Genomic DNA, 72089 nt, shown 5'->3' with positions numbered 1-72089 from the left:
GAAAAAAAAAAACAAATATGAGGTAGCAAGACAATATTAGCAAATCAAGAATGCACTGATAGAATAATGAGCATCACATATCAGATACAGTATACCTCTGAGTTTGTATATTAGATGTGTATCACCCATTCTTAACTACTTTCTGGCGGTTATGGTATATTATTGTGTGTGTGTGTGTGTGTGTGTGTGTGTGTGTGTGTGTGTGTGTGTGTGTGTGTGTTGTGTTGTGTGTGTGTGTGTGTGTGTGTATATGTCTACAGTTCTCTTTTATTACCCCAGAAGCTTTTGCATGGAGGAATCATCATCGTCTCTTCCTTTCCCTACATGGAGATGGAGGACATCCAAAAAAGAGATGCCTCCACAGAGTATGTTTGAAATCCACTCAAACATTCCCCGATACAGTAGTTGATAAACATATGGCAACCATTTCTGTTCCCTCACTGTGACACACACACTTAAACACAATTCCCACTGATGCGTGGCGTGCTACTGCCCCCCCTTGGCTAAAGATGGAACACCTGCTGCAAAGGTGAGCAATTTGCTGATGAAAAAACAGCATGCTTACAAATTGCAGCTTCCCCATTGACATGTGACACTTGGTTTCTCTAATTACTCTGTTTATTAGTTTGCCTGCTTCAGCTCATCTGAAAGCTTCATCAACAGCACAACATGTCAAGGAAGGCACAGCCCAATTGCAAAACACCAACTCCATTAAATGAATGACTGAGCTCAGTAATGAGGGACGCAGGTATATGCAGGGGGCATGTGTGTGTGTGTGTGTGTGTGTGTGTGTGTGTGTGTGTGTGTGTGTGTGTGTGTGTGTGTGTGTGTGTGTGTGTGTGTTTGTGCTTTTAGTTTATTGATGGTCCTTTCACTTTTTGAAGTGAACTGTGGAAGTGTGTCAGTCAACTTAATGTAATATTTTGTATCTTCACAATAAATATGAATTGTTTTATAGATTTATCAAAGGCTAAAAGTGTATTTATCTTGCATGAATATGCTTGGATATTTCTCTTACTTTTTTTTTTTTTTCAAGATAAATTTACTGACTTTTGTTATTTTTCAACAAACAACAACAAGCAGCTCAGCACAACATTCTGCACAACCATCACGGACAACAGCAAAACAAAATGGTCACACACTGATCTATTACATCCCATTTAACAATATTCACACCAAGTGTATTTTGCCACGTCTGTACAACATAATTATACAAAATACTGAACAGGTGAAGCCATTTGACACAGTCGAAGGCCATCCCTGCATCAAAATGACCATGCTATAAAATTTCTTTTGTTTGGCAGATATGAATTATATTCAAAATTCTTCTGACATTGTGACAAGAATTTCTGATATTTCAGATTTTTGCCTTCCCTGATTATAAAAGGCATAGCCTTCCCCTATCTTGGTTTGGAAGGACAGTAGGTCTACATCCTAAACAGTCCATGCACATTGTTGAGCATAGGAAATAATGTAGAGTATAAAACTGTCTATCTTTTATGTCAAAATGACAAAATCAGCACTTTATCACATGTTCTGTTGAGTTGGAGACATGTGAATTGCTGCCAATCTGTAGTGAATGATGCTAAACTGTTTCTAAATGTGTTTTAGATTGTTTTTAACTTTATATAGACATTTATTACAGTTGAAAGCCCTGCTACATATTGGAGTTGGCATAAACAGGGTTAGGGTAACCCTAACCCTCCTAAAATTGAGGGCATTACTTGCGGATCAGCCTTAGTTTAATTAACTAATTATTAGATTAATAATCTCCAGTTTTCTTTGGTATGAACTGAACTTGATTTCATGTTCTTCTAACATGTCTATGTTTAATCTGTGTAACACACTATATCGAGCAGCCAACTAGAAAATGCATTTCCTGCTGAAAACACACGGTGAATAAATTGATTATTTCAGGAGAAAGTTGGTCTGCTGTTTGTATTGCAGTGAATGAGAGCTTAAGAGTTTGAATAACTTAAGGTTTAAATCGGGTATACGAACCCTCAATTGAGTTAAATGTTGTAATTGTTCGAGGAGATAAGAAAGAAATAGAAATAGTTTTTGGTGTCCCAACATTGCTGCACACATGAAACTAATCACAGTGCAAAATTGGAAGATCAAAGTTTCATGAGCTGTTGAAACTCCTGGGTATAGGCTTTAACCTGGAACACCTCTGATTTCTTTTTGGACCAGAAGTAAATGTCTACTCAGTCATGTCTGACTTTGTAATGATCTCGAAGAATTTGAATTATAGATTAAAAAAACAACATTTTTCACTCTTTTCATTTCGCAGGTGTTTTGGCTTCTGTGGGTTCCTGTGTTAAAGGCAGAGTGAAATCAGATTCAAAATTTGTGATGTTCCATATCAAATCAAGCAGAGCTGAATGTGGTGGCAAGCCCTCCTGTCATGCACCCACCTCTCATTCCTCTTAGGAGAAGTCAGGACTCTGTGGAGTTGTTTGGTCCACTGGGCCTCTCTCTAGCTCTCTTCCTAATCACTCTAATAATGAACTGACAGCTACTGACCTTTTCTTAGTCCCCGAGCAACCCCCCCCCCCCCCCTCCACCAAACCAGCTGAATCGATCATTTAATGGAACATCAAGGCCACACAGATTATTTGTCACCATTTTGTCATGCATGCCTCGGTATCCAGATAGGTCAATACATTGACCTTCCCTTAGTAGTGTGTAAACAAGAACAGACAGGACTGAATGCCATTATTAACCTTCGTTATCACATTTAAGAGCTATTTACACATAAGGTAATGAGGATGGACTGGTTTGGTGGGTTGCTGTTTCACTGCTATGCTGCTGCTGTTGTTTTGTGAATATGGAAAAAACATTTATTATAAGTAAACACTGGGCAAAGGTGGTGTTCCTCACTTGTTTGGCAGGTTTTTGGTTTCTTGGAGGTTTACTTTGTTTTTTGTTTTTGTTTTGTTTTGTTTTGTTTTGTTTTGTTTTGTTTTGTTCTGTGTTGTTTTTTTGTGTTGTGTTGTGTTGTTTTGTATTGTACTGTGTTGTGTTGTGTTGTGTTGTGTTGTGTTGTGTTGTGTTGTGTTGTTTTGTTTTGTTTTGTTTTGTTTTGTTCTGTGTTGTTTTTTTGTGTTGTGTTGTGTTTTTTTGTTTTGTGTTGTGTTGTTTTGTATTGTACTGTGTTGTGTTGTGTTGTGTTGTGTTGTGTTGTGTTGTTTTGTTTTGTTTTATTTTGTTTTCTCTAATCCACACTGGGGTCCTAATGGAGTTTAACTAATTATGGTAAAAATGGACACTATGTTCTGAGATAGAACACACAGTAAGTACCAAAATCAAGAGTTTTGAGTTGATTGATGATTTTCAGACTAATTCCTTTGAAAGCACTACTGAAAACCAAAACCCAATTATAGACTATACATATATATGTGGCCTCTTGTGGACTTTTTTCATTTCTCTTATCAGTAAGATATTTTCTTGACTGACAAATGTGAACTTTTTCATTAACATATATGTCATATTGGTTGTCTTAGAAAGTGTAATATAATACAGTTTATCATACTAATGCTCATAATATGAGAAATGGCATAAACAGTCAATCTTTCTCATGGAGGTAACCAAAGTCCATAGTGTCCTAAATAAACAAAGTGGAAACAGGCCAGCTGGAGCTTACTGTAGAGCACAATGGCTGCTGTGAGGGCTTGGAGGTTGTAGTATTGTCGCCTGATTACTGCAGGCATGAACTCAACTGGATGCACAAGAAAAAGAGAATGGAGGCATGGGAACAAGACAACAATGTGGCTATAACCAGAGTCCAAGCATGCCAGGCTGGCCCTATCAGCTGCCCAGTGTCAGAGAGCACTTGCTTTCTCAATGGATGTCAGTCACTGCTCCACTAATGGCAGATGACATGGAACATAATGCACCAACTAGATCCTGGGCTGGCAGGAGTAATGGCTCATAAATTCAGCAGCCCTGGAGCAGGGATCTGTCAAAACTCAGCAGTGCATTGTGGGTTAATGTTTTTCATACACCTCCCCTCACCCAGTAGTCACTGCAGCGTGCCAATCAGCTTTTGTGTGCATGTGTGCATGCATGTGTGTGCTTGTGTGTGTGTAAATGCATCTATGGGTCTATGTGTACTGTCCCTCCCCCTCTCTGTCACTGCTGCTGCGACTCTTCATGCAGCCAGCCATACTAAAAACCATTTTCATTTTAATTAATCACTCCAGTACAATGGAGCGGCTTTGGTCAGAGTCAAGCTGTGTAGCTTAAGCTCTAATCAATAGCACAGGGTCAAGAGCTCAGGGTGTGTCAATATTTTCCAAAGTCAAAAGATAAAAGTCCGAAGGCTCGGGCTGCCCCAAATAAAGTGCCCTGGGGATGCAGGCCGCCCTAAAAGCCCCTGACTTCAGTCTGCGTCTACACCATGCTACACCCCTCTTTTGTTTTTGTCAGTTGGATGAGGAGAAGGAAAGGTGCTGTGATCCACAGTGCTGGGTCGCATCTGCCTGTGTCATGCCATGCAGCATGCACCCATGGCACATTTCATAACACAAAGAACAAAGAACATGGCAGAAAACACATTCAAACACAGATATTCCCCTTCATTATATGACACGGGATAACTTTAACTTTCATAAGAACTTTGAAGCAATTTAATCTCTCAGTCATTAGTTAACATTTATAATGTAGTCATGCTTCAACACACAATTTTCAAACAAGCAATGTTCTAACATATTGAATTAAATTCTAAGTTTCAGTTAAGATACCAATGTTTCTAAAGATATCAAATACAGTGTACTGGAAAAAGAGCACCTGTACAACAAAATACAAACCTATACAACTGCTGTTTCAGAAACATAATTTTATTAAAATGTTATTTTTGTATTAAACAGAAGTATCCATATTATTTTGACCATATAGCAAACGTGAATCTGCATATAAAAAGCAGCATTATGATGACAACAATGTTGTTGCATCATCACATCAAAAGTTCGACATCAGTGTAACACTGTCCATTCACTTTGACTGAGTGTGAGCATCAAGCAGCAATGCTATAGACACGGATTCCACCTCTCCCCGTCCCACTGTAGTCCTGTGCTCTGCCAGTCTGGAACAAGATGTTGTTGTGGAGAAAGGTCTCTGTCCAAAATGTGGGCAAAAGAGTCTCTGATTTCACTGTTTGACCAGCCCATTTGTCCCTTTCCTGTGACCTGACATTGGCAAAGAACCTTAAAACCAAGCTGGATCAGCATGGCTCTTATCCCAACTCTCTTCCTCCAGCTGGTCAGTTTGGATGGTTAATAGACGTTGCTGGCAGTGGTGGTCTCAAATAGGTATTATTGTATATATGTGCACAATATGTGTATCAGCAATAAAATAACAGTTAAAAAAAAAAAAAAAAAAAAAAACGAGAGTGTAGCATAATTTGAAGGAGCTTTGCCATAGCATCTCTGCATTTCAGCGTTTATCACAACACATCAACCATTTACATATTGTGTATGCACCAAAAACAGTTTCTGAGTTTGAGGATTTTACTCTGTGTAAACATATGTTTATAATCAGTCTGGGGTTGGTACAAGCATATAACCTCGCTGTGATGCGGTCACATGTTGTGTCAGTACTGGTTGTTTTTTGCAATGGATTTTTGTCTTGCGTTCACTAAATGCTGCCACACACTCAGCTCTTTTCCATTGGACTTGCTCTGAGTATAAAATGCAATTTTAGGATGTGTTTGATCATTGGCATAAGCGTAACCTTATTGCTATTCAATTCACATTCCTTCTATTTGCTTACTGTCAGTCCAATTCCCAAAATGCCTGCAATCAGCGATGGTTAGCGCTTCAAGGCCTAAAGATGCAAATGACTCAGATGACTCGAGGGTCATTCCATGTGTGAAAAGCTTTGCCATTATCTAAAGCTAATGGAGCAGATGTGGGCCATGGAAACGATACAGTGGCTCTGGTAATACAGTCAATTCCTGGGTTTCAGTTAGGAAACTATGTGGCCCCAAGCTGATTAAAGGAATCCAGTCATTGCTGTTGTGACTGGTGAACTGAGATGACTGCTATTTGTCTTATTTACTTCATTTGCCATGGCAACAGCTGTGACAGAGGCATAAAGCACATATCTTGATAAAATTTACATCAGTACTTTTAGGATTTGACCAAGTAGTGTGCATCTTGTCAAACAGAACCCCCAAAAAAGAGTAAATTATTCAAATGTCTAAAAACAATGGATATCACATTATAATAAAGATCATTAATAAATGATACGTTTGTCCATGGAATTGAAGTTAATAGTTATTTCATGGTTAACAAATAATGACATGCTTTATTAACCATTCATTAGGCAATTGTAAGGGTAAGGTTTATATAATCCATTTTAATGTTCTAATGGCCATCTAAATTATGATTTTAGACTGACTACACAGTATTTATTAACCATCATCCACATCTTATAAACATAAGTTGCAACCTGTGATATGCCAACTGGTTGGTCAGTGGCTCAAAACCTGCTGTGCCTCTCATCAAATTGAGATGAACTGATGAGAACAGCTGACATGACTTTTGACAGCCCCATACTTCATAGCAATAATAATAATAATAATAATAATAATTATTATTATTATTATTATTATTATTATTATTATTATTATTATTATTATTATTATTATTATTATTATTATTGTTGTTGTTGTTATTATTATTATGAAGAGGACAAACACATTATTAGTATTATTATTATTGTTGCTGTTATTGTTGTTGTTGTTGTTGTTGTTGTTGTTATGATTATTGTTATGTATTTATTTAACATTAGCAATACTGATCAATAATCAAAATTAGTTCAGCCAATCAATACAGCTAAAACAACTATGAACCTCAGAACTACAGTTCAAAAGTACTGGCTCCCAATAAAAAGTGAATGACTTCATTTTCCTCTTTATTTGCCTTTGGTCTGAACACACAGTCACACCTCACTTCTATAGAGCAGAATGGTTTCTATAATTCCATCATATAATTAGAGCCAAATTGATATTTGAATCAGAATGTTAATTTGTCTTTTGAATGGCTAAAATGCCCTGCATGCTTTCTCACTTAGTCACTTGTTCACTTGCGGCCAGGCCTGGATTCTAAAATAGCTGGGTCTTAAAAACAGTGATTCAAATGGGGTAGGGAAACAGGAGAATTGAATAAAAGGACTGACAATGATCATGATGTTAGAAATCAGGCTGGACAATTGTTCACAGTCCCCCACATGTCAATCTTTCAGGATAGAGGTGTGACCCTCCAATGGGTCTAATGGGTCATTTGAGTTCATTTGTCCACACACAAATTCATTCCACAAATTTGACTGAATTGTCTGTCATTTACAGAGTTGCTGCCTTATTTTTGTTTGTCATCTTTGTGCGTAAGATTAGTGTAAAGGATTTTATGGTTAACGCTCAGAAAGCAATCAAAAACAGCAATCAATGGAATTAATCATTTTTGTTCATCCAGAAGAGATGTTGTTGATGCTGTTCTAGTTCATCCTAAAGTTGTTTGATAGGGTTGAGTTCAGGGCTCTAAGGGGGCCTGTCAAGTTCTTCCAAACCAATGCTGGAACACAAAAGGACCTTCCCCAAACTGTTCCCACAAAGTTGGAAGCATAAAATTGTCCAAAATGACTTGGTAAGCTGAAGCATTAAGGTTTTTCTTCATTGGAACTAAGGGGCCAGGCCAACCCCAGAAAAATCAACCACCTAGCATCATCCCTGTTGTGTAAAACTCTATTATAATACAGTGTATATTATCCTGTGTAACATACTCTGTGTGAGGAGAAAAAAAAAACCTGTATCCTGAGCGCGGAGTGCATACAGAGTGTAGAATACCTATATCCTCGACTGAGATTCAAAGGCCTTGCTGCATATTGTAAGAGCACTGTGGAGGAGAGATATGTGTTGAGAAGAGCTCAGCTGAACTCTGTGGAGAACTATAGACTGTCAGACACTCAGCTGTACACTGTCCACTGTTTCGGCCCATCGGGGGAAACCTTGTTAAAAAAAACACACAAACATCAGTAGTGCTGTATGAAATGACACACTGGTGCAGCTTTATGCTGGAGCTGCTTTGCACTGTGTGAGCAAATAACGGTGGAGAATTGCCAAACCATCACTGCAGAGATAATGCAGCACCTCTGTGTGAAAAGGGTTACTGTTGGTGTTGCTGTCTTGCAGAACCCAATAAAGTCTGTACCAGATTCTGCACCTCTCAAGTGATCTTCTTTCTGCCCATTTCTTGACTCCAGCTTACACTGAAGAGACTAATTTTTGGTGAAACGTTGGACCAAGTGCCAGGACTGATCTGACCCAATTCCCGGTCCCTTGGGACTCAACATCCCTCCTCCACCAAACTTTACACTTGGCACAATGCAGTCAGGCAGATAATGTTCTCCTGGAATTCACCAAACCCACTCTCGTCCATCAGATCGCCAGATAGATAAGTATGATTCGTCACGTCACAGAAGACGTCTCTGCTGCACTACAGTCAGTGGGCTTCACATATTCTATCTGATACATGGTATTGTGCTTGGTGGTGTTAGGCTGGTGTGCAGCTGCTTGGCCATAGTTACCCATGCCGTGAAGCTCCCAGCACACAGTCTTGGCGCTGATGTTAATGCCCATGGTGGTTTGGAACTCTGCAGTTACTGAGTCAGCAGACCGCTGGTGACTTTTACACAGTGTGTGCCTCAGCACTCAGTGACCCCGCTCTGTAACTTTACATGGTCTGCCACTTCGTGTCTGCCACTTCCACTTTGAAATAATACCACTTACCAATGATTGTGGAATATCACGGAGGGAAGACATTTCACAAACTGACTTTTTGTAACAGTGGTATTCTATTACAGTAACACACTCAAATTCAGTGGACTTAAGACTTACTTGACTAACACTGATAAAAGACTCGACTTGACTTTGACTTGATATTCATAACTTGAGACTTGACTTAGACTTGACACAGATGACTCGAAAGTCTTGGCTTTTCTTTCTTTCTTTTTTTTTGTGCATATTGAGACGTTAGTTGTTTTTTTTTTGGTACTTTGCCCTCTGCCACTGACGCGGTGCATGCAAGCCTGGGTGATTTTGCACAAAGACACTATTTTAAATGTAGGCGCGCATTACGCGCGCTCACAACCCAACACAATATCGTACCGGCACACATTCGGTGCGACACACTTGTTTTTTCATGCACATCCGCGATGGACCTACTTCTCCCTAAGGTGTTGTGTCTGTGTCTCCCCTGCTGTTTCTCACAGAGCTCTGCTCTGTTTGAAAGGAGAAGGAGCTGTCTGCGTAAAGACGTCGCCTCCGAGATGTAGAATGTGTACGAGTAGATGTGTTATCGTACACATGCATGTCTGCAAATTTTGAAGCTTATCTGGCTAAGTTTCAGGAGTAGGACCACACCTCAACAGCGCCAACTTCCGATATTCATATAAATAACCACATGACCCTCTCCTCGTCTTCGCTCTCGTATTCTGTGACTCTCGTATTCTGCCAGACACGAGATCACGCGACATCTCCTCGAGCATATCCAAACTTTTGTACGAGCAACATCAGCCTCTACGCACCTTATCATGGACTTCGTATCACTAACCCCGTTGGAAGATGATCTATTAGGACCAATTGGAATGGAATCACCTTCTTTGATGACGACCAACCGACTCATCCGTACGACATCCATCTGTACATCGATGCTACTCGGGGCTTTCTACAATGAAAGATGGTTTGCAGCAGAATGGCCCCTGGAGCTCACAAATGAATGCCAGAAGTTCAGAAGCTCGACACCTCATGCAGATACCTTCCCCTGACATTCAACTCGTAAATCCTGCGCTAATACCCCTGATCATGAACAGCCAATAACCCTCTACACTTTCTTCCTACTGAACAGCTTGGAAAAGCTTCCATTACTTCACAACCAATACGACATAACCTTTCTGCCTTTCGATCTCATCACTTTGACTTCTTTCATCGTATTTTATAGGATTTCATCTCAATCCTCTGATATGAAACTATTTAAGACCAATTTCATACAGAAAAGTCTGGAGTCTCAGATCACTCATATGAATAACAACAGCAGTCTGGAGAAATATCAATCAAGTTTTCGCACCCAGCATGGGAGAGAAAATGCTCTTATTAAAGTTACTAATGATTTACTGCCCACCAGAAAGTTTTAATTCTGCTTGATCTCACCTCTGAATTAGATACAATAGACCACTACATCCCCATGAATCATTTGGGAAACTGAATTGGTACTAAGGACACTGCCCTGTGCTTGGTTTAGCTCCTACTAAACTCCTCCATGAGCTTTGTTTCGACATTTACATTCATCAGGGCAGTGCAGTCATGTTTTCTCCAACTCGGGGATATTGTACCTTTACCTTTTAGCTCGTAAAATTCATTCATGGGTTCATTTCATCACATCTGGACAATCGCTGCTGCCTGTATTGAGGGCCCAGACACAAGGCCAGCAATCTCAAAACTCAGCTGCCAGACATTTCAAAGATTCTAAGAGATATGACCATATTACTCCCATCCTTGCAATGCATCATTGACCCTGTCAATACAGAATTGATTTTAAACTTTTACTAGTCAATTTTAATGCTCTACATGGCCTTGCTCCTGCCAACATTATAGATTTACTTGTGCCCTATGAGCCAAGTTGCTGCCTTCAATCCTCAGGCAAGACCCTCTTGACTGTACCCTTAGCCTCGCTACGAAAGGAAACCAGGTGTTTTCTGTTAGAGCTGTGGGGAACTTAGGCAGCTACCTACTTAAAATCTCACGTAAAAACATAGTTTTATGGGAACGTTTTTTGAGATGAGATGTGTTGTTATTGTTATGCAATAACAATAACAACACATCACACATACATCACAGTCAACACAGTCATTTAGACTAGACACAGCAGACATTCTAGGCACTTGAAAGATGACGGCTGTCATGAGGCAGGTGGGGACAGGTGACTCCTGTGACAGTGAGATGTTAAAAATGTCAGTAAAAACACCCCCTAGCTGATTGTGACATGTTTTTAGTATACGGCCAGGAATATTGTCCAGACCAGCTTTTTTATATTTACTCTCAGCAGGATTTTTCTCATATGCATGAGGTTGTGGTTACTGACAGTGTCCAGTCCTCTGGAGGCAGAGTAGGTTTCACAGCTGAACCTTTGTTGAGGTGCGCATAAAATGTATTCAGCTGGTCCGGCAGTGTGGCCTCACACATGATGTGGGCACTCAGTTTTGAATGTCCTGCCTCATGTCTTTAGTGCTGCTGGTGCTGAGGTCTCTCTCCAGTCTCTGCAGATGTCTCTTCTTTGCCTCCGTGATGACAACTTTTAGTCTCGCTCTGGTGGTGGGCAGTAGATATGGCATCCTCTGTGGTGTTGTGTGTTTCTTTTTTGTCACCTGAGTAAAAGGCTGTGGATAGTGCCCTCATCTCTCCATTCATCCAGCCTACTGGTTTGGGAATGTTCTTACTATCTATACCTTCCTCTGGTGGGGATCTGAACATGGTGAAATTTGGGTAAAACCGTTGAGGATGGCTTGATTAAACATTCTATGCAGTCTTTTAGTCATGCTGCTGCTGATGACAATTGCTGTAGTGGGCCTTTTGAGTCTGCATCTGGACAAATGTTCATCACAACAATAAAAACATTGATATCATCAGAAAGGTTACATCTTCTGAACACTGTTTATCCACTCTGACAGCATTTAAGTGCCAATAATTATTTTTCCTGTGTCCCGTCAGCTGTGAACAATCTCTGCCCATCCAGTGCTATAAGCTATATGCTGATCTAGGATGTTAGGGGTTAACCAAGTCTCTGCAAATATTCTCTGCAGTTTCAGATTTCCCTGCTGAATGAGCCTGAGTTAAACCTCAGCCACTTGGTCTGCCACCATACAAGAACCAGAAGAGGGCTTGTTAGAGGAAAAGCTCTTGATCCTAGTCGGGTCAGCTTCAGATCCCTTCTGTCTTTTCTCTCTTCTGTGAGCTGTTGCTGTACTCTTTGTAATGTTATGTCCTGCTGGTCTGGCTGGCAGTAGAATACAAACATCATCTTCTTTTTCTGATGTTGATAAGTGTTTCCCTGTTGTAGGCCACACATGCTCCAGTAGGCTCCAAGGGGGCATAAAGGGGGAAAAGAAGCAAAGCATATCAAAAACATAGGGAAGATTAAAGGACCTATTGGCCGCAGCATCTACAGAAGTAAACAATATAATAATAAGTAACAAATTGGATACAAACCCAGTCTAATGAGCAAGAGTCCTGGACATAAACCACTCAGCCACCATGGCTTGTTCCAAAAGTTGACTTCATCACAGTTGTGTCAGTAAAAAATAGGCAGTCCTGATGCAACATTGATTATGCTATGACGTTCCAGGAACAACACCAACGCAGTGTCTTCAGATACACTGACAACATCCCCCCTGCACTGACAAAAGACATACTTTTTTTGCTATTTTGATGAAAAAATAGAACAGACAGATTTGTCCTTTTTAAGTTCATACTATTCATCAGGAAAGAAAAAAACAACTGGTGACACAAAATTCATTAAATTAATGACATAATAATATGCATTAACATTATTACTTTATTGAGGATGGAAGTTGAAAAATACAAAGCAACATGAATAAATCAGAGTCATGAGTGCACTCTGATGAATTAAACCGCTTGTGCACTGAGAGGAATGTTTGAGACTCTCACATGTGTGAACTAACACTGCCCTCAGCTGGTCAGCTTTGTGTGAAGCATGCTGTTGTTCAGCCTTTATAGGAAATGAAATCAGGGCTACTGGACGTTGGAATGAACAGCCTAAGGAGATTAGGCCTTTTAAATCACTTTAAAAGCCCACTTTTTAAAAAATGCTTTAAAGTGAATTAATCTATATTTTACTGTTTAGTTTTAGGGCATTTAGTTTGTTTTATTCTGTATGTGTTTTAAATACAGTACTTTATGTACATGTACTATGATAATAATAATAATAATAATAATAATAATAATAATAATAATAATGGTTGTCATTATTATTATTATTATTATTATTATTATTATTATTATTATTATTATTATTATTATTATTATTATCATTATACTCTGTGCTGTCATGATCCTGGCTCAATAGCAGCATAACAAGTCTTGGAAGAAGTTAACCTCTGGGAAGGATCATTGGAATTATCAAACATGACCTCACTCCCAAGCTAACCCTTTAAGTTTGCTCAAATATGGATCAGGATCATACCCAAAATATTGGTAGAGATGTGTCCCTACCATCCATATGCAAACCTATACCCTTGCAAGATGGTTTCTTGCCAAATGTAGCATGTAAGTCTATGTGCTAAGTTGCTTTTCCGTTCATTGTGACAATATTTTCATCATAAAGACATTTGAAATTCTATCTAAAAAAAAAAAAAAAACTTATTAGAACACTTTCCTCACAAATATGTTATGTTATGATATACAATTATGTAGATGCATGTTTAATATCATTACACTTTTAGGATGAACAGCCTGCATGGTTTCATTGGTTTAATTGTCTGAATATGTCGTTCATTACCATCCTCTGACAGCAAACAAGGTGTAGAAAAAACTGTGAAAAATTTCCTTGTACAATATAATATTATAATTCTTATTTTATATCTTATTATTCTGTTTGGTTATTCTTATTTGTTTTTGCACACTTGAGCTGCATGATATTGGAAAAAAATTACATAATGTGTCACTGTCACTGTCATATGAAAATATACAGGAATCATAACATTTAAAAAATATCATGAAGTAGAAATAAAATAGTTCCATTACACTATACAAAACAAGAAACAAAAAGCAAGAGGCAATGAAATATACATCTCCAAAAACCAAGATATATATAAAAAAAAAACAAAAACATAATAGTATCCACATTGGTGTGGATGAAAGGGTTATGTTTAGTGTGTGAGAGACTTGTCCCAGTGTGATGAATCCACTTGGTTAATCGTCCATTTTGTTTTTCCCCACAACCACATGAATATTCACAATCACACTAAGTGACAACAAGTCATAAACCTGCTCTGGGTTTTATGACAGACCACTGCGTATGTTCACAATTTTCATGTTGCCAGCTGCCACTTAAAATCAAAGTAAACTAGAACTGCAAGCAGTTATGAACGGGGGCCAATAGCACCCCCTGCAGGTGGATATATGTAGTTTTTTGTGTCTGAGATATTTGCAAAAGTCTGGACCAACCCTCCAAATTGCACCCTTCCTTGCTCGGTTTAGCCTGTAGCACCACTTTTAGCCGGAGAAAAATAAAAATAAAAATCCTTAAAATTACAATAGGGTTCCTAGCACTGCTGGTCCTAGGAAATACGCGTTCCCTCGGCCCCTCAGGCTTGGCCCCCTAACTATCAGACAGATTGTCTTGTAGATTAATCATGGAAAATGAGAACAATTTAGTTGGGTTTTCCTGTTTAATCACACAGCAACAATGAATTTCATTATGTAGGAATTAATAGATTAAGATTATTAAGATTAATATACTGGTTTCAGGTTTTGATTTTCAAAGATAGAACAAAAGAAAAAGAAACATTGGATCATATCTTCATGTCATATCTTCATGTCTTCTTACCCTGATGCACCCATCACTCTGGAACAGGGTAAATCTGGACTCATCAGACAACGGGACCTTTTTCCATTGCTTCCAATCTTTGGGCTCCTTAGGAAATTGAAGCCTTTTTTCTGATTAACCTCACTGATAAGTGGTTCCTTAAGGCTTCACAGCAGTTTAGGCCCAATCCCTTCAGTTCTCTTCACAATGGGAATGCTCTTACTTTCCCTTTTATACACAGCCGTGAGTTCTGCTGTTGATTTTTTTCCTTTTGATTCAACAAACGTTTAAGTGATCTCCGATCACCATCATTCAATATTTTTTCCCACCACATTTCTTCCTCAAAGATGACGGTTCACCACTGTCCTTCCAGGGTTTAACTATGTGCTGGACAGTTATTAACCCAATTTTAGCAGTCTCAGCAATGTTCTTGGTTGTTTTCTATGCTTGATGCAGGCCAATAATTTGACCCCTCTCAAACATCTTTTGGTGGTCTAAGGAATGAGAAGCTCCTTACTGCATCAGTTAGGGTTCAATAACTTGTTGCCAGCTGAAACATACTAATCACTGCAGTAGTTGTCCAATAGAAGGAGCTTACCTGTTTGCTTAGGTAAATCCAGGTGGTGCCTTTTTTTGGCCGGGCAGAGTATTTTGCAGATTTGAACCTCACAGTAAAGGCTGTTTGTGACATGTAACAAAAATATTTGTGGGGCTGGATGTCCAGTTGGTAAGTGGTTGCCACTTTATTGTCCTACCTCAGCACTACTACCCTTTCTCTCTGAAGACCCAGTTGGCTGTTTCGTTTCCGGTAGATGCTGGATCAGCTGTGAACATCAGGCAGACTTATGGCCCTGGTTAGACATTGACTTGATGTTAGTCTGTGATGGCTCTGGCTCCTGTGGCTCACTATTAATCAAGTTGTTTCCTGGACAGTGTGGTTTTCCTGGCTGAAGTTGGGAATCTGGTAGCTCTGGAATTTCTGATGTATCAGACTGTCTCTGAGACTGTCTCTGGTTCTCTGATGGTGGATGTGGTTGTGGTTGCTTTGATGGGGTCCTGGACTGTGATGGGTCTGATGGCTGGCAATGTGAATCCAGATGCAACTTTCTCTGCAGCTTCTCAGCGCTGTGTGCTAACATGATGCTCACCTTCCTCTGGTGCGCCAGGGCCTCCTCTTTGTCATTCAGCTACAGAAGGAAATATACCATCAGTTACAGTGACAGTCTCACCAAAATGCAACCTAGGGTCTTTTTGTGATTGTACCCGAGTCAAACGTTCATTTAAAAGCATAATTACAACAAAAGCACCACTTTTAACATTGACTGTATTTTCGTTTTCGGGTCAAAATCATTTTCAATGGAGCGCTTGTGGCAAATACTATATTAGCATCAAAATATCTATTTTTAAAACCCTAAGAAGGCTCGACACAACATGAAACTTTGCTCCTAGTATCACCAGAGTCTCTACACATGAACACGAGCATTGAGAACATTGTGTACACAGAGTTTACTAAAAAGAAGGTTTCTGAACATTTCATGTTACCAGTTGTTTTTCCGCTCGCAGCCATCCTGCTGGTTGAGAATCTCCAAATGTGACGTAACGTGGAGGACAGTTCCGAAGGGTGGAACGCTCCTAAAGCTTAGTTCCATATAAATCCATGGATAATTCTTTGTTTTGTCGTTAGCAAAAAAACAATATTGACCTTGAAGTTGAAAAAGGAGCCTCATATAAGAAACAATACTAAAATCAAAAGCTGGAAAAATCACAAGATATCACATGGATAGTTGATGCTGGAAGACAGTAGTTCCACCTTAACTGTCCTCCATGTTACGTCTCATTCGGAGATCAATGCTTCTCATAAAACAGAACTGCTAATGTGAGTTCTTGAAAAACCTTTTAGTAAACTCTGTGAACACAAACAATGTTATCAATGCTGGTGTTCATGTGTAGAGACCCTGGTGATACTACGAGCAAAATTTCATGTTGTGTCGAGGCTTCTTACTGTTTTAAAAATAGATATTTTGATGCTAGCGTAAAAGTGCTCCTAGCACTAGCGTCCCTCGGAAGAACTACAGGCCATTTCAGTTTAGATCTAGCCTGCACATCTGAGTATGCAGCGGGCATGATAGATGGAAATAATACATCCAATAGGGGGCATATCAGCTGGCACAGAGCCAAGCAGGATCTCTGCGAGCGCACAGGGCTGCAGCTCTAACAGGTGACAGTGAATCCAGCCTGGTGGTAAACCTGCAGCAGACCATGTCTCTGACCACTGAACCTGCTCCAGAGGAGGACAGGAGAGAAATCCACCTGATGAAAACTGGAACCAAAGAATTACAGCCGGCTCACAGGCTCGCAGCAGCAGCCTCCGAGAGCTAACAGAATAATCTGCCTCAGCTTCATAGAGGGACTTATATAGAGGGAATATTTCTTTAATATCATTTCCATGAGGCTCATCTTCTCAACGGACAGACTACAGGCATTAAACCTGGCATATGATATTCCTCATACACACAGCTGTAGCAACATTAGCACGTAAAATGTTGAGTCCCGTTCTTTGGATCATTATTTTAATCATTATTATAGCATGTAGGAGCCATAATATTGTTTACATTGTAAATTATGTTATCAGGTGCTGCTGCTGTAATTGGTGCACATGTTTTAAATAGGAACCAACTTTTTGCCCGGGCAGGTCTTTCCACCCAGACAGGTAAACAATTTTTGTCCACACACACTCACACTCATGCTATGTATAAGCTGAAGCTGAGACAAGTTGTTGCTCAATTTAAATTATTATCAGCACTTCTCTTAAATCAACATTATGAATGCCTTGGAGACAGGTCTGTCTAATAGTGTGCATTTTTTCTCATTTGTACAACCACACAGTACAAAGTTGGGATGCTGTGTTAAAGAATTTGCTCATTTAATAATGTGTTCAATTAACTTGTCTTCATACTGTTTTCAATTAATTTTGACCTCAACCAATTTCATTGATTGTTTTATGTATATATGTATTCTAAATTTGATGGCAGCAACACGTTTCAAACAACTTTGGAAAGGGCAACAAGAGACTGGGAAAATTGTAGAATGCACCAAAAACCGCTGTTTGGATTATTTCACAGGTAAAGGATGAGGAGAAATTTTCCAGTCTACCCAAGGCTAAAATGGGGGGGAAATAGCCTATCCGTCTCACCCTAAGCCACCATGAAGTATGCCAGGCTTTGAAGTCAGTTGCAATTAAAATGCCACATGATGAACACTTATCCAAAAATACATATGTATATAAAGAAGCAGTTGTACAACAGTGAATACATGTCTTTGAGTGTTAAAACCCTTGCAAAAAAGCTTCTTACACTGTCTCCATGAGGTCATTACATTTAGAAAGTCTAAAGAGCAGCATGATTACATGACTTTATTAAAGAAGTCTCTGGGGTGCACATGCTATGGGCCCCTCAATCTGGATCCTATGCTGAAGATTACATCCAGGAAGATTTAATGCGGATGGTGCAATAAAATGATTTACATTTCAGTGGGTAAACTTTTACAGTGCAACATAAGGACATCAATAATAAATGTCACACCATCTTTATACCAGGCCAGTAGATTAGGTTAGAGGGTATACTAACCAAGTCCAACAGTCTGTAGAGAGTCTCTAAAAGATCATCAGGCATTTTCACCTCTAAACTGGAAGGCAGCAGTCCTCTCAGCTTTTGGCTTAAACTGACGCTCCTGCTGACATCTTGAAGGACAAAACATTAGGGTTTAGGGGTTTAGGGTTTTCCCAAATTAATTATGGAAATAAGTGACACAGGTAAACAAAATAACAATATATTCTGGGCTTTGACCATGGAAATCAGGATTTCTGTTTGAGAAAGACTTGAATCCGTTAATAAAAATATAACGTGTAGGCATTCTTCATTAAAATTATTAACAATGAACAGATGTTTGTTATGTATTATATTTAGTTACATTATCCAAATGTTTCCAACAACCCTAGAGAAATACATGAGGTTACTGAAGGTAGTGGTGTGTTAAGACTAAACTCAACATGAATAAACTTAAACGTAACTTTGTCTGGAGCATTTGGGTGTGAGTCATGGTGTCAGATAGATTTTCATCAGCAGTGATTGTCAGTTAGTGGTGTATTCACCGCAAGCAAAGCAATCATCTTCGTTTATTCAGGTAAATCACACAACATTTATCCACCTCCAACAGCCAGATTACTTTACTGTGGCCTACATTAGCCAAGACTGTTTTTTTTTGGCTTCATTTTCCATGTCCTCTTTGTTACATGTGTTCATGAAGTATAGTATATTTCCCTTCAAGAGCTTGTCGTTAGTCACTAATGTGTCAAATTCTGTGCTGTCTGCAGATTTATGAATTAATTTGAGTCTTAACAACTTGAGTTCCAAATGTGTCATATGATAGTATATTTGTGTTTAAATTAAGATGAAACATTTTTTTTTCAACCTAGAACTTAGTTGACTAACTTTCCAATTCTTGAACTTGAAGGAATTCCAAATTCACGACAGCATGTACCTTATGATTACTAAATTGATCTACATCTCTAATTTTGTACGACTACAGGTATGTGCACCAGTTTTAAAAGTTCATGGATTAGGGGTATGCTGATAGCAGACTTGCCTTCACCCTTGTAATGATGGAATTTCACGGTGTTGGCCTCAGCCAGCAGAAGGAAGTGCTCGCTTCTTTTCCTCAGCTGCTGTTCAAAGGCAATGCGAAAAGCATCCGCTACCATCAACGCCTCCTCCCTCCTTGAACACTGAGCATCCAGCTGGAAAACACACAACCACACACATATCTGTTTAATCTATCAATTAACAGTGCTATGCAAGTCAGGGGGGACTGCAACAGCCAAAGAGTGCAGTGTGTTTTTGGGGATACTATCACAATCTACGGTATTTGCACTGCAATTCACTCACCAGTGGAGAAGTCAACAATCTACAAAAGTGGTCATAGAGATCACTCAATCTTGCTTTGGTGCCAGTCATAAGAATTGGAAGATTAAGGACCAGAGAGCAGGTTAACCACAGGTTTTTTTTGTCCCATCAGATCAAAACCTAGCAGAAGTTTGCTTTCTGATGAGACTACAATTCCAATGCAAACAAGAGGCAAATTTCAGGAGCAAACAACATGGATTTAAAAAAGTAGTTATAGTTGACCTACTCTCTGAGGTGTAGTCTTCCATCTCATAAAGACATTTCCTTATCAGAAGAATGTATATATTTTAGGTTTTGGTGGGTTTCTCCACGCATCCCCTATTGACCTCAATATAGCTGTCACCAGTCTGGCTCCAAAGCAAGATTCAGTAATGTAATGACACATCTTTCTATTTTAAGTTCCTTGTTGAGAGGGCAGAAAATGCAATGCTTCCAAGTAGACCAATCACAGCTGTTGGTGTCCATGTCACTGCAACGTGCAGTTACATTTCTGGAGGGGTGCATGTCAGACTATGGCGCAGGCCATGCACCTACACAGAGGATACGCCTTAGGTATGACATTGATTCAGTGCAGAAGCATAGATCAAGCTTTAGCAGCACAGCAGTTGGTTTTAGCACTTAAGTGAGGACAATATTGTTTTTGTTATACTTAACAAAGCAAGATAAAGAATAGCAGATATAAAAACAACAAGGATTGGTGTTAAAGGGATACTCCGGTGTAAGTTTAATCCATGGTCTAACACACCTTGACACCGAGTACGACCCCCCCTCGAAAGATAAAGTTTGCGGACCGCTAGCTTACGTAGTTTTAGCATCTTCAGAAACGACCGCACAACAACAATACACTGCAGTAAATGGCTCCAAGTATAAATCACCATCAAAAAGCCACAAATAATGCTCAGAACAGCACCAAACTTCAGCAACATTACAAACAGGGTCCATGGATTAAATTTACACCGGAATATCCCTTTAAGGGTTTTTATGGGCAGCTGGGTAGAGCTGGTGAACTAGTGATTGGAAGGTCACTGGTAATCCCAGCTCACCCAAGGTGGAACTGAGTTACATGTCGAAGTATCCTTGAGCCTTGAGCAAGATACTGAACCCCAGAATTGCTCTAGATGTGCAGTTGGCAACTTGCGTGGTAGCCTCTGCCATCAGTAAGGGCCCTGCAATGAGCTGACAACTCATCCAGGGTCTATCCTGGCCTTTGCCCATATACGTAACTGGACTTGGCCCCAGTAACCCCCTGCATTTTTATCCTCCTTTTTCAAGGAGGATAAAAATGCAGTAACTTCCCCGCAACCCTTGCGGAAGAAAACGGAACGGGTTGGTGTTAACATCTCATTAACATCAATAATGTTTTCACAGCAAACAAAAAAAGATATCTGGCACAGATATAGTGGATGTAGTTTACCTCCTGTTGTAGCTGGATGAGCTGCTTTCTGCTGGCAGCAGCAGTCCGACTGCATGGACAAGCTTCAGCAACACCAAGACACCGACAGGCCCCCAACACTGCCAGCTGGAAAACACAGAGAAGATCGATTAATGTACATGTTACTTCTAAATTATTCAAATTATACTAAGGCATACCTTATGTACATCACCTCATGCCAGTTTTCAATCTGACATATATGAAACAGCTGAATCTAATGTTCTAATGTACTTCAGCATAATTTCACTCTCACTGACAATCAGCATATGAGGCCTGGTTCAGAAAAAAACTGTGCATGGCATATCAGATATAAATGGCTAAATTTGGATGACATTCTTTAGAGGAATTATGACGAAAAAATGTGTAACATAAAGTTTATAAGAGATTGGTTAGGTAAAATACAGGTACACATAAGGAATAGGATCTTGAATCCCTAAAAACGTTGGTAAAGCAATGGTGGCACTTGCAGATGCAGTGCATGGTAACTCCTTGAAATTTTACGTGATTTATTAATCTTTATTGCTGATGAATGTATGCCTAGTGAATAAACACATTCATCAGCATTAGAGAATAAAGCGCAGGTTTGGATTAAGAGCAGCAGACTTTACAACCAGCACTGCTCATGGCATCTTTTAACCATCCAACCTGACCAACTGGACGTTACCAAGGAGGAACAGAGTTGGCATAAGAGCCATACTGATCCAGCTTGGATTGAAGGCTGTTCCTGGCTGATGTCCAGCCACAGGAAAAGAACAAATGGGACTCAGCAGGCCAAGCAATGGGAAAGCAGAAACTGTTGTGCCCATATCCCTGTCTCTTGGACAACATCCTGGATCAAGCTTTTGCTCTTGAAGGGCAGACTGTGTTCAAAATACAAAAAACCCTATAGTGGAAGAAAGGGCTCAGCAGGATACATCTTAGCTCAGCATTGTATGTGCCTTGCAGGTTACTTTGGTTCAGATAGTTATATTTGTCTGTATGGAAATGTATTCAGCTAAATGTGCTGCTGACAGTAACTCTGGAATAAAGATGTACTTGGTAGTACAGTTATTACACAGTGTGGGAGGGCACTGAAATGTAAAACCTTTGTCTCAATTCTTGACTTGATTCTCACATTTTTCTCTGTCTCTAGCTCTCTGTGATGTGGATTAATGCTCTCTCACCTCCAGTACACTTGCATCCCTCTCCGGGCTGAATTGAGGTTTGGTTCCTTGATAAGCTCTCTGCTCCTTGACATCCAACATGGAGAGAAGCTCCATGCACTGCCGACTTAAAGCTGAAAACACACACATCATCACACTGTTGTTGAAAGCTCTGGAGAAGGTGGTCAGTGAACCTTGGCTTAAGAGTATTTGGTCAAGTCTGCTGGCATGGTTGATATTAAGGTTTTGTGAGTCACTGTCTTCAAGACTGTCTTCCACTTAACTTGAAAGATTGAGATAATATGTGCAGACATGTTTAGGTCACCTCAAACTTATTCTACATTATTTACCAGAATTCTCTGCTCGAAGTTGCTGGATCTGACTCTCGTTTCGTTCCAGGTTATCAGTCAGGGTCTTGTTCTCATTCAAAATTCTGATTACAACAACGACAATAATGTTACAATTCAAACTAATGGAAATATAACAGACCATGAATGTATGTGAAGCAAATCCAACCTGTTGTATTTCTGCTCCCATGACTGCTGAGACCTCTTCATCTGAATCTGGTTAAAGCTGAGTTCCCACTGCAAGCTGTTCACCTCCTGTGAGAGACAAAGGCAACAGATCATGATTGGCATACCTTTCTTTGATTTACAGGTTTATAAATCATGTTCACATACACCTAGTTTTATATAAAGTGTAATGTCCCGTGACTTTTTTTTTAACATGTGACTTTATTGTTTATTTCTCACAAGGCAATCTTCAATCTTATTCCTGTTATGATCTCAAACAGTCACCACAAACATCCCATCTAATTCCTGTACAAATTATAGAGCTAAAAATGTAATAATCATACAACCTAGCATCCTTTGCCCTAAGTTACATTCTGCCAGTTAGCCCTATGGTGACTCAGCAAAACGTTTTTAACTCACAAGCTTTTAAATGCAGAAAGGGCTTATGTTTGATACAATTAAATATCAGAAGTCTGTGTTATCAATCTAAATTAGATGAACTGAAATGTTCTCATATCACAAACTGATCCTGATTTATATTCGTTCTGACCAGAACCTGGCTCAAGTAGAGCATTCATCATTTCAGCATAACTATAACCTGTACAGAATAGACAGATCTGGAAGAGAGGGTGGTGTGGCTGAAAATTTACTTATTTTGTAATATTGCAATCATTGTTGTGGGTGTACACAGACCACACTCAGGTTTCTCTAGGGCAACACATAACTTAGCAGACTAACTATGTTCAGTAATGTTACTCTGAAATGCTGATTCTAGGCGCATCCAGACACAGCGGCCCAGTGCTCAAATGATTCAAACTGTCTAAATGAGATTTGTGACAATCTCAGTCTGGCACAGCCAGTCAATGTATCGGCAAGACCTAATCTGAAGGATCCCTCAAAGTAAATTAAAAGATCTGATTATGTGTTATATCTGGAGTTTTGTATTAGAAGGGCTGGATTGGCAAAATCAAGGCCAAGATTTTTTATCAAAAGAAATCTGAAACTGTATACTACTGAAATACTGGATGTTGAACAGGCTTTTGAACATTTCACCAACTCTTTAGCTGCCATTATTGATGAATGTGCACCCCACCCTGGAGCCAGGCCTGGGGTTGGGGCTCGCAGGTGAGCGCCTGGTGGCCGGGTCTTAGCCCGCAGGACCTGGCCGGGCTCAGCCCGAAGGAGTGACGTGGGCCCGCCCTCCGGTAGGCTCACCACCTGCAGGAGGGTTCAGAAGCAGCTGGTGCCATGTGATTTGGGTGGCGGTCATGGGCGGGGGCCCCGGCGACCCAATCCCCATGGAGGAGTTCAAGTATCTTGGGGTCTTGTTCACGAATGAGGGAAGAATGGCGTGTGAGATTGACAGGCAGATCGGTGCAGCAGCCGCAGTAATGTGGTTGTTGTATCGGTCTGTCATGGTGAAAAGAGAGCTGAGCCGAAAGGCAAAGCTCTCAATTTACCGTTCAATCTATGTTCCTACTCTCACCTATGATCATGACCGTAAGAATAGGATCCCGGATACAAGCGGCCAAAATGAACTTAGAGATAGGGTGAGGAGCTCTGTCACCCGGGAGGAGCTCGGAGTAGAGCCGCTGCTCCTCCACATTGAGAGGAGCCAGCTGAGGTGGCTCGGGCATCTATACCGGATGCCCCCTGGACGCCTTCCTCGGGAGGTGTTCCTGGCATGCCCCACTGGGTGAAGACCCCGAGGAAGACCCAGGACACGCTGGAGTGATTATGTCACTCGGCTGGCCTGGGAATGCCTTGGGATTCGCCCGGAGGAGCTAGGGGAAGTGTCCGGGGTGAGGGAAGTCTGGGTGTCCCTGCTCAGGCAGCTACCCCTGCAACCCAGCCCCGGATAAGTGGATGAAAATGGATGGATGGATGGATGGATTGTTCCTCTTCTCTACCTTTGATATTTTAAAAGGTTCTAATGCTAATAAAGTTTTTAAGACACCCACAGATGATCGTTGCAAGAACTTTGCAGATCACTTCAGAACCAAAATCAAGGACATCAGATCCTGCCTCTTATCCCATCAAGTTTTACCTGTTAACACACCTGAACTGTTGTCCTTGCCTGAGGAAACACTGGAGAGTTTTGCCCTGGTTGATGCAAGAACACTTGGTCGAGTATTCTCCCAAGAAAACCCAACAACCTGCCTTTTAGATCCAATTCCCACATCACTTTTAAAATTGTTTTATGGATTCTTTGAAGAACAGGTTTTAAACATCATGAACTGCTCTCTTCAGACGGGTGTCTTTCCCACCGCCTTCAAAACGGTGCTGGTTTTACGGGATCTATCCGCCGCTTTTGATATAGTAGACCATCACCTCTCTGGTACTGTCCTCAACTCGTTTTGTTCCTATCTCACAGACCGACGTTTTTATGTTAAGTATGGATACATGTTCGTCAGGAACCCATGAAATTGGATGTGGGGTTCCCCAAGGGTCAACTTTAGGTCCACTTCTTTTTAATCTTTACATGCTTCCTCTTGGGGATGTCATCAGGAGATACGGCATCAGCTTCCATAGTTATGCTGATGATACACAACTGTACATTGCTGTGTCTCCTGAGGACACAGTGCCTGTTGATGCCCTTTTTAACTGCATTGTAGACATCAAGTCATGAATGGCAGTGAATTTCCTACAGCTCAACCAAGACAAAGCCGAGGTCTTAGTTATAGCTCCTGAAGGCCAGAGAGAGAAACTTTTACCAAAACTACAAGATCTTAAACCAACGCAATCAGTAAAAAATCTGCACGTGATTTTTGATTCCGAGCTGAATTTTATTCCACATACCAGAAATATGACGAGAATAGGTTTTTATCATCTTCAGAACGTAGCCAGAGTCCGCCCGTTTCTCTCCCAGGCCAGTACGGAGGTGCTAATGCATGCTTTTATTTCCTGTTGCTTAGATTATTGTAATGCCCTGCTCTCTGGTCTTCCCAAAAAGAGTATTCTAAATCTCTAATTATTACAAAACTCAGCCGCACGCGTGCTGACGAGGACCAGAGGGCGGGAGCACATTACACCAGTTTTAGAGTCACTGCATTGGCTCCCTTGCTGCTTCAGGATCGATATTAAGGTTATTTTACTGGTTTTTAAATGTCTTAACGGCCTTGCGCCCTCCTACTTCTCTGACCTGCTTTTACCATATCAACCCTCGTGGACCCTGAGGTCCTCCAGCACTGGCCTTTTATTCATACCAAAACCAAGAACTAAAACCCACGGTGAGGCGGCATTTAGCCACTATGGCCCCCACTTGTGGAACAGCCTGCTGGAGAGCCTCAGGCCTGCAGAGACTGTTGATATTTTTAAGGGAAGGTTAAAGACACACCTTTTTAATCAGGCTTTTAACTAATATTTTAAATTCTTACTCCATTCTTATGTGGTATTTTATGTTGTTGCTTCTATCTTGTTTTTTAAGATGATTTTAATCTTAAATAATCTTCTGTTTTATTTATCTTCGGTACTATTTTAGTTTATTTATTATCTTTTATATTTTTATCCTTTTAACTGGTCACTCCATTTACTTATCTTTTGTCAGGGTTTTCATCCTATCTTGTGTTTTTAGTTTTTAGGGTTTAACTCCAGTGTTTCCCCAGGGGGTCCTTCACACTGGGAGCTGTGTCTGTCAAATAGTCCTGATGGTGGCGCTACAGCAAGCACCTAAAGTTCAAAACATTGAAAATTCTTAACAAATCAACCACAGTTTCAGAACTTTCATCAACCTGTAGCCTAAATATTAAAGAAACTTTTATACATTTAAACCTATTAAAAATAATGAAGTACAGAACTCAGTTTTTTTTCAAAAGCTGTAAAACTTGTTAAACCTATTTCCTCTCTCCTCCTCTGATTTATCAAAAATTGAGCCTCAAAAACTGAATTTTTCACAGCATTTAAAATTTTTCTTTCATGTAACCAATTGGAGTCAATGCAATAATGACATAGCTAAACATCAGTTATTCACTTATGTTGCAAATCAATCATTTTTAAATGCAAATTACCAACATCTCCATGCTGCAATATGTATATTTTCAGATTTTTGTCTTGATAACTGAATTTTTTACAGTGGTTTCAAATCTGCCTGCACAACAGTGAATGGCTTACTCAATTTGTGAAGCCACTATTGTATTGCCACTTGCCAATTAGCTCAGAATGATAGATGACAGTCTTTGGTTCCAGAAGTTGTGAGTTCAAGCCTCAAGTGGTCCAATATGAACATTGTTGTCAACTGTCTTGTCTTCCTATTCTCCTGTTTGTTGCTCAGAATTGCCTAAATTTGCCAAAAACAGCCTGGACCCGACCCATCGCTGCACAGCAGCTATAATCTGTCATTTTGCTTTTCATCTGTTTATATTGTTACCCATTCTGTTTATTCGCTCTGTGATTATGTTTGTTGTTTCTGTTTGTTATCATATTGTTGCACTTATTCTGTTTTTTTATTTGTGCTCTCGACATCATTGAAAATGAGGGCTTGCTTTCAATGATTTTTCGAGATTTAAATAAAGACTGAATGAACAAAATAATTTAATTATATTGTGTGGCCTGTCCTCCCCCAGGTCACCACAGCAGAGAGGATGTTGTGTGGCTTGGGCACCACTTGGCTATGCCCCATCCTACTAAGTTGTCTTCCTGGATCCATATTCTTCACATGCATGCATATATAATCAGCATATGTATATCAAAAGCTCGACATCTGGGAAACACTATCTATCACTGTGACTGTATGTGGGCACCAATGATCGATCTTCAGTCTATGTCTCCTCATCCAGCTGTAGTCCTGCACTCTCTCAGCCAGGAACATGGTCCACCTGCCGAGTACAAAAGCTTGAGGTGGAGACAAGTCTCTGTGCTGTACAACAGTCTCTGATTTCAGGTTGTTTTGCCAGCCTGAGCCTCATTTTGTCCAGTTCCTTTTCCTGTGACCGGACATTAGCAAGGAGCAGCCTTAATCCAAGGATTAGCATAGCTCTTATTCTGACTCTTCTAGTCAACGGTGGTCCAGTCAGTCAAGTTGCCGAGGGCTGTGATGCTCTTGGTCCAAAGCACTGGCTTTCTTCTCCAATGATGATGACAGTATTTGTACCATAAGCAGTACATGTCAAAACAACAAAAAGAAAAAAAATGATGGAAAACAAGACCAAAAAAAGTAGCATAATTTGGAAGAGCTACTGGCCACTGCATTTTCATGCAACGCCATCACTCAGTTCAAAATTTCAGGTAATTGTCAACTTTATCAAGTTTGTGGACTTTCCCTGACTGAAATTCCTCTCTGATTATTTGAAAATCAGTCAGAATGCTACCGCCTTTATATCGTCATTTCTTTCGGCATGCTGTTGTGCTACTTTTTGTCTTTGACAAAAAGGAAAGCAGCAGTTAGAATGTTGACAAACCAAGCTTTTATTTGAGCCGCCTGAACTTACACTTACCTTCTCCAGCGCTCTAGCCTTCTCCTCACTTTTCTGCAAAAGACTTTTTGTGTGACCAGTAGCTTTGTCAAGAATGGCCTGTGATAAGAAGAGCAGATTTAAGTTGTACATATTTATTCATTTATTTAGCCACCCTTGTAAGATGCAGTAGTGAGTATGTGTGTGTAGCTGTACCTTCCCTTGTAAGATCCTAAGAGCCTCATATTTGCCTTCAAAGTAACGATGTGCCACCTCCAGCTCACAACCCAAGACATCAATTAACTGTCAGCACAGCAGATCCATCAGATACTGTTAGCCAGGATGGAGTCAAGTGGACAAAGTCATATCAACTATAGTTTCTCTTCACTTTACCTACCTCAGTTGCTTCCCGCAGTCTGTCTTTCAGCTCTTCTTTGGACAGCTCAACCAGGGGGTCTGCTGATTCACAGAAAGTGTACCTGTGATTTAGTTGTCATATACAGTAAATGTATGTGTGTGTTTGTGTTTTCTTGTTTTTGCTGTCAAATGAAAAACCTTTCTGTGGAGCAGCATACATTTACATTATCAATGCTTTACATTGTGACAAGGATTTCAGGTTGGTGTATCATTTGTTCATTTGATATTCAATTGATGATTCAAATTAGAGCATGAAAATATGATGGCTTTATTCATTATTTCTTTGTGAATGTGATAGAGAAAAATGCTTTGTTTTTCATACTTTTGATTTTATGCTCAGATCAAAAATAAGGAATTAAAAAAAGGGCCACAGGGCAGTTTGTGTGACCCAGAAGTTATTCAGCCATCCATAAATGAAAATGTAGCGATGTTAAAACCCTGGAGCCATTTCTTTACCTGGATCCTCACTGGGGTCTATTCTTGACCAAGACCCATCTTCTGTTCAAGTTTTGTGGAGATCAGTCCAGTAGTTTTCATGTAATCATGCTGACACACAAACCAACCAACCAACCAACCAACCAAACAATTGACCAACCAAAAAACAGACATGGGCAAAAAACGTAACCTTATTGATGGAGCTAAAAATGTCTGAATATGTTTGCGTAGCATGCCTAAATGTCCTAAGTTCTTTAACAGAAACCCAAAATAATAAAGTCAATTTGCCAAGGTGACCCTGGACACAAAACTCTTGGCAAGTCAAGGAAGAGATGTCACCTGTGAACTGACTGATTTTAGGTTTTCTTGAAGAATTTGGAGATAATCCTCCTTCTTAATTATTCCATTTACTTCCTTTAGAGCAGCAGATCCACTGGAAGCAAACAGCCCCACAGTATAATACTACCAGCCAGGGGCGTCGAACTGGGGGGAAAAGTGGGACTGATTACCAGGGCCCCAATAGGGGAGGGGGCCCTTGAAAGGCCTGATATAAAAATGTTGTTTTTAACTTTATCATTATTATTATTATTTTAATTTGTAAGTAATTAGTGTCATAACTAACTTAAAATTGGCAGAATAAATTGGATGAGAGACTTTACTCTGTATGAAAAAAAATGGTGGAGGCTGTCTGAGACCGCTCTCCCCCCTCACAATACATAACGGTTCAGTCCACCCCTACAGCTGCAGGAGCGGGAAGATGCCTCTCCAAACATCTTAAGGAGCAAACATCTTAACAACAGTTAAAGCTAATAATAATGTCAGCAGCTGTAAAAATTGAAGGCAGTCAGACAGCCATGAGTCTAGTTTCTCAGTTTGAGCAGCAGCAGGTTCCTCATCCTCATCTCATCCCTCATTAAGTGCAGACTGAAAGTTACTATTACAGGTAATCATTTCACATTGAGGTCGCGGACCTCGCGATAGAAACAGGTCAACTGTGGAGTGATATTTAGCTCCTTTCCCAGTAAGCTAGCATGACACGTTTGAGATCAGAGGATTCATTTTACTACCAGTATTTCTATGATGCTTATGGCTTAAATATATCTAAAAAAAACTGAGCCTGTGATGGCCCTCAGAAGACAGTAATGTCATTTTAAGAGGGTTAAAAGAGAGTTATAAAATGAAAATAGCCTATAATCCATATTTATTTCAGAATGATTTTCATGTATTAAAAACAGTTCTGAAATAAAAAGAGCATAATATGTGTATATAACAAGCAAAATTCGCCACTCTAATCAATATTCACAGGCTCAATCAATGTATGGGACTTGTATGAATGAATGAATGAATGAATGTGTGTAACTTCAACCAAAGGCATTTATATTAACAGACATTTCATTTGTTCAGACACACACTACTACGCATCCAGCGATCACGTTTCACATTTTCCCTTAGCTACACAATTTTGGGCAGTCCATCTTTGAGGCATTCTCTGGTATATGTGGAAAAACAGTGCACCCATCTCCTCTGATTTCATTGTTTGGTGTGGCTCCGGTGGATGCCACTTTCTCCGGGGGTCACCTAAGCATGATGGCCTTCTGCCCTTTGTTGGCTAGGAGGCTTATTCTGTTTAAATGGAAAGATGCTCCCCCCCAACATATGGCCAATGCATTAGGGAGGTCATGAGTCATGTTCATCTAGAAAAAATTAGACATACTGTAAGAGGGTCCACTAAAATTTTTTTATGTCATTTGGCAGCCATTTATTTCCTTCATAGAAGGCACAACAGCTACTAACATATTTATGTAACCCAATTGTGTGTGTGTTCTTTTTTTTGTTTTTTGTTTTTTTCAAATTATTATTATTTTTTCCTTTATTATTATTATTTATTTATTTATGTTGTCTTTTTCTTTTACTTGCCTAGATATGTTATATTATATATATGAAACTGCAGAATATGTCGGGACGTATGGAATTTGCTGGTGGTCCAGTACTCGTGGGCACAGGGAAGTTGGTTGGTTTGTTTTTATGGACAGGAACTAGACTTGACTATTTTACTTGTGAATTGTATACCCTTTGTTTGTTATATTTGAAAAATAAAAGAGACCTTGATCAAAAACATAAAATCCGAGTATGAAAAAGTTACATTTTTTACTGTGAAAACCACAAATATGTTAAACGAATAAGGGTGTCACGATTTCAATTTCAAATTTAAATCGACCAAAATTAAGTCACAATCTCTAACTTCGAATTAAATAATGGGATTGTCGATGCTGCCACGCCCCCATGTCATGTCCAGTCGGCCTGCCCAGTGGAATAAAAGCACACACGTGTTGAAGTGCTGTGAGTCAACCTCCTCTAACTCAGCTGCTATCTAAGCCAGTAGCTATTAGCTACAGCCAGTCAAATGACAGCATGGTGTTACACCCTTCCTGTTCAGCTCCCAGACCGTGGTTGGGAAGCACAGGGGAGATGATTTCCTCCAGGGCTGAAGTTTGTGTTTACCTTCGGGGTGAACCACTTTCACGTGTTAAGCTGGTCAGGAAATATTAAATAAAAAATAAATGTATTGTACACTTGATTGCTGTTGCTACTCCTGCTACTCCTTTCGCTTCTCCTTCCTCTGCCATTCATTCACTGTCAGCACGTACGCACGCTCCCTCACTCTCGCTCGCCCACTCACACCTTACGCACACACACCTCACACACCGCCCTATTCCTGAAATGTGTTACACCACTCTTACAACAATAGCAACTGCAGATGCAGGAGACCCATAGACAGAACTTGAACCCCCTCCTGTTTCACTGAAGTTCTTAATAAATGTTTTAATTTTGACAATGTAGTGTGGTACATTGTGAACAAAGGTCAGATATTATATTACATAAAAGTTCAGTCTAAAAATGGCATAGCAACCTGTGCTTTAAAAAAAAATAAATGTAAAAATCGAGAATCGAGTCGAACTGTGACCTTAGAATAAAAAATGTAATCGAATTGAGTATTTGGAGAATCGTGACACCCCTATTAACAAACCAATTTTATTACTTATAATGCAAACATAAATTGTTGTTTGCTAAATTTGTGCATACGTGTTTGACATTTACAAAGTTATATGTAACTATTTACATTCAAATTCTGTCTCAGGCTCAGGTCTCTCTCAGCTCTCCCGCCTGCTCAACATTCAGGTGTGTCCTCCTTGTTTTGACTCACAACACAAAAAAATTACTACACTACACACTGAACACACTACACTAAACACTATATAACACACTAACTATCCAAACACACTATAGGTCACAAATCTCTCAACTCTCAAAAATCGCTATCTATCTCTGTCTCTCTGTCCTGCTGCTGTTACTCTTCTGCCGTTGTCACGCCCACAACTTCCCCTGATCCCCAGCAACCAAATCAGGTGGTTTGCCATATAATTTTATGATTGGTTGGTGTGGTGCCTTTTTTCACCAATAGCAACGTGTTTTCTTGCTTGCTAACACTTACTGGTTGCAAACACTTTTGTGACAAAAGCAAACGTGACGGCAATGTTCGCGACAATATTTACCCTAAGTCCGGTTTTGGACCTGCCGGTGTGTCCGTCGAGTCAGGAGGTGGGCCGTGTGGGGGTGGGCTAGCAGCTAGCTACACACAAACATCCACAGATTCCGATTCTACTTTGTTGTCCTTGCGTATCTGGATCTCCTCAGACCAGAGCAGACTCGGTCTAGACTCGTTTAGTCGCATTAATCCACAACAGTCAGTTCAGATGCACAGAACGGGACCGAACCACCGGCAAAATCCCGGTCCTGCTCGCGGCGCTGCAGGTATAAATCTGCTTGTTTCTCAAGGTATGTCATGGAAGTGAGCTCTGCAGTGATTGGCTCTGGTGCACATGTGACTATGGTGGCTACAGTTGACAATGCTAGCGGAATTTGTAAAGCATTTATGAAATAATTTATTAACAGTATCATTGTAGTCCAAACAAATGCGATGTTGCACACCCTTGAACCACACAGCAGCCATGTTGAAAATCTCAGATCAGACTGATCCTGATCTGCAGAGATATTTGAGGCACACACACACAGACAGACACACACACAGACAGACACACAGACACACACAGACAGCGATTCCTTGCTTTTATAGAGAGATATACATACATACACACACACACACACACACACATATATATATATATATATATATATACATACATACATCAGTAATGCCTTACATTACATGATTACTCCCTGAAGAAAGTAATTAGTTACATTACTAGTTACATTACGCGTTACCCATGTTTTCAGTACCTTCTGGTTCTGTTGAAAAGAAAGTTTTGGCTGTTTGGTGTCTCATTCATGTTGCTCCACGGTTCCTTAACAACAAGCTTTGCGTGTGCATGCTTTCTCTGTAGGGGCTTCATTACGTTTAAGGTAGTGTTAGCAACAGTGGAGAGAAGTCTACAACACGGGCAAAGTGTGCACCTTACAGTCAAGTTCATTTCCTTACGTTCAACAAATTGAAAGTAATGTTTGTATCTCCAACTGTCACGCAGCGGAGGGTCTTCAGGCTTCATTGTTATCCCAACTCTCCTAGCGGGTGGCGACTAACCAATCTGTGATGGTGAAAGATACCTCCTGCCAAACCCCAACAGATCACTGTTCCATTATTGACAGAATGCTGTTAGAATTGATTAACCTAGCAACGTAACGTAAGCAACAAGCTTGGTGAACTGTAATGTGATTACTACATTCAGAACAGTAATGTCTTACACTACTCGTTACTAAAAAATGTGATTACGGTAACGCGTTACACCCAACACTGATAGACACACACACTTACACACATACAGACATACAGACAGACAGACAGACAGTCAGACATCCTTACCAAAGTGTGACAGCTTCTTAAAGGCTCTCTGCTGTGTCTCTGCAATCATCAGACCAGGGATCCATGCTGCCTCTCCTGTTTGGCTCCCACACCTGCGCCTCTCTGCTCCTGGCATCTGGATCTCTGTGCTACCAGCAAGGCTTTGGTTCTTCTTCCTAGTGGAACTGGGTGCTGATCTTAAGCCCATTCCATCACCCAGGTCTCCATCCGCCATGTCATCGTCCGGGCGGCAGGCCTCACTGACCTGCATCTGCACCAGGTCAAACCTTGCGTTACAGGTTACCTTGCATCACCATACTGTGTATGAATTATGCACAAATCGATTTGTTCAAATGTCTTATCCCAAAAGAAACAATGATATACAGTATATTCCAAGAGATGATATAAATAAACAACTGCCAGTGATTATAAATATTTCAACCATTTATACCCAGGTAACTATCCCTTAAGTTAAAGCCCCCCTCCAGTGTATTTTGGTATTTTTCCGAGTCCCCTCCGAGCAAAGGTGGGATGATGGGCCACACTGTTCACCAAATAATTTTTGACAAGTAAAGTTCATTTGGTGCTCAGAGTCATTAAATGTAAGCTGTAGGTGAGTGGAAAGTGATTGTGCAGGTAGTCCTTGAGTTAAACAGTCTGGTGGCTGTGTGGATAAATGATCTGCAGTAGCACTCCTTCTTACACAGTGGGTGTTAGAGTCTGCTACTGAATTAGCAGCTCAGGGCTTCACAGTCTGGTGCAGGGGGTGAGAGGTGTTGTCCATGATTGACGTCAGCTTGGCTAACATCCCCCCTCTCACCCAACGCCTCTATGGAGTCCAGCGGACAGTCCAGGACATAGCTTGCCCACCTAACCAGTTTTTTTAGTCTCTTCCTGTCCCTGTCCATGCTGCCACCTCCCCTGCAGACCACTGCATAAAGGAGAGCTGATGTCACCACAGTGTCATAAAATGTTGGAAGTAATATCCTCTGCACCCCAAAGAACCTCAGTCTCCTCAGCAGATGGAGGCAAACTCATAACAAAGCACTAAGGACTCTGAAAAGTCATTTTGAACATCTGTTCCTGGTTGTCAGTATGAGGAGACCAAAGCTGAACAAGTGTAGTGGTTGGGGAGGGCACGTCAAGAACGGAACACAAAGAGGCGCACTGAGTGTGCACAGAGCCAAGCAGGATCTCTGCGAGCGCACAGGGCTGCAGCTCTAACAGGTGACAGTGAATCCAGCCTGGTGGTAAACCTGCAGCAGACCATATCTCTGACCACTGAACCTGCTCCAGAGGAGGACAGGAGAGAAATCCACCTGATGAAAACTGTAACCAAAGAATTACAGCCGGCTCACAGGCTCTCAGCAGCAGCCTCCAAGAGCTAACAGAATAATCTGCCTCAGCTTCATAGAGGGATACTGAACACACCAAATGACTTGCTTTAACCATTTTTCATTTGTTTATACAATGCACATTTTTTAAATGTTATTTCCATGAGGCACTGGAAATGTTCCTCTCGCAGCTGAATAGAGACGATAGAGCTACGTGTTGAGTCCCGTTCTTATGATCCTTATTTTAATTCATTATTACTGCCACAAGGTAATACACACAGTGGCCAGGAGGTGATCCGACATTTACTGCCATTTCTCCTTGTTTCATGCGGTGTTGCTTGAAATATGACCTGAAGTGACAGGCCGTGACTACTCGAGGTGTGAATCTTTACTGGCCTCGCAATTCCATTTGATTATGATTCATTTGTCAATGAATCAAATGCAGAATGACTCTTGCTGCATCTGCGTTGCATCCTTATGATCATAAACATGTGTGTGCCTTACACATGTGTTAACCTACAATAATATTGTTTCCACACAACAACTTTAAGATAAGGCCTCTACTTACCGGTACTCTGCTGCACATAGCTCTCTCAGAGGAGGACCATAAAGCTGACAGTCTCCTCAGATCTCGGCTGATCAGCTGGGCTGCTGGAACAGTTATTAATTCTGGCTGCAGACGTCAGCTTCAGGTAAACATGGCTGACAGGATTAGTGATTGTTGTGAGGCAGAAGTCACGATCAGGTCAGGTCAAGTTCATAAAATCCAACATGAGCCCAGAGATGTCCGTTCAAGAAATACTAGATGAGCTTATGTTATCATTATTATTATTTTTTTTAATCACTGGCAGATGTGACGTCAGCTTTATGTCCACCCACAATTCAAAGCATGGAGCAACGTGTAGTACGTCATAAATAATAAGTTCTCAGTTTGAGTCTCACCCATGACAAAATATTATCGTTTCCTTTAAAAACCAACTTATCTTAAATCACATGAAAGCATATCGGCTGCTGGAGCCTGAGTGACAGAAACTACGTTCACGTAAGTTGAGATCTCCAGTAATACCTGGCGTGAATGTAACGTGTTCCAGCCGTTGGCGGACAACCACACTTACAAACAGTCTGAAGAGCAGAACGCTCGCTGACGGGACGTAAACTTGTCTGCTGGTCGTTCGACCATGTGTGGCTCCTACAGTGACGCGTCACAGTTAAACTATGGATCACATCGTCTCCAGATGACATCACTACACCCTGCACATGTTAATATTACTGATGAGGCTTAATCGGCTTTTATTAATTTCTTCCTCTTACCTTGGAGGCAAACGTTATATTCCGAGATGCTTCACAGCGCTTCCACCTTCACCTGGATACAAACTGCTGAAGTTCAGTGAAGAGAGAGCAGGAACCAGGTCCACACCGGTGGATTCACAGCCGCGGGACCAGCAGTCTCCTCACCTGCCTACCTCACAGCTGTACCTACTACTTCCGGTCAATAGCTTCGAAACGATCTCAGCACTTTGAGACAAAGCACGACACAACTAGCCTCCTTTCTCAATTCAGAAATGACCCATACAATTAAATACCATATTTAGTGCATGACAGAAACACAGTGTTTCTGCATTATTAATAAAACACGCTTTTCAAAATGCGCTTGTTTAAAATGTATTCATGGAAGAATTTCTTGAATTTCCAGGCAGGCAGTCAGTAAGTCACCATCACCAGAGGGGATATTTAAAAGATCTTCATGCGAAACTGTTGTGTAAATATTGGATGACTGGGTGTGTAAGGAGAGAGTGTAAGAACAAGATACTGTTCAAGGAAAGAGCCATGATCAGCTATTCACAGTGTTTTTTATTAGCACACTCATTGGTTTAAACAACATACCTTTCAATAGTGCTGGACATACACGTACACACATTTCACCTGGCAGAACTGAACTGTTATGGGTCATTTTTGGAGATAATTACAATTAATCCTGATGATTGAACTGTATGATCATAAAAAGAGGACACTTCAATGAAGCAAAAACAACTCATCACATCAGAATTATTATCAGTCATGAACATTACATGAAGAAGGGCTATGGCTGCAAGTGTATAAAACTTTGTAACAGTGACAAGTGTGCTTTTAATCATGTAAAAAAACACTGATCCCAGCACTCGTTTTGTTAATTATGTATACACACACACTAAACAAAAAAAAAGACAAAAAAACGGTGTGGTGAAACAGTGCGACAGAGCAGTCTGGCTTAGTCGCTGGTATATTCTTCTATGATAAGGTCCTTCTCATCTGAAAGGTCTTGGCTTGTAGTCGGTTGGGGCTGACTGGCTGGCAGATGCTCCTCCATCCCACCCCTACCTTCATCTTTCTCCTCCTCCTCTTCAGTGTCTGTTTTCAGCTCGCCCGGCTCTTTGTCTGTCAGAGCCTCCAGTTTCGATCTGTACATACACAACATGAAGTAAAGAGCTAATGTACACTGAATTCTGTAGTGCTATTTATTATAATTATTATATAATTTATTTTGTAAGATTACTTTGACAGGTCCTCATATCATTTCAGATTTTCTACCATTCTCTGCACCCCTCCAGGTTTGTCAGGAGTAGAGCTGCACGATATGTCGTTTGAGCATCGCCATTGCGATGAAAAGAAAAGCAACGTCAGGTATCTGGAATTATTTTGGCCACAAGAAGGATGATATTGACCAAACACGTGTTCTGTGTCAACAGTGCCTTGCATCTGTTGCCACAACCACAGGTTACACAACTAATTAGTTTGACCATTTAAGTTAGTACCACACAGCTCAGTACAACAAAAACAGGTAAGATCAGTGCAGGTTAATTGTCCACAAGATAGCAGCAGTGCAGCATAATATAAAATGCTGTTCAGGTCATCTGATGAAAATTCCTGTATTTTTTCATATCACAAAAAATATTGCAACGTCAGTTTTTTCCAATATCGTGCAGCCCTAGTCAGGAGTCATCATGACTCCAAGGTACATTTGAATATAACATGTTTATGGGAAGACAGAATTTGTACCTGCCAGGGAACCTCCTCAGTGACATCTGGCCCACATCCTGGATAAAAGCTATCTGAGCTGGGAGACAGTTTTGCACAGAACACTTCCATTAATCAAACCTCACACAGTCAGATTCAAATGATACTGAAAAGCGCTGTTGATTATGTTAAGATGCCAACGTATCAAAGCAAGTAGGATTTAAGGTTCACAGTAGCACATTACTTGACTGTGCTGACAGTCAAAGATTACATTCTTTATCAACAAACTGTGTCAACCACAGAGCAACATGACAACAGTATCATGAAAGTGTCAACTAAAAACACCATATAGCAGTTACCTGAAAGCGTTTCAAGTTAGACAATATAGGCTTTGATATATTATTTAGATGTCCACTAACGAACATTCGTGGCATGCCATGTGACAGTTCTGCATTATACAGGTGGATGTTGATCCTCAATCACACCAGTTGAAACTGGACTTGTACTTATAAGTGTGTGTGTGTGTGTGTGTGTGTTTTTTACCTTGGTTCCTCATAGGGTTGTTGAGCTTCGCCAGGTACGGCAGCAGTTCAGTCTGCAGGCTGACTGGTGTCAGACAGAAGCTTCTGAATAGGAACTGGGCAGTCATGCAGTTCTCCCGGTGCTGACAGAAACAACATCAGTCTCATTACAGTCATATAGTCACTCATCCAGGTCAGGTCGCATTAGGAAATCGACACTTCTTGGCTGGCAGGATGACGGTTAGCGGAACAAGCAACAGCTAACGTGAGTTGTTCAAAAACCTTTTTAGTAAACTCTGTGTACACAAACAATGTTCTCAATGGTGGTGTTCATGTGTAGAGACCCTGGTGATACTACGTGAAAATGTTTCATGTTGTGTCGAGCCTTCTTAGTGTTTTAAAAATAGAGATTTTGATGCTTGCGTAAAAGTGCCCCTAGCATGCCATTGAAAATCATTTTGACCCAAAAGCGACAATATGGTAAATCTGAAAAGTGCCTCTTTGTCATAATGATGCTTTTACACAAAGGTTGAACTCTATCCAGGTGTCTATCTGACCCTGATGTCTGCTGCCTGGATTCAGTGGGAACCTTGAGAACCTTGCGATGGAGTCTGTAAGTCTATATTACTAATAATTGTCAGGGTCAAAGAGAAGGGGAGAATAATACAACTTGGACAACAACGGACCCTTCCATATGGGCAGTGAGTGGTCATCCCCCATTACACAGCTGATGTTATGGAGGAACAGCACTGCAAGGCGACGCAGAACCTGTAAGAGCTAAAGGTAAAGCACAGCCTATGCTTCCCAACTAACATCTCCAACATGATGGGCAGTCAAGGGGTTTTTACTTTAACTAGAGAAGCAAAAAGATTAGTGGACAAAGACCTGTAACACAAAGATTTTAGGAAGATAAGTTTAGATGACTTGCCCGGACAGCAGAATCATTTGCTGAGAGCCTTAAGCAACACTTCAAAATAGTAAAATGTAGTACTTTACATATTAAAGATGCTTCTTCACATATCATTTGAAATGCAAGAGGGGGCAATTAGCCTGTTAGAGATGTTTTTTTATATGTTCATGGACTGGTTGTTTAGCAAGTCCTTAAGCCTTGTTCCACCAAGCAGTCCAAGACAGACTGTTACACCTTAGAAAAGTCATTGTTGTGTTTCTATTGTAAAACATGTGTGATAACATGGTATGATAACAGAAACACTCCACTCTGTCCCATTTTGGGCAACCCCCAGTACCTAGCCAACTGATCTGACAAATATCCTATGGATAAGTTATAATGGAGATAGAGACTGTTTGACAGCTTCTGTTGATTGTTTGTTTGTTGACAATTTATAGGTCGTTTACATTTCCTGAACACCGAACTGCAAAGTGCTGTTGTTCCAGGCATCACGTTTAAAACACTGTTAAACCTTAATCCACTTACATTCTTGTTGACCAGAAGCCAGTTGGGTTTGTGTAGCGGTCTAAAGCCAACTGACACTTGTCGTGAGTTGGAGTGGAGGAGCCCCCTGGTGGCGAGTGAAGAGCCATAATCCCCCATGGTGCTGCGACTCTGAGAACAGCACAGCACAGCCCATTATATAGACCCGAAAGATTACGGTTACAAGTCAATACAACATGGGCTATATTGGAAATATATGGGGAACATATCAATAATAATAAACTAATACATTCAAGTTCTCACTCTCTACTACCTGTTTTTCTTCATCATAGTACTACGTACAACACAGCAAGAGTTGTAAGGTGTGTTTCCAGAGGTACAACATCCTGTCTCACTGTATTACAAACCAATGTGCTGCGGTCTGATAAGCTATAGCAGGTATGGGCATGAAGCTGGTGGTGTGCTGCAATCATAGCTCCTTAAATACATATGCAATAGTATGTATGCAAACAGCAGAAGCACTTTGGTCCAGATTCACTCATCAAAACATTCCTATTTGTTATTCATGTCTAGGGAAAGACTGACAGTCCAATCAGCAGTGAGGAGGTCAGCATCAGACAGATACTCGCTGGCTCGGTCCACATCCTCCACCTCAGAGAAGAAGTCCAGGTAATTTTGGTGGAGGTACAGGTTGAAGAACTCTCCAGATATGTGCGAACGCTCAACAACCAACTAAAAGAAACAGACGGATGAGTTCCAATTGTTCCCCAAACCCAAAACGACATTCAGGCATGTTGGTATATGTTAGAGCTACAGAAAGCATGTATGTACCTCTGGGTTTAATTGTAATTCTTCTCTGTGATGATGAGACAGGTGAGATGGTAGACCAGCTCCAGGGCTACACTCAGCTGCATGATCACCTTCATCAGTCCTTCCTGTTGATGACAAAGAACTAAGCATGCATCTGTGTCACTTGAAATTACTGAAGTATTGTCATGTTTGTTCAACAAAGGCCACAGTGCAACATCAAACATGTCAATTCCTGTTGCTAATAGCTGGCTCTTTCCAAAACTAAATATTGGCATGTAGATGTCTTCAGGATGAGTCTATTCTCAAACATGTGAAGTCTGAGGCAAATTTAACAATATACAGATGAGTTACAACAACTTCCTGTTTCAGTATGAAATATTAAAACTGCACCATCATTCAATGAAAACTAAAAGTTTGAACATTTTCATTGTTAGGGTCTTTCATATATGCTGACTAAATTTGAGATCGATTAACCTTCTAGGAGGAGTTTAAGTACACCTTTAAATGGCAAAAAATTGCCCACAAGATTCCATTTCCTGGGTAGTTTACACACCATCTGAAGTACAGCAATTTCTTTTTGTACAGCATTTTGGACAGATTCAAGCCTAGACTTGTTATTCTTCCACATATACAATGAGAATTGATGTACATAATGACAGTATTCTTTTTTTCATTTTTTTTTTATGACTTGTATTTTTTTATTTTGTCTTTTCCAAATCAGTACCAGCATACACACAAATAGCCATCAGAGAACATATTCTCCCATCCACCCCCACCCACCCGTAACAAGGCGGGATCAACTATCCATATAGTGGCTATACATATCTCAAGAAAACTCATACACATGATCATAGAGAGATCCTTCACGCTACAATAAAAAGTATAAATCATAAAAAAGAAAATAGTACCAAGGAAAACTTAAAAACAAACAAGTACAGAAAAAAAAATGCTAATCACATAATCGTCACATCTCCATCTTATTCATAACAATTCCTGAGCCTCCACTTATTTTTACTTTGGTGCAGATATACTGTCAAGGTACATGCCCCACTTCAGAAAATACTTTTCTGTTCTGTCCTGCATCCTATATGACATCCTTTCATATGCAGCTACTTTACCCAATTCAGTCAACCAGTCCTGGAGAGGAGGTTCTCCATGTTTCTTCCAGTTCCTGAGAATAATCTGTCGTCCAATCATGATAACAGTTTGTGTCCAGGATTTGAGTGGTTGGGGAAAAGCAGACAGTACTTTGTAGTCTCCTAGTATGTATAGCTTGGGGCAAAGAACAAAATGTCTTTTTAGGACTCTAACAATGTAACCGTGGATCTTCATCCAGTATTGATTAATCTTAGGACATGACCACATCACATGTATCATTGTACCTCCTCCCACACAACACTTCCAACAAGTAACTGAATCTGAGTCTGAAGAGTCTACTTGGGGTCCAATAGAATTGGTGCAGAATCTTAAATTGAATAAGCCTAACCCTCAAATCCCTTGACATTGTTCCAGAATTACCACACACCTTGGCCCATTCCTGTTCATCATATGTTACACCCAGGTCTCTTTCCCAGGAGAGTCTAAGGGCTGCAACCCCTGTCTCCCCCTCACCTTCCATAAGCATCTTATAATATTTAGCTGCTTCATGGCCTTTACCCAGCACCTGGAGGATTTTGTCTTATCTGCTAGTTTTGGGGGGTGAAGACTTGACCCATAAATCCCCCTGAAGTGCATGGCGTAATTGAAGGTAGATTGTAATCCTGTTTAAGTTCATCAAATGTTTTGAATAAATTAGTGCTATATACATTGTCCAATACAAGAATACCACTTTCTACCCATTCCTTCCAGATAAATATTTTTTTATTAATATTTAACTTGGGATTTAGCCAAATACTAGCAGCTTTGTTTAAATGTGGGTCGAGATCCATCAGCCTGGAGATCTTTTTCCATATACCTTGAAGGTGACAGGATGGGCCCTTTCATGTTTAGATAATTTAGTGGACAGACAGTGGAGGAGAAAGAGGGGGGCTAACACAGACCGCTCTATGCTGTACCACGGGGGGGCTCTCTCTGGAGGTAAAGCCCACTGTGCAAGTTGTCTGAGATTAAATGCATAATAGTAATATACTAAATTTGGGAGTCCCAATCCACCACGGTTGACTGGTCTTTGTAATTTTTTCATATCAATGCGTGCTCGTTTCCCATTCCACAAAACTTCTTTAAATAAAAAATTGAGTCGTTTGAAGTAACTATCTGGGATCTTTAATGGCAGAGAGTGGAGCAGATAATTAATCCTGGGAACGCAGTTCATTTTAACATTAACTTTCCCCCATGAGGATAGACACAGTGACGACCAACGTTTCACATCAATGTCCAGTCCCTGTATCAAGGGGTCAAAGTTCACCTTAACAATATCCTCCAATTTAGAGGGAAAAAGGATACCAAGATATTTTAGCCCCTGTTTAGGCCATCTAAATCTGCCAGCTTGAAAGAGTGAGGACGGACAAAACTTTGTTAAAGGGAGAGCCTCAGATTTATCCCAATTGACTTTGTATCCAATTTTTTTGAGAAGGCGTTAATTGTGTTCAACAATGACGGTATTGATACCACAGGGTCTGATACCAGTAGCAAGATATCATCTGCAAACATCACTAATTTATGGGTAAAAACGTCACCCCTGGGAAATTTTCATCCCTCCTAATTGCAGCCGCCTGTGGCTCCATGACCAAACAGAACAATAGAGGGCTAAGGGTGACATGTACCTCTGCCCAACTCAAAATATGAGGAAATGTACCCATTAGTTTGTACTGCAGCCTCTGGCCCATTATACAACAGGCGTATCCACTTTATAAACATTTCTCCAAATCCAAAAATTTCTAAAGTTTTAAACAAAAATCCCCATTCCACCCTATCAAACACCTTTTCAGCGTCGAGTGATTCAGCAGCAACCGGTGAATTAGAATCCGAGACTGCCCACAGAATATAGATAAAGCGTCTAATGGTGTCTGCAGAGCTGCCTCCCCGAATAAATCCCACTTGATCCTCGTGCACTACAGAGGTCATAACCTTCTCCAGTCTCTTTGCAAGTATTTTGGACAAAATCTTGGCATCTAATGGAATAAGGGAAATTGGACAATAGTTCTTACAGTAACAAGGATCCTTCTCCTTTTTGAGAACCAGTGTTACCAAAGCCTCTGATAAAGTAGCTGGTAGCTCCCCCTTTACGAATGCCCCATTATACATAGTGAATAATAGAGGTGTCAGTTCAGTGACGTAACATTTAAAAAATTCAGCTGTAAAGCCATCTGGTCACGGGGCCTTTCCAGTTGGTAGGCCTTTAATTACTCTAATAATTTCTTCACTGGTTATAGGTCGATCGAGGTCTGTCTTTTGTGATTCGGATAATCTGGGAAGATCTAATCCTTGAAGAAACCTTTCCATATCTTCTTCACTGCGCTGGATTTCTGCTGTGTGTAAATTCACATAAAAGTCTCTAAACATACTGTTAATATCTACTGTTTTAGCTTTTGATTCACCTTCTTCTGATCTAACCGCTGAAATAATAGATGATAGTTCTCTCTGTTTTAAACTGTTAGCCAATAATTTGTCTGCTTTGTCACCCGATTTGTAATATTTTTGTCTCATTCTGAAGAGTGAGAACTCCACTTTCAGTGACAATATGCAATTATAATCATATTTGAGTTGTGTAAGAGCTCTTAAATCTTCAAAATTGAAATTATTTTTTAACTTGGCCTCACAGTTCTTAATCTTGTCTTAAAGCACAGCTTGTTTTGCAGTACTCTTCTTTTTTTTTTTATAAGAGGCATGTTGGATGGTATAGCCTCTCAGCACAGCCTTTAGTGCCTCCCAGGCAATCCCTGCAGAGGGTGCTGTAGGTTCATTTAACTGAATATATATTTTAATTTGATTTCTTAATGCCTCTCTACATTTAGATTCTAGTAAGAGGGATGAATTAAATCTCCATCTCGGCATTCGGATCCTGTCACTGAAAGGCAGCACCTCCAAGCTAACTGGGGCATGGTCCGAGACCAAAATACTCCCAATAGAACATGAAGTCACGGATTGTAGAAGGTTTTTGGAGATGAGAAAAAAGTCTATCTGGGAGAACGTTGAGTGTGTGGCAGAGAAAAAGGTGTAATCCCTTCCTTCTGGGTTCAACATTCTCCACACATCTATGTAACCCAAGGACTCAGCCATGCTTCTCACTGCTAATAGTGGTTTAGGCACCCTTGTTGGAACAGTACTACTATGATCAAGAACAGGATCCATTACCAAATTAATCTCCTGCCTGCAGCATCTTGGCCTCCAGGTATGCAAAACACTATGGATCATCGCCATTTGGAGCATAGACATTTGTCAGAATAATCATGTGACCTTGTATTTCTGCAACCACAATGAGGATCCTTCCCCTGGTGTCTTTAAATTGTCTAATGTATTTAAATTGTAGCCTCCTGTTAATAAGTGTTAACACCCCACAGCTTTGACTAGATCCTGCATTATCATAAACCTGGCTCACCCATCCTCTACACAATTTCTCTGATTCTTCAGCAGAGAGGTGCGTCTCCTGTAGAAACACTACATCAAATTGTTTAGAATTCAGAATAGAAAATACCTTCTTTCTCTTAATTGGATGCCCCAGGCCATTCACATTCCAAGTGGAGATACTCAAATTGTCCATTTTAGCAGTCATAAATAATTTTTAGAAGTAAATAACAGAAATGACAAAACAAAATAAGAAACAATAAACAAAAAACAGCCACCTCACGACAATGTGCGTGTGATACATGTCCTTGTTAGAGCCCTCCATCCCGAAATAACCTGTTGCCCAAACACAGCACGCAACACAGAACTCTGCGCTCCCCGTTATAACAGAACTAAAATGACGGTCGATGAACGTTGACTGTCCAAGTGACATACCCATCCTGACCGACTGCATCATTATCACTTCATATGCCTCAGGACATTTTAAGGAGGTCCCTTAAAATAAAATTACAGGGGTATTTGTCTCCTCCCCCCCATTCACAAATCCCTGACCAGTGTAGTGAGAGAAAAGAGGAGAGGGGAAAAAGGAAAAGGAAAAGAAAGAGGGGGGGGGACTGCCTTGTGCTCATCTCCCCTATTACTCATAATGTCCCCTTAGTCCATTTGCCTCCTCCGGGAAACTGGGTCATATAACTGAGGGTACCCATTCCATTGCTTTTTTCAGATCCTCAAAGCGCTTCTGGATCCCGCCGTGATCGATCCTCAGAACCGCTGGGTAAAGGAGAGCGAACTTCATGTTGCGTTCCCGCAAAGCCTTCTTGCACTCCCTGAATTTATCCCGTTTCAGCTGCGTGGCCCGTGAGAAGTCAGGGAATATCATGATGCAGTTACCTTTCCAGACCAGCCCAGATTCGTTCCGCACGGAGCGTAGAATAAGCTCCCTGTCGACTGAGCGCAGGAAGCGAACCAGGATTGAGCGTGGTCTCTCCCCCGAACTTGGCCGTGGAATTGGGGCTCTGTGTGCCTGATCTATCTCTGGTGGTTGCGCAGTTTTGTTCCAGTCAAGGATCGATGTCAGTAGCTTCTGCATAAACTCCATCATATCCCCGCTCTCTCTACCTTCTGGAATACCCACGAATCGTAGATTGTTCTGTCTATTGCGGTTCTCCATATCTTCAAGTTTATAACGGAAATCCTCTAACTCCGCTTTGGTAGCAAGCGGGCTAGCCTCCTGTGAGGCCTTCACTTTTTTGTTGGAATCGTCCAGCCATTCTACCCTTTTGTCCACCTCCACCACTTGCGAGATGAGTGAAGACAGATTCCCTTCAACTGAGGTTGTGGTTCGGCGTATGTTTTCAAGGCTGGTTAGGTCGCTGGATATTTTTTGCAGTGTAGCAAAAATATTAGCAATGTCCTGGCTGAAGCGTGCTGTCTCTGGGGCCTCGGAGCCATTATCGTTGTCATCATGGTGTGCGCTCTGATGCCACAAATGCTTCTTAATATCCCCGCTTTTGAGTTGTTTTGACATCATGTATGACCAAGAAAGTTTCTCAATTCGAAACACGTTCGTAAAGCCAATATTAGAAACTAGTTGTAGGATTAATTTAACGATGCTAATCGGAGCTTTGGCTCAAGCAGCCATCTTTACCAAGCACGTCACGTGACCCCTAATGACAGCATTCTTTAAATATGGTTTGTGGTACCCATTTCCATTTATGTATCTTCCTTCATTAATCTGGATTGCATAGCTCTTTACATAGTCTATTGTTTCCAGTTTTTGACATTTAGCATTTCATATTCATTATCTTCAGATTGTGATACAAGTCAATGTTGTTACTTAATCTTGTGGTAACTAGGGGTGTCACAAATCGAAATCTATCAAATTGAGTCTTTCAGTTTCGTCACAATCGAAATCAAATGCACTGCGCAGCACATCTAAAGGAGAAGAAACACACTTAAAAAACCAGTGGACACGGCTAGCTGATTGGTTGCCTGCAGCTGCACTCCCACACAAACAAGCATCTACTTCATAGAAATTTTTATATGGGGGGCTTTTGAGCTCCTTAGCCACACCCATGCAAGAGAACCATATACATGTTCACCAGTTTTGATGACTGTGCAAAGTGATCTGAGTTTTTGAGCACCTCCAAAAAACTGTTCATTTCAGTTAAGGATTACAATTCCTGATTACATTTCAATAGGGCCTTCACACCTGTCAATAACATATCAGGCTTCAGATACACAGACAATACTTGAGTCTTTCCATTCCATTATATGTAACTAAAGAGATACAACTCACGTTTGCAATGCAGGATCTTCCCCAGTGCTCTGAACAGAAACAGAGAAACATCTTTCCCTCCAATAGCCTGCTCCTCTTCCTGCTCTTTTGTCTCTTTGGACTTCTTCCTCTGTTTTTTTCTGGAAACAGCTGAAGTCACAGGCTTGTCCGTCTTCATCCTCCACAGCCCCTTTTCCAATGATATGTCTAGAGGGCCACGGGGTCATTAAAAATCAAAAGGGATTTATGGCAATTTTCATTCCAGTCGTCTGATGTGGTGCAGTGTAGTGTGATTTACTCCTGACCTGTGAGTGTGGAAAACTGGAGGCTGTTGACAGCACTGCGAATATCTCCTGAGCTTCCTGAGCACAGTGTTTCCAACAATGCCTGGTCTGAGATGCGCATCATCGCACAGCTCTGCTTAGAATTACGGAAAAAATATGTCTTAAAAAACACAAAAATAGTTATACCAAAATGCGTTGACAGTTGCAAGGCTTCCTTTCACCTTTCCTGCCTCCAGAGTTGAAATTCGACTCAGGACTTTCATCATTGTGGTTGGAGCCACTGGATTAAAACTGGAAACAGACAAAACACAAAACAATGTTCAGAGGAATCCAGAGGTGCCTTTTGACCTAGAAGATGAACAGTTTTATTCAATATCCTGTTAATCTGCATGTGATTACTTAGAATTCTCAAATAAAGGCTGGTTTTCAAATCATCTATCCTCTTGACACTAATCATATCAGTATAAACAAATTCAGGCCGAAGCATAAAGTGGTGAGGAAATAACCAGCGCTGTGAAGGCATGTGTGGTGAACCCTTAAAGGTTGATTTATATGTAATTTTCAACATTAGGGTTATAAAACAAAACTGAGTTTAAGTCATGTTATTCTACATAAGAAAAAAACGAAGAACAAGTCAAACTGTTTAATAAAGTTCAGTGCAGACAGGATTTTTCTTACATCCAGTGTAGATACTGATATCAGCTAGTCCTCTGGAAGAGGAGTAGACTTTACAGCTTATTATTTGTCGATTAGGTAAAAGCAAGTGTAAAACGTGTTAGGCTGCGTTCAGACCAAATCTGGTCTTTTTTTGAATTGTCTGGGATTTGATTTTCTCTTACAAGTCCACAGTAGGGACTGAACTTTATTGAACATGGGTCTGTGGGGTCTGATTGGGATTGCCATAAAGGTCTAACATCCCTGTCATGGTCAGGAGTGTGCATTGCTTGTAACCTGATGCTGTTGATGTCCAGCTCATCCTGGATCTCTCTGGGGAAAAGAAAACCCGAGCCGCTGTCTCTACGCAGACTGTCTGACACTATGAACACCAGAGGACATCGACTGGTTTTCACAAAGCACCTGGAAGACACACAGCAGGACACACCATCATGGTGGAGGGAAATACACATATGGTACAGAATTTATACAATAACTATAAAAAGGGGTAACCCCCCCCCTTAAAATGTAATATCTTTAATATCACAGTGAAAACAGATTTTTACAAAGCAATGTCAAATTTAAAAAATTATGCAATGTAAAATAAGTGATTGCATAAGTATCCACCCTCTTCAAGTCAGTATTCAGTAGATGCACCTTTGGCAGCAATCACAGCACAGAGTCTGTGTGGACAGGTCTCAATCAGGCCTGCACATCTGGACACAGCACTTTTACTCCATTTTTCTTTGCAAAACTGCTCAAGCTCTGTCAGGTTGCACAGGGATCGGGGGTGAACAGCCCGTTCAAGTTCAGCCACAAATTCTGTATTGGATTGAGGTCTGGGCTTTGGCTCAGCCACTCGAGAAAGATCACCTTACTGTCTTTAAACCATTTCTGTGTAGCTTTGGCTGTATGCTTCGGCACATTGTCTTGCTGGAAAATAAATCTTCTCCCAAGCTGTAGTTCTTACAGACTGAATCAAGTTGTACTCCAGGATTTCGCTATATTTTGCTGCATTTATTTTACCTGCTACCTTTACAAGCCTTACAGGACCTGCTGCTGAGAAGCCTCCCCACAGCATGATGTTGCCATCTCCATGCTTCACAGTGGGGCTGGTGTGTTTGTGGTGATGTGCAGTGTTCACATGTTGAGCACTTACCACCCTCAACAACTAAACAAATGCCATGGAAATGCTCACCAACGGTTGGCACAAGGGACTTCTTAACATCTTGTCCTGTGTATTTTGATTCTGACATCTGGTCTCGTCCAGTGACTGCTGTAAAAGAAAAGCTAACAACATGGGAAAGTCTATGTGACAGCTTGGAGAGACAGCTGACAGGAGGGAACAAACCCAACTGGGGCCGTCATGGGCTAGCTACTCATGACAACAGTTCCCAACACTGTTTCAGTTAGTTGGAGACACCCGGCAAATGCTTCTAAAAGTAAACAAAGGAACATAACCCCAGAGCCTGCGAGAGCAGGGGCGCAAGATGGCTCACTGATTGATAACACAACTACAGACCCCGGAACGGAAACGACTATGGACAAGGAGAGCAAGGCACATGAGACATCCATAACAGCTGCAGGATGCAAGCTTCGGGTTTGCATTTGTGGGCGGGAGAAAGTAACATCAGTCATGGGTCTGATGATCCACCAAGGGAGGAAAAAGGGCTTGAGAGAGCAGAGACATGGGCCTTGCATTGACCAGTACTTCTTACAAAGCAACCAGGCAAATCAGTCGAGTGAAGCACAGCAATGGGACACAAAACAAAGTTCGCAGAGCATCAACACCCCTGACCCCGAAGAGGGTTATGCAAGCAAAGAAATGCCAGTGGAGGAGCCCATGCAACCACAAAGACCTCCTTTGGATGTAAAGATCAAAGGGCACAAACCTGGTGTGAAATGGCCCAAAGCTGTTGAAAAGAAAGAGTGGGAAACAGTCAACAGTGACCTAATACATATTTGGAGCAACAAGGGGGAACAGCAGAGGAAAAGCTTGAAAGGATGGGTGACACAATCTACAGTTATGGAGAAAAGCAGTTTAGAGTAAGTAAAGGGAGAGATGGAAAGAAACTACCAACACCAGTCAAGTCCAGGAGGCAGCAGGAGATCGAGAGGCTAATAAGAGAGAGGAGACAGACGAAAAAGCAATGGAAAAAGGCTTCTGACGCAGGGAGAGAAGGAATCATTTTACTCCAAGTGGACGTCAAGAGCCGACTGGCAACCTTGAGAAAAGCAGAGAACTTGAGGAAACGTCATAAGAAGAAGGAACACACAAGAACACGGTTATACAAAGACCCTTTCAAGTTCATCAAAGACCTCTTCATAAAGGAAAAAAGTGGAACCTTGAAAACATCAAAACAGGAATTGGAAGAACATCTGAAAAAGGCCGATCAAGATACGAAAAAGCATGAGAAATTAGTCATCCCACATGACATCCTGCCCATTCAGCCACCTGAATTCAAACTGGACACCAGCCCCCCAAAATGGAAAGAGGTAGAGAACATGGTCCAGCAAGCAAGAGCAGCGTCAGCTCTGGGGCCTAATGGAGTACCATATAAGCTCTACAAGAATGCACCGGACGTGCTACGCTTTCTATGCAAGCTCATGAGGGTGGTTTTAGAAGAAGCAAATAATACCTAAGGCATGGCAACGGGCTGTCAGCGTGCTCATACCTAAAGAAAAAGATGCGTCAGACATCAGCCAATTCCGGGCAATATGTCTCCTCAACGTCGAGGGAAAAATCTTTGTCAGCGTTGTGTTACAAAGGCTGTCCACCTATCTGGTAAGAAACAAGTACATCAATACATCAGCTGGAACACAAAAGTCTATCCAGTTGAAGTGGGATGTAGAGGATTTGTTGCATCGTCTACCATCAGACTACTAAAAGATCTAGGAATCCACGGTCAGGCTCTGCGGAATACCATCAAATCGGTCTCAGAAGAAGCAGAAAGAAGCAGCCGGTGGATTTGGCTCAAGCGGAAAGACCCATGCTAGGCCTAAAATACGTCAGGATGAAGCTTGGGGACAGTTCTGATGAAAGATACATGCTGAGGGCTGGTCATCCTGCAGCAGGCTGCCCTTGCGGAGGGTGTATAGTGTGAAAGGCCGAAACACCCAAGGATGTTGCAAGGATACACTACTGATGATGTATCCTGTGCCCAACTGTCCTGAAAGTTACCCCCGCCCCCACACACGCACATGTTGAGCGCTTACCACCTTCAACAACTAAACAAATGCCATGGAAATGCTCGCCACCTGTTGGCACAAGGGACTTCTTAACATCTTGTCCTGTGTATTTTGATTCTGGTGTCTGCCAAACATAGCGTTTTGTCTGATGGCCAGAAAGCTCCATTTTGGTCTCATCAGACCAAAGAACCTACTTCCAGTTAAACTTGGAGTCTCCCACATGTCTTTGGGTGAATGGTACTTGGAATTTAATGAGCTTTCTTCAATACTGGTTATATGCAGAGTCTCTCCCATGTCAGCTGCCGAAGCTTTGGACTAGTCACTAGTCACAGGTGTCTTGGTGGCCTCCCTCACTGGTCTCCCTCTTGCACTCACTCAGTTTGTGAGGATGGCCTGCAGATTTACACATGTTCCATATTCCTTTCATTTCTTATGATGGATTTAAGTGAACTGGAGGAGATGTTCAGTTTTTGTATCCATCCCTTGATGTTTACTTGGTAATACTTTCTTGGAGTATGCTTTTGTCATGATAGTGTTGTTTTAGCCAGGAGTACTGATTAACCAGTGACCTTTAGACACAGGTGTCTTTATACTACAATCACTAGAGACACATTCACTGCACTCAGGTCATCTCCATTTCACTAACTAAAAAAAGCATTTTTTGACACTTTGATGAAAGCGGATAGGTAAGTAGCCATGTGTTTAGTATAAGAGCTGATAGGTCCATAATGTGTTGAAATGCAAACTACATTGATTATTGCATTGAAAGCTTTTTTCATTTTTATATAGGCTACAGTATACCGTTTTTCTCTCAGGGATATACTCATTGCCAGTGACAGGAGTCTGTGTTTATAAAAGGTCATATCTATTTGTGACAAAGAAAAGCCTTTTCTTTAATAAAATATTAGAAAAGGTAATTAATTTTTTTAATGATGATCACAAAGTAGAAAGTGATTACCAAACTCTGAGTAGCAAACTCAGATTTAATTATTATTATTTTAAATCATGCATGGAAATGTACACATAAAAACTGTTGCATCAAGATGCATCGATAATCAGTTCCGAATTGAATCACTAACCTCAGAATCAGAATCGAGCCAAATCATGAGGTGCCATGAGATTCCCACCCCTATTAAAGGGGATGAATACTTATGCAATCACTTATTTTACACTATAAAATTTTCATTAATTGACATTTTTTTGTAAATTTCTTCTCACAAAAGCCAAATTGTATTGACTATGATTCCATTTATAAAAGCACTAAATGGGAAAACATCCAAGGGGCACCGTACATATAATAATCAAACTAAGCAATGAATTGTCGAATGACTATCATCAATTACTGATGCTGGGCTCCAAGACCTCCTTTATTTCACAGAAATAGAGAAACTGAAAGTTGCTACTAAAGTTGCTATTAAACCAGCAGTGCTGTATTGGTCAGTTTTACATAGTGGTTTCAGTGCTGTGTCAAGATAGCAACTTATCCTGTTTTGTTTTGTTTGATGGGAAATGTATGTTGTGATCTCACCTCAGGATATCATGCAGGCTGCCAGGCTGCCTGTAGAATTGGTTTGGTAAATCCTGAGAAGGGACAAGTGATGATAAAGCATTAAATTAAAGTCCGTGTAAAGCAAATTTAGCCATTTTCTTCTAAACATTAAAAAGGTCATAAATGTATTTCTTTTAAAACATGTAAAAAGCATTCAACCATTTAGAATTTAATTTTGGAGCTAGGCTCACAAACTGTGTTTCAGGATTTCTGTGTTCAGGATTTAATGGGCGGGTCAGAAAATCATGGCCGCGTTACCTAACGCGGCCATGATTTGCATAAACCCGATCCTGCTGCGGAAGCCCTATAAATACACTCAGCGCATTAGCTTCGGTGGTTTTTCTGCTGGCTCTCGAGTCCTGGATAGCATCTCTTAGAATAGTTTGCAGCTAGCTAACCAGTCAACCAGTCAGCTAAACAGTCATGTCTCCTCCACATCGCTGATGCATCTTTCCTGGATGCCACAGTGTGCAGAGTAATGACACTGATAGCTTATTTAAGTTTCCTAAAGATGACAACGTAAGGAAATGGTGGGTCGATTTTGTCAAAAGGAGCTACTGTGGAGAGTTAAAAATCACCACCAACACCTGTCTCGGCAGTGTCCACAGTTATATACAGTTACAGGGACCAAATGTATCTAAACAAAGCAGCATGGCAGGGATGAAATCATTGTTACTAATTAAAACGCGTTTATATTCACACAAATCAATCACAGTGAAATGAATTGCCTCAATGCTTCAATGCATTTCACTGATGATCTTCAGGTTTGGAACTGGAGAAATAGCCGTCAAAACAAAGCGGACGGATTATAAACACTCGGACCACACAGCAACAGGTGTAGTAGGAGTCACAAGTGTTCATTTGCAACCTGTGCTCTACAGATGCATCTACCACTCTCCCTGCAAAATATAAGCAAGAGCAGTTATAAAGACGAGACGTTCTAATAGCTTAACACATATTTAAACCGATCAGACACTGCTATAGATGTAATCAAACATCCATGTGGTCACCACAGCTTAGCCATAGAGAACAAATGGCAGAGGAAGTCCTAGCAAGCAACAAAGAGTATGTGGTCACTGCATGACAGGTAAGGAGATGCACTTCCTTTTAAAATGTGACAAATACAACGACATATGAGTAAAATATTAAAACTTTAAACTTTTTTTTTTTCTTTTTAAATTGTGCCCTCTAAGATAACCAGATTGATGCATTTAACTTTAAACTGTGCAAGATTTCTTCCAGTAGAGTATGTCCCCAGAACCCCCTAGAGGTCTGAGGTCATCCCACCATAGTCTCATAAAAATATATGAGAAACAGTGTATAGATTAAAAGTCCCTATCATTACGAGATTTTCCAGCAGAGTTGGTCCAGACACATTTTCCAATAAATCCTTAACAGGTCAAAGTCACCCTTTAGTTATTTTAAAGCTTTTATTTTGAAGCAGCGAAATCAGTAAACATCGGGTTTTCACCAGCAGTAAATTAACAGGATTCCCAAAACAGCTCAGAGATCCAGATCTGGAGAGTTAACATGCAATCATGTTAATCATTGGAACAGATAATTGATCACAGAATATTATGGTTTATTTTGTAATTATATTTTTCTCGCACTGCAAAACAACAATACCTTCCTGCAATTGCAGGCTATTACAATAACTACTCTAAACAGCCTAGACAATGCTCAGGCAAGCCATTTCCTCATGACAGGATGTCATTAAACATAACAATAGTTTTGTGTCGCCATTGTTAAATGTTACAATTACATACATACCTCCACCAGTATGAGCTTCCTGTCTGTTGCTCCTCCATCACCCACCATTTTCAGACAGTTGTACTTATTGGCTCTAAGGAGGAAGTCCTGAAACTGTGCTAACTGGGAGCTGCAGGACAAGCCGTTTATCCTCCACTCTAACAAAAGACAGAGAATAACACATGCAATGACATAAACAGGATGGAGGAGCCTGTGTACTGACACATGAAAGCTGTGGAGGTATCAGTGATTATTTATCACATTGCAACTGCAAAGGCCCTGACACAGTAGGCATCAGCCAATGAACTGGCCAACAGTGAGCATCTGTGGTCCATCTGTAGCGGAGTATTGACACTAGTCAGCCCTTGTCAGTGGCTTTTTGGCCAACTGAGCATATGTGAAAGAAATCACCATGATTGGAAGTTCAGCTAAGTGATTCAGTGCACAAGAAGAGAAACAGAAAAAATAAAGGGAACACCCCTTGAGCCCGTTGCTGTAATATCCATGATTTCAACCACATACGGCAGATTTTCCTTACTCAGCCTATTTGCCAGTGCCTAAACCTTTTATCATGCATGTTATTCCATTCTATTATGACAAAGGAATGGGTATGGTGGTGCCCATCAGCATTGCTTCCGATTCTGCCTTGTGGCCCCTTGCGGTACTGCAGTAAAAAAATCCCTGCAGCCCAAAAATAATTTTCCCATAGACCACCATTCTTCTGTAAAACTGTTGGCAGAACACCATGAAATGAAACAACAGTCAATCATAATTCATTAAGTTAGAACATTGTGACTCATTGAGATTTCATATTCATACACCTCATCCTCAGAAAATAGTAAAGTGTATGGGTTGAGTGGGAACTTCAAGGGCATATTCAGTGTGGATACTCTGGAAGTAAACCTAGAAAACCTTTTTTTTCCCGATTCTCATTGGATTGGATAGGTATACTGTTTGTGCTCTGTTTCTAGTTCTTCAAATAAATCTATGCACTAAAGTACTGAGCTAGTTGCCGCTAGTTCATTGATGTCTGGTTTATCTGGGCCCTTAGCCTGCATTCACCAATAAATCATCCACCCCATCTACAAACATTGTTTAGGGAAAATAAACAAATAGCTTTCAAAATAAAGCAATCCAATACATCCACACCAACCTCACTCAGTCTCAACTAGGGATGCACAACCTGGATATTCTTTTCCTATGTATGTATGTATGTATGTATGTATGTATGTATGTATGTATGTATGTATGTATGTATTTATTTTACCAATAGTGAAAACCAATATTAAAAAAAGAATTGTATGATCTTTATGCAGAGCTGAAGGTAAGAAAGGCTCAGACGTAGTGATTAGAGATGATCGATTTCATATTCTCTAGCTCTAATAAGATTGGTTGTAGACTTTTTACCTCCTCTCTGAACCTTTGTGACACATGTATTGCAAATTCCAATCATGTTTTCTTTCCTCTCTAACTGTTAAAAGCATTTCATCTCTGTCTTTGTTGGCAGATCACAAAGTTACCAAGGTGCAAACAAATGTTCCACTTGTATAGTCAATGAAAGCAATTTGGCTTCATATTATCGACTATATAGTCGCAGTCAGAAGTAGATGTATATGTTGGCAGTCTTCAGTTCGCACAATTCTATCGCTCTTCTGTGATGAATAAGTGGACCACAAACTACTTTGTCACTAAAACATTTGTGAACTTTAGTTCAATAATTAATTTAGTATGTGTCTTCTGAAAAAATGACCAAATCTGTTGGATCAAGAAAATATATACATACAGTAATTCTATTATTTGGCCATTTTCACCTTAATCATGCACTTTTGATATCCATTCACAAGCTTCTGGTCGTCCTTTAGTTGAATGTTTGACCACTCCTGCGTGACAGAATCAGTGAAATTCAACACATTTTTTAGCTTCCTAGCACAGTTTTGTTTCTTCGGCACAGTCTCCATGTTCTCGATGAGGATTAAGCCAGGACTTTGGAAAGGCCATTCCAAAACCTCAATTCTAGCCTGATTTAGCCATTCCATTAACACCTTTGATGCTTGTTTGAGATCACTGTCCTGCTGGAACACTAAGACCCAATGTTCTGGCTGATGATTTTAGGTTTTCCTGAAGAATTTGGAGATAATCCTCCTTCTTAATTAGTCCATTTACTTCCTTTAGAGCAGCAGATCCACTGGCAGCAAACAGCACCACAGTATAATACTACCAGCACCATGCTGGACAGCAGGTTTGGTGTTCTTGGGGTTAGAGGCCTCATCTTCTCTCCTCCAAACACACTGCTGCTCACTGTAACCAAACAACTCAGTTTTGTTTTATGTGACCACAGAGTTTTCCTCCAGAAGGTTTTTTCTTTGTCCATGTGATCAGGACACATCAGGACTTAAGCTGAGCTTTAAGGTGCTGCCTCTATACCAAGGGCTTCTTCTTGCACACCAGCCTCTCAGCCCATGTTGATGTAAAACACAGTTGACTGTGGACACCGACAGCTGTCTTCCAGCAGCTTCTGATTAATTGCAGACTTGCTTTTTGGTGTTTTTGGTTGACCCTTGACCATCCTTACCAGTTTTCTCTCAGCTGCAGGTGATAGTTTGTGTTTTCTAGCTGTGCCATGCACTTAATACTTACAAAGAGTTCTTTGAACAGTTGATCTTAGGACCTGTAACTACTTTGAAATGGCTCCATGTGACTTTCCTGACTCCTTAGACTTGGTCATTGTAGCGTTTGTGTCTGATTCTAATGGTCGTATCAAACAGTTCTATTAAAATGAGCCCAGAAAAGTCACCGGCTGTTATCAGAACCACTCAGAAGAAGTTACAATGATATAAAGGACATTAGATTCATACACTGAACTTTTTATAATCACCTTAATTGATTATTCAAGTTACTGTATGTATGTCAAACTTCATGAATGTTTTTGTCACAAAGTAGTTTGTGTTCTACTCATTCATCACAGAAACAGGACAGCCGTAGAAATTATTGGAACTTACAACTTCCATGATATACATGTTCTTTATGAGTGTAGGTAAAATTTTGTCTATGACTTTGTCGGCAAGAATTTCATTGATACAATAAATAGCTGTTGATATACATTTTCCAGTATCAGGCAGATAATTCAGTGTTCCAATATTGTGTATACCTATTCTAAACAAGAGCATTGTTTGTAGCAATGTTTCTGGTCATGTAGGGGCAGTTCATGAATAAGGTCATGTTCATTTGTTTTAATAATTACTTTAAGCTAATTCTCAGTTTGACAGAACCATTGATGGCAGCTGAAACATTGATGGCAGGTAGGCGATTAAGGTTTTATCCTCACCATGCTGACTGCTACTGTATGGCTCATGGCTGGTGGGGTTGGTCCACTCGTGCACCCTGAGGCCCAACTCCTTAGACAAAACCTGGACTGTGGCAGTCTTTCCACAGCCGGATGGTCCCGTCAGCAGCAAGATGCCACACTGAAGAGGACAATAGCATGGCCAAACCTGAACGATCAGCTTCACTTAAAACCTCCAAAGACAACAATATAAGGGTTTGAGATCATAACACACTACATGATTAGTTCTTCTTAACATATCTTGGTCTCAAAGCAGGATGTATTATATGACTGACACTCCTGACAGCAAAGCTCATTGGACATCCTATTAAATCACTAAACAAAATGTTGTAACAGAGGCAAGAGTCACTAAAAGACAATATTAGGGTATAAGGATAGTAGCCAAGGTTTAGTCAGTGATATCATGAACTGTCAGAATCAAAAATGAAACTTCATGTACCTGTTGTGTGTTTGTGTGGACTCTTATCCAGTTCTCCACTTCTTCTATCTTTTTCTTGTGGACAGCTAGCTCAGCCTACACAAAACACACACAGTAACCATTATACATCAGAACAGAAGGTTCAGGTTTGAATCACAGTAGAAAATACAAGATGGTATATGGACATCTTCAGCCTCCAGAAATTCAAATCAAATAAACATAAACCCCTGGTCACTGGAGGTAAGAGAAGGATTATTTCCCATTTCTGTGACCACCACGTAAATGCATGTGGTACTAAGATGTACACTGAAAGTGATAGTGGCACTGGCCATCAATATTACTTGCTATACTGGCAGTGAAGTAAGTCCCTCAGTGCAATTCTAATGAGGAAATTACATACTCAATGATTCAGCTCAAATATTTTCATGTATCAGGCACCCTTCACGTTGAATGCTAATGTCAATGTATATACTGAGGATTTATACTGCCACTCCCTGTGGCCCAGGACTCTCACTGTCTTAACGTGATGAGAGAGCACTTAAGACACATCACAGTACTGAACTTATTAGACAAATTCTGCAAGTCAGACCAGTCATTTGCTGGATGCAAATCTAATACTATAGACCAGAACAGATATCAATAGTGATGATGCTCACTTGTGAACGTGGAGAGTATTTGTCCACCCAGGGTTCATCCTGGTCGCTCTGGGCTGACTTATTTAGCAGGCAGTGCGAATGAGGGTTTGAGCTGCCAGCCTTTACTTTTCTCTTCCCAGGCCTCTTGGGCTGAGCTTTGGAGCAGAGAACTTGGCTACCCTTGCCCATTCCTGTCAGAGAAAAGTTTTCCCCAGGAAAATCAGCGAAGGAGGGGTCCACCCAGCGGTTCAGCTATTATAAATACAGACAAGCAAACATTATTATAGATTGACAAGGACTAACTGAAATAGGTTAACTACAATAAGTAAGTATATATATATATATATATATATTACAGCCAAAAGACTATTTCTAGACAGAACCAGCAGCCAAAACTTATATTAGTGAAGGCTCCTCCAGAGCTGGGACCAAATCACTGTTGGTGGTAAAATAAAAGGTACCCCGACCCATTCATATATACTTTTCAAAAAAACAGATAGTTGATGATATAATTTCTTCTAAAAATGTAAGCGCGCGCATACAAACACATTGTACTGATGTGTGATGCACACACCCACACAAACCATATTGCAAATGCCGTAACCCTTGAAGAACTTACCCTGCTTGAAGCAGCTTTATCTCCCAGAGAAAGCCTGCTCATCCCTCACCGCGCTGCTTCACACCGAAGGCGACACCGAGGGAGACCTCCTCGCGACCCGGAAAGCAGTTTAAAAAATTACTGGTGATGGATCTAACGAACAGCAGGGCACAGTTTTATAAATATAAAACAAAAAACATCGTATCCTCGTATCATGTATAAACAAAGAGTCAGTGGACATTTGAGATATAATAGGTACTGCATTTTATTTCGCTTGATTTCTGCTTACGTTCCCCAAAAATTTTGAAGTGTGAGTTCATGTTAAGCTGGTATGATAACTCTGCACACTTTGGCTTACCCTGTTTGGTCATTCCATGAGTCCGAAGCAGACTTCGGTCTTTCCGTCACCTCAAACTGTTGTTCAGATATGATGTGAACTATGTTCAGAGCTGAGGAGGAAGCTTTACTTTTTTGTTACGACAGAGTTAAAGGCGTAAGGCATGCGAAAGGAGATGAAAGGCAAAAAGAGTGTGCTTGTTACGGAGTGCCATAAACTGTTTGTTCAGTGACGTAAAACTGACGTGAAGCCTCCAATCTTTGCAGTCTTTGTTTACGGAAGTGTGTTGAGGCCGTTGGGGGCATGGTTGGAGAGGCCATAGACATAAAATACGTAGACGTCTCATAGACTGACGCAGCCTATAGGAGCTAACGTATCAGCGCGGCCGCCATCTTGGATGGGTCTCCAATGCGACTCCCCAGCATTTATTTCTACTGAGGAGGGTGTTTCCCCAACTACAATTATCATAACCTCCCGATTTTTTTACCGGATTTTCACACGGTTACAAACGGCAGAGATTTAGTTATGATACAGGGCGCTGTCACAAAAAATATATTTAAAAAAAATCTTACTTGTGAAAGGTAATCCCCCATGATCTGGTAACAATACTGCGCCGGTTACTGCAACCATAAACTGCACAAAATACGGTCAAGGTTGCTCGTTCTCCATTGATTCCGATTGACTCTGGTGCAAGCCTACATAAGGAGACCCAACCAAGATGGCTCATCAGTGAGGGCCCTGCGATGAGCTGGCGACTTGTCCAGGGAGTACCCTGCCCTCGCCCTGAGACAAGGCTGGGATTGGCTCCAGCAGCAACACCCCGTGACCCCATGGAAAGGGATAAGCGGTTACGGACAATGACATGACATGAACAAACAAAAGACGGCTGAAGATCCTGGCCAAAAGGAACAAAAGATGGGAGGATGTTGGACCAACCACGCAGTGTGCCATCGTTCCCACACCTCCCCCTAAACTGCCTAAATGGAAATCAGTCCTAAGAGACGACTAACAAAACCACCGGTAACCTCAAGCCCAAACTAACACAATAAACTAAAATGACAACGTCCCAGCAACTAACATGCATTGGAGTAAACACTCCTCACAAGTGTGCAGCTGCCTGTGGTGCGTCCACCAGAGCACCAATTACTCAGGTGTGCTCAGGTAGCGAGGTAGGAGGGTGCTATGAAAAACACACCTGTGCACAAAGAGACAGAGAAAGACAACAGAACACACAGCAGAGACACACGTAACAATGGGACACTGCAACTCAAACAACACATTTTTTTATTATGGGAAAGCACCCAACTGGACATTGTGAGCAATATAGGGAGGCAAACACAGTGGAGCAGGTCCTGATTTCATGTAGGAAATATGTAAAAGAGAGAGGGGAAATGTACACCAGTTTCCGGAGATTGGGGAGAACAGGGACAGAGGTTAGGGATCTGCTTGGATATGGCGACACGTAATGAAAGTGACCATTTGCTTTTTGAAAACAACTGGACTGATCAAAAGCATATAGAACAACTGAAGATCAAGGGATTGATTGAGGCTGGAGGCAGTAATGGAACTCAAAGGGTGACAACTACTTTACAAGACCAAAGAGTAAATGTGATGTTTGTCAGGTTGCTGAAAATGTTGAACACGTTATGAAATGTGGCAAATAGGATGTAGAGTGCAATGAATTATGTAGTAGGATATTTGAACTGGGGTGGAGATGGAGTTTGGAAGGCATTTTAGGGATGAGTGACAAAAGGAGCGATTGTTACAAGGATCTCATTATTTTTCTGAAAGATACAGGCTCAAAGATATAATAACATGCATGTGTGTATGTGCAGGTGTATACATATGTTTTTCTGTGTATATATGTAACTTATTGTTATTTTATTTAATTAGGTTTAATTTGTGTATTTTATTATTATCAATCATTTAATTGTAGATTGTAAAATGAAGGAATTGACGTGTGGGCTGGCTCTGATTGGTAAGCATGGTGATGGCAAATGTGAGTGTAGAGATAATGAGACAGTAAAACATGTGCTACTGCAGTGCAAAATGTACTCCATTCAAAAAAGGACTCTCTTCAGGAACCTTGGAGCAGATGGGGAAACTGTTTTTAATATGCACACGCTTCTAAATCTCCATTCTGGGGTTAAAACAAAGGAATTGGTAGACTATCTTCACAAAACAGGATTGTACAAAAGGATTTGATGTATGTCTTGATAACAAACCGTAGGGGCAGCAATACACCGTGTCTAGTCTGCCTAACTAAAGAAGAAGAAGAAGAAGAAGAAGAAGAAGAAGAAGAAGAAGAAGAAGAAGAAGAAGAAGAAGAAGAAGAAGAAGAAGAAGAAGAAGAAGAAGAAGAAATTGACGCCCTGTGGCTACACACTTCAGTACAGTAGGTGGCGGTATGGACCTTGACACGTTGGTTTGCGACCGGCCATTAAATTACAGAAGAAGAAGAACAACCATAACAAACACCGAAGAAGAAAAAGAAACAGGCTGTTCGGTGAGGGTAATATCCAGCAAGCTAGCCACTGACGCCCTCCATTCGGGTTGCTTCGTCTTTTTCAGGTGTTTTTCTTGACATTCAGCGTGGAGATAAACTCATTTGTCTCGAATTGCACGAAGAGAGTAAATTTCGAAGAGATAACAGGATTTCTCTGTCTTTCAGGTTGCCGTCATCAAAACACGTGTTGGCTACTAGCAAGGTATGAAGATGAGGAAGCAACCAAACATTCTGTTAACAGGTCGGTTTAACTTTTACTGCGTATCTACGAGGTAGATACGTTCAACTGTTGCATGACAGATAGGATAGATAGCATGCATCTATTATGAGACGCGCGACTTACTCATGTTCGTTAGAGTTGCGCTAAGTCATTGGAACTTTTGTGGACTTTTGTCATTTTTAAAGTATACTATAACATACCCGGTTGTACAGGAGAGTTTGTGTAATGATGTTATATTTGAGTTATTCTGATTTGCATCAGTGATACAGGCCATACTCCCTGTTGACAACAGCACACAAATCTCAAAAAAGAGACGTTAATAGTCACTGGTTCATTTTAACAACTTGGTCAGAGCTCACAGGAAGTATGAATGACCTCACCTTTAAAATTTTCCCTTTTCCCCGTTATCAGTGCTGGCCCCGACTCACTTGAGGCCTGGAGGTCAACAGAGAACACTGGACACAGCTCAGCTTGCTTTTAGTTACTTCTTTTATTTATCACAACTGAGATGCAGTAGCAGCAGGTTGATAACCTCAAAGAAAATAAACAAAGAATCAGGCAGTCATTAAACAAGTACAACATCAATTTCCTTATTAATACCTGAACATGAATAAATTATTAATTGAACTTGATTAAGTTAGAGAATTTGGTAATCAAATGCATTAATACACTTTCTCAATTATTAAATGATTTAAATCACTTTAGTTTTATCTTAAAAAATAAATCTTGCTTTATGCTTAAGTGTTTAACCTAATTTATACTTTTAACTCAAACTAATGCATTTTAACTCATTTTAACTACTTTAATGATTGAAATATCTTCCAAACTGCCGGGTTGCCAGCAAGATGGCAGTGTAGGGAAAACGCTCGACAAACAAAGTAGAAGTTTGCCCAGAAGTCAAAATATAACTGGTATTAGTTCACGTTGAATATAAGAAGTAGAGGGGCGAGGATCACTTCTAAGCTAAAGGGTAGAAAGCCCACTCTGGACACCGACAAAAACATCAAGGGGCAGCAACACAGTGAGTCTAAGGTTGGCTCCCCCTCAGCTAGCCATGACAGCGACAACATGGGAGGTGGAGAAGAGCCGGTGAACCTGACCCTGATTCTCATAGAGATTCGCGACTTCAGACAAGACAGTAAAAAAAACAGTTTGAAGATATCAAAGGGGAAATCACAAAGACTAATGTGAAGCTGGACGAGACCGAAGCAAGGATTGTGGAAAATGAAGAGGGACTTCAAAACGGGGAAGAGATGTTAGCAGACATGCTAAAGCTACAGGAGCAGCTCCAGTCAAAGTTGGCATATGCTGTACCCGAAGGGGCAGAGGATGGGTCCGGAGCAATGATCCCCTTCATGGAGAGGCTGCTTAAAGAGACCCTCGAAATACCAGACATGAAGGATTTACGGATAGAAAGAGCCAACCGAGCATTAGCACCGCAGCCCCCGACAGGTGCCCAGCCTAGGTCTATCCTCGTTAAATTCCTCAGTTTCAGAGTGAAAGAGGAAGTGCTTAAGATGGCATGGCAAAAGAAAGGGTTCAGTTGGAGAAACTGCAAAATCAACCTCGACCATGACTATGCTCCGTACATCTTGGCCAGGCGAAAGAGAAAGACATTAAGTTCCAGACCTTGTAACCGGCATGGCTGAGAGTCTTCCATGAGGACGGGACAAAAACCTACAACACGGTGATGGAGGCAACGTCGGACCTGGCGGACAGAGATTGCCTGTAAAAGTTATTGCACGGCTGGCATCTCTTCTCTCGCATTCTCATCAGCACCATGTTTGATCAGTGAAAGCTCAAATGTCAATCCTCTCTCTGACAGGAACCCCTGGTGTTGGAAAGACTACTTTAGGAAGGGAACTGGCCCAGCGGACAGGACTGACCTATGTTAACATTGGAGACCTGGCCCAGGAAGGTGAAAACTTTAACCAACTTTCATAACAAAAGACTGACAAACACCTGACACTGAATGAAATTCTTTGAGCATGAAGCACTGTTCCTCCTTTTGTTGCACTGTTATTGAGCTACCTTAGGGTTTGACATCAGGACTCGGGCCAAGTACACTTGACCTCAAAGGCCAGTTCATTTGATTATAAGTGTACTGTACTTGGGTCCGCTTGAAAAGGTGGTCTTGAACAAGGTTCGTGTCAGGTGTGAAAGAAAATGAACTTAAATACAGAAGTGAACATTTAAGAAAGTAAATACAATATGATGGCAAAGTCATCTGGAGGCTGTTCTAATTATCCTGATGCTCTTTCCACAGGACAACTTTATGATGGCTACGACGAGGAGTATCAGTGCCCCATCTTGGATGAGGACAGGGTGAGCCAAACTCCACATGCTAGCTTTGAACCTGGTTATGACCTGTTGGTCTATACTGCACTAAACAACTGATGTGAAACCACTGCAAAACTCTGTTTCCTTGCAGTCCCTTTTGGTTACATTTTGATTCCCTGTGTCAGATCAGTGAACAGTTTCAAAATCAAAGCAGCAGAGGTCAAGATATCCTCAATTTTAATTGATATGTTTTTTCTTATTATTCTTCAGCCTACTTTTTTTACGGTTAAATTAGGGCTGGTCGATATGTGTTATCAGGATGTCTTTTTTATTGATCGATGTCAATAATTATCACAATATCTATCTAACAATAATAATAATAATGTTGAATTTGCAGTTTTAAGAGTATTCTCCTTAGGATGGAACCCCCAAAAAACTGAAAGTTAATTATGGTTTATAAAATACAATTATTTATTGTCAGATAATAGATGACAATCATTCAACAGGACCAACCAACCAACCAACCAAATGGCTTTATGTTAAACACTGAATAAATAGAGTTATCTATATGTAGAACAAATTTCTTGTTTCAAACATGTCTCAGACATTTTAGAGGCAGTATACTGAACTGAACATTGATTTAAAAATCTCTGAGCAGCTGCTCTCCCCTGACCCTCCACTCTGTGTCCAGCTAAGGGGCTGATGTTTGGCAGAGTGTACTTGGCATCCACAAGAGTCATTAGCTTCTTGAAGCCCTGTTTTTAAACTGTGCTCATAGGCCTCATATCTTTAGCGGTACAGTGAGTAATTGCGTTTATTTCTTTGTCTCGCTTCGGTTTCTTTTTCATATGGGGTAATGGCTGAAAAAGCAGCAGCGATTGTTGGTTGTCGAAGTGAAGTGTGACTAGTAGAAGCAGTGGGGCTCGGTTGTTGACTACTTGCGAGGCTGACGCTAGCGTGATACCGCAAAATCATGCTTCCAGAGTTCTGTTTGGGATGACACATGTTGAGATGAAGGAAGAGGTTAGTGGTCAAAGCTGACACATTTTGCACCTAATGCTGGGCTGTCATTTGTCACACTTAAAGTAGGAGAACTATTTCATTTTTTTCCATCACAAACACTTGGTGAGTTAAAGTTTTCTGCTGGTGACAGACGCTTTTATTCAGGCAGAAATGTGACAAAGAGTCAGTGGGACAGACAGGAGGACAGACGCTTCTCCACATACAGCTGTGGTATTTTTTTCCTCATATGAGTTGCCAAAGACAGATACAGTTTCTACGTTACTTCTGTTTGGTCATGTAACATTACTTTGTCGGACATTTCTCTGTATTTAGTTGAGTGAGGGACCTGCGCAGTTATCAGACCATCCGACCGACACGCCCTCGATACACAACACCTGCTTATCCAATCACACTGGTTCAGTTCGCCAGTACTGCGGATCAGCATCTGAGCGAAATTTCCCCACTCGCCGCCTCTGAGACATTCACAAAGAAGTGGAGGCGGAGAATTGTCGCAGGGTCCCCGCAACCAAACGGCAGTGTGAATGGGGCTAGTGTTTGAGTTGCTCTGTGAATGGCAAGAAATTTGTTGTTTTGTTTTTTTTAAGTCATTCTGGGACTGAATTTTTCCCTACCATTTCATGCTTTGTGTAGGTCTTAAATTTAGTTCAAAATGGTCTTAAAGCTAGGGTGTGTAGTGTTGTTCAGAAACACATTTTGTTATACTGGGTGAAATGGTCCTGCTATCCAGAGAGTAGTCAATACATTATGTATTTAGAAAAAGGAACGAAAATAATCAGACCTCTGTGGCAGCTGCAGGACTGAGAAAAGATACGTTTAGATAGAAAAGGCGGTACATCTGCTCCAAGGTAAGGGCGGCAATGTGCCGGCCTGTCTTTCTAAAACCAAGGCGTAATACTCCTCCTTTTCCAAAAGCTGCCTCTGAGGTAGGCGTAAACATGTGACGCGACGTGAAGCTCGAAGTTCAGCTGTGAACAGTGACATAGAATTTGTCTTCAAAATAAGAGCTTTACATTGCACCGGATCGGAGTTTAGAACTGGGTTCTTAGCGGGGGGTTTTTAATTTAAAACTAGTGACCGTCCTTAGCTTTTCGCAAACCCAGCTGCAAAAAGGACAGGCACATTGGCAGCTTGCTGCCCATTATAAAAACTGCTATATGCAAACAAGGGCAGCCATGCACTGCAGGCACACTGTCAAACCAAAATGCATCAGATTGATGCTTTTAAATATGAAATATTGAAAATGCGCCCCCCCCTCCATATCATCCACTGCTTTTTACATATTCCTTATGTTGTCATGTAAAACGACATGGATGCGTTAGAGGTAAGAACTTTAGCCCGAGCCCGACCCGGCCCGAAATTCGGGTCGGGTCGGGCCCAAAATGTCAATCATTACGTTCGGGTCGGGTCGGGCTCGGGCTTCTCTCTCGCTGACTTTTTTTAAAATAAATATATGTTTATAAAAATGTATACTAAAACGATGTGTGGACACTAAACTAAGGAATACTTGTAAATAAATAATTTGGATAAAACAGAGAAGGCGGCGCTGTAAGGTAATTGCTATATAACTACTACTAAACAGGAGGCGCAGAGCAAGGGCACGCTTTGCGCACGGCTTTGCGGACATTTCGTGAACGTAATCTTGAAATTTCGGGTTTGCTTCGGGCTCGGGCCTGCAAATCAAGTTAATTGGTCGGGCTCGGGCTGGGTCGGGCTTTAATGCCTGCGGGCCTGGGTCGGGTCGGGCTGGATTTTTTAGGCCCGATCTTACCTCTAGGATGCGTTGCTTGTCTATTTTACACGCGTTCAGCATCTCCTTGACTGTCTGTTTTACATGTTCTGCTGTATGAGACCCACCAAACTAGTGCACATAACGGCACTTTGTAACTCGAAAGTGGAAGAAATGTAATGTAATACTGAGATGGTAGGACATACCGGGGATTCAAAAACTCAAGGTGACGAAGAAAACCCTGATTCTCTATTATGGAGATGAGCTGGTTATCCAGAGCAATTAATTCAATTACCTTCTCTGTAATATTTGTGACCATGTCGCTGTCTTGAGGATATTTCTCTTAACTTTTGAAAGTATCCGCAAGTGTTTGTTGCTTCGGTGCCTTTGCCTGTGTTGCTTGAGTGAACTCCTTGTATTCCTTCTGAGTGTTTTTTTATGTGCCATAACAAAAGTGTAGTATTAGATGCAGCTCTTCTGTTACCCCCTAGGGAAACGGTTGTATTGCACATGTTACATGTCACTGCTGTACTTCTTTCACTTTCTAATTTAATAATATTTCCACACTGCAGACATTTTATCCACAGGCATGCGTCTGCATTCTGCCACAAATTCTGCTCTGACGTAAAAATCATTGGGCCACATTCAAAATTGTTGATCAGTAAAACAATGCCCACGAAATTGTTGAACTAATAAGTAAACTTTCACTACAGATTGTATTAGGTTGGTTGAATGTCAAATGTCAATATTTTGACTTGATGTGATTGTACAGGTGGTCGATGAGCTGGAAGAAAAGATGGCCGAAGGTGGCGCAATTGTTGACTATCATGGCTGTGACCTGTTCCCTAAACGCTGGTTTCACATTGTCTTTGTCCTACGCACAGACAACACCCAGCTGTACACACGGTTAGAGAGCAGGTAATTTCCACTTCATTTATCATGTATGCTGAACCTCAATAAATGTATGACTATGGCTATCCGACTTTAAGCCCGTGGACCATTGAGCTTGAGATTTCAGATTTGGCTAATGGTACGCCACTCTCAGCTCAACCCAAGAAATTCAGTCTGTCGTAAAACTGATTACCCTGTGAAAGGACATAATTAGAAAGACTACATGCCCAACAGTCCCCAATACTCAAACAGTAGAGTTGGTCCGAATATTACTTAGCTCACAGGACTGACTTATTCTCCTTTTAGATAACTGCAGCTATCAATATTGCCTGTTTTTTGTGATTTTCACCTTTTTATGATATTTTTTTCTGTGCTGAGGTGACAGCAATGTTGGTGTTGGTGACTTATATTGAGAAAGACGATGTAGTTCACAGAGCAACTGAGCACAAAACAATAAGGTATTAACTTTATTTATAACAAACTGGAACTTTCATTATTATCTGTAAGTGATCATTTATGTGAGTTCTGTAATTCATGACAAAATTCATAGGGGATAAAAACTGTGTCTCGTCACTGATTACTGTACCAATTTTTTCCCATGGGGCACACAAGACTACATCTCTCTGTCAGTGTTCAACAGGTGGTTATCTTCCAGTACTACATTTGAAGCTAGTTTTACATGGTAAATGTTTAACCCTGTGATTCCACTGGGTAAGTCCCTGTTACTGACGTATGCAACGCTGTTTTGTTTTGTCTCTCACATGGCCTCATACCCCTAGCGGGAGAGTTTCAGGAGCAGAGCATCATGCCTACCTGCTATTGATGACTTGTTCAAATTGTGTTTATTAGATAAATTCTCTTTGATTTTTGTGCTTCTTCTGTGGTAACATAGGCTACGTATTTAATTTGTTTTGTTGTTTGTTTGTCTCCCTACTGTGTGACTGACAGAGGTTACACAGGGAAGAAGCTGCAGGACAACGTGCAGTGTGAAATCTTCCAGACCATCTATGAAGAGGCCATGGAGGCATACAGTGAGGATATTGTCCACCAGCTGCCCAGCAATACTCCTGAGGACCTTGAGAAAAACCTGGAGCAGATAGCACAGTGGACTGAGCAGTGGATGAAGGACCATAACTAGAACCTGAACCCTGCCAGCAGGGTTCTGATGGCAAGACTATCAACTGAAGGTTTTTTGTACAAATAAAAATGAACTGTGGTCATTTATTTTCATAGACTATACAAATTGTTTTTAATTAAAACAATTTGGGACAAGTCAAAGAATGTGCAGTGCTGCAATGATGTCATGATATTTTATAAATGGGAAACTGTAATCTCACCATGTCTTAGGGATAATTATGTAACAGTTTTACTGTGGGTACAGTATCCAGTTCTTGTAATACATGGGGGAGCAGTGCCACCACCTCCTGTTTTCAAAGTCTTTCAACTGGCAGGCTGAATATTCCATGTTGAGAATCAGCATCAGAGTTCCTTTATTGTCCCACAAATAGGGAAATTTCTTTGTGACAGCAGCCAAAGGACAGTTATATTACAAAAATTATAATTATAGTAAATAATTAAAACAGTTATTATAAAAATGTAAGAAATACAATAGACTTGTATATGCATATATACAACATAATATTATACAAAATGAACATGTAATTATAAACAGAGTGGCAGTGAATTGTTATTTACAAATAATAAATATGGGTATTAAAAAAACTGGATGTTGAACAGATCCAGGTATTTTTCAAGCCAAGAGTCTCAAGAGAAGCAGCCCAGTTAAGGTACCTTCCAGTTTAGAAGAATGATTCTTTTAGCTGTTAAGGAACCCTATGTCCAGAGCCATTCAACAGTGGCCCCAGCATCTGGTTTTGACCCAGCAAGCCTGCTATGTGACAAACTGAGAAATTAACAGTAAGTAATAAACGTCAACATTTGGGATATTACTTCTGATCAGAGTGTTTTAACAGCTGGACCAGTCCCAAAGCAGGTGCAGTAATGAGCCCTGATTTTTCTACTCATTCTATTTTTTCTACTCACAATCTCACACATTTAGAAGAGCTCAGCGCCAACCACCAAATTGTATTCCACTGAGTAGCAGTCAACAAAATATTGAGGCCATGCTCCCAATAATAGGATCATCCAGTGACAGTGGGGATTTGAGATGGTACCACACTGACACTACGATGAAGGATATGTTTCTATATTTGTGGATATGATGGTTTTCTCCAGCCACTCCCAGCTGCCTTTCACGAAGTCAGATTTGTATGCCCAGGTCAGTGGCACTAAAATGCAATATAGGACTGAAGTACATTCGGGAGAAAACACTTCAGAGCTTGGTGATATGTATTGTGAAGACTGAGTTTTTGTTGAAGGGCATGGCCTTGGCGCTGTGGTGAAGGTCCACATGTCACCTTCAAACAGGAAATTGCCCCAGTGTCACGGTAGAGTCAGCCAATGACTTTAGTCTGATGGGTCTACATTAGCATGTAGGTGTCTTAAGGATGGTTTGATGGACTCTTATCAAATTTGGGGCAGATTGGGCAAGTATGCTGAAGTGAAATCAACTTCCTGTTTAATGTTGAAGCCTTGAAAAAAATGGCCTTGCTGCCATGGGCACACTCTTCAATGTTAATGCCATAGTTTAGAAACCTTTCCTTTGATTACAGTGCACAGACCCAGATTGATCAAGTTAATCTTTGACAAAAATAATAATATTAATAATTTCTACACTTACAGAACTGTCAGCCTGGCACCATTGGTGCTGGCCCGAGTTAATGCCCTGCTGGAGGAAGTTGTTGAGTTGCCATTACATCAAAGACAACAGAAACAATCAGTACTATCAGCCAGTTTGACTAAAATCATGTGGAAACGAAGGTTTAAGTGAGTGATACTAACATTGAGAAGTTTTGGATGGAACACAGTAAAGACTGCCAAGCAGATGGGTCTGAAGGAGCTGCTATACACCCATCAGTATCCAAGTTATTGCTGAGACAGTATTTATCCAAGACAGTAGGTGGCGGCAGCATAAGCATATTTTAAGTTGTTTTGTTATCTGCCAATAAGCGAAGAAGAAGAAGAAGAAGACGACGAGTTGGAGGATT

General features: G+C 40.8%; 4 protein-coding genes across 12 annotated transcripts in view; 2 read left to right on the top strand and 2 right to left on the bottom strand.

The window, feature by feature from the left end:
* Nucleotides 1-13890: 13890 nt before the first annotated feature.
* On the bottom strand, nt 13891-36775 carry ccdc125 (coiled-coil domain containing 125). 6 transcript variants are annotated; one of them, XM_037097973.1, is made up of 13 exons: nt 36393-36775; nt 35650-35783; nt 33769-34018; nt 28435-28496; nt 28254-28340; nt 28080-28157; nt 22652-22737; nt 22486-22568; nt 22157-22269; nt 20976-21080; nt 19245-19395; nt 18227-18339; nt 13891-15787 (listed from the first exon to the last, which is right to left on the bottom strand). In XM_037097973.1, the coding sequence occupies exons 2-13, from the start codon at nt 35665-35667 to the stop codon at nt 15434-15436; spliced, it is 1500 nt and encodes a 499-aa protein (XP_036953868.1). In that variant the 5' UTR covers nt 35668-35783; nt 36393-36775; the 3' UTR covers nt 13891-15433. The 6 variants fall into 6 exon arrangements, with proteins under 6 accessions (XP_036953868.1, XP_036953869.1, XP_036953870.1 ...); XM_037097974.1 differs by having other exon boundaries at nt 35650-35732; XM_037097975.1 differs by having other exon boundaries at nt 35650-35729.
* Nucleotides 36776-36914: 139 nt separating this feature from the next.
* On the bottom strand, nt 36915-60596 carry rad17 (RAD17 checkpoint clamp loader component). 2 transcript variants are annotated; one of them, XM_037097953.1, is made up of 17 exons: nt 60358-60596; nt 60021-60152; nt 59423-59653; nt 58788-58862; nt 58331-58469; nt 55027-55163; nt 53236-53288; nt 48816-48941; nt 48086-48155; nt 47886-47997; nt 47602-47787; nt 40821-40924; nt 40575-40721; nt 40032-40160; nt 38619-38739; nt 38118-38175; nt 36915-37519 (listed from the first exon to the last, which is right to left on the bottom strand). In XM_037097953.1, the coding sequence occupies exons 2-17, from the start codon at nt 60060-60062 to the stop codon at nt 37330-37332; spliced, it is 1920 nt and encodes a 639-aa protein (XP_036953848.1). In that variant the 5' UTR covers nt 60063-60152; nt 60358-60596; the 3' UTR covers nt 36915-37329. The 2 variants fall into 2 exon arrangements, with proteins under 2 accessions (XP_036953848.1, XP_036953849.1); XM_037097954.1 differs by lacking the exon at nt 60358-60596 and having other exon boundaries at nt 59423-59592; nt 60021-60153.
* A 2155-nt stretch (nt 60597-62751) lies between these two features.
* ak6 (adenylate kinase 6) lies at nt 62752-70263 on the top strand. 2 transcript variants are annotated; one of them, XM_037097994.1, is made up of 6 exons: nt 62764-62907; nt 63008-63083; nt 64888-64980; nt 65329-65387; nt 68864-69009; nt 69931-70263. In XM_037097994.1, the coding sequence occupies exons 2-6, from the start codon at nt 63047-63049 to the stop codon at nt 70118-70120; spliced, it is 525 nt and encodes a 174-aa protein (XP_036953889.1). In that variant the 5' UTR covers nt 62764-62907; nt 63008-63046; the 3' UTR covers nt 70121-70263. The 2 variants fall into 2 exon arrangements, with proteins under 2 accessions (XP_036953890.1, XP_036953889.1); XM_037097995.1 differs by lacking the exon at nt 64888-64980 and having other exon boundaries at nt 62752-62907.
* A 1724-nt stretch (nt 70264-71987) lies between these two features.
* The window catches only part of ydjc (YdjC chitooligosaccharide deacetylase homolog), a 27301-nt gene continuing 27199 nt past the window's right edge, over nt 71988-72089 (top strand). Inside the window, exon 1 of one of the 2 annotated variants that reach the window (XM_037097987.1) lies at nt 71988-72089. This exon is cut by the window's right edge and continues 49 nt beyond it. The gene's annotated coding sequence lies outside the window, so the exon portion shown is untranslated. The other variant, XM_037097988.1, reaches the window with a different exon arrangement.

This window comes from Acanthopagrus latus, chromosome 5 (genome assembly GCF_904848185.1).
Source record: "Acanthopagrus latus isolate v.2019 chromosome 5, fAcaLat1.1, whole genome shotgun sequence".
NCBI classification, from domain to species: domain Eukaryota; kingdom Metazoa; phylum Chordata; class Actinopteri; order Spariformes; family Sparidae; genus Acanthopagrus; species Acanthopagrus latus.
The sequence above is the reverse complement of the archived record's forward strand: the minus strand, read 5'-3'. Positions and strand labels throughout refer to the sequence as shown.

Coding starts and splice junctions, on each gene's coding strand:
- ccdc125 (XM_037097973.1), bottom strand. Junction 28,341..28,434: donor GACTGCGGGAAGCAACTGAG/GTAGGTAAAGTG, acceptor CTGTGCTGACAG/TTAATTGATGTCTTGGGTTG. Junction 22,738..28,079: donor AGGCTAGAGCGCTGGAGAAG/GTAAGTGTAAGT, acceptor TGTCTCTCACAG/GAGGTGAACAGCTTGCAGTG.
- rad17 (XM_037097953.1), bottom strand. CDS start 60,062: ATGAGCAGGCTTTCTCTGGGAGATAAAGCTGCTTCAAGCAGG. Junction 40,925..47,601: donor GAAGATCCTGCATTGCAAAC/GTGAGTTGTATC, acceptor TGTCATCAACAG/GAAGGACTGATGAAGGTGAT. Junction 38,176..38,618: donor CAACCCTATGAGGAACCAAG/GTAAAAAACACA, acceptor ACTGTCTCCCAG/CTCAGATAGCTTTTATCCAG.
- ak6 (XM_037097994.1), top strand. CDS start 63,047: ATGAAGATGAGGAAGCAACCAAACATTCTGTTAACAG. Junction 64,981..65,328: donor TGGAGACCTGGCCCAGGAAG/GTGAAAACTTTA, acceptor CTCTTTCCACAG/GACAACTTTATGATGGCTAC. Junction 69,010..69,930: donor TACACACGGTTAGAGAGCAG/GTAATTTCCACT, acceptor TGTGACTGACAG/AGGTTACACAGGGAAGAAGC.